This window comes from Pseudophryne corroboree, chromosome 4 (assembly GCF_028390025.1).
Source record: "Pseudophryne corroboree isolate aPseCor3 chromosome 4, aPseCor3.hap2, whole genome shotgun sequence".
NCBI classification, from domain to species: domain Eukaryota; kingdom Metazoa; phylum Chordata; class Amphibia; order Anura; family Myobatrachidae; genus Pseudophryne; species Pseudophryne corroboree.
The window spans coordinates 349364265-349436353 of record NC_086447.1 but is presented as its reverse complement, the minus strand read 5'-3'; the positions used below and the strand labels follow the sequence as shown (position 1 = coordinate 349436353).

General features: G+C 45.6%; 1 long non-coding RNA gene across 1 annotated transcript; it reads right to left on the bottom strand.

Annotated features, from left to right (window-relative positions):
* Positions 1–29061: 29061 nt before the first annotated feature.
* Positions 29062–59805, bottom strand: LOC134911417 (uncharacterized). The gene is made up of 3 exons (XR_010176548.1): positions 59316–59805; positions 37030–37283; positions 29062–29665 (listed from the first exon to the last, which is right to left on the bottom strand). It is a non-coding gene; the product is annotated as an uncharacterized LOC134911417 (long non-coding RNA).
* Positions 59806–72089: the final 12284 nt, after the last annotated feature.

Below are 72089 nucleotides of genomic sequence, written 5' to 3'. Positions count from 1 at the left end.
CCACTGCTCTACCTATCTCTGTGTCGTCAAGAATACTATCCATCCATACCTGTGGTGCATTTCAGTTTTGCACAGTTTGCTGACCACCAGTATATAATATATAGCAGTACGGTACAGTAGGCCACTGTTCTACCTACCTCTGTGTCGTCAAGTATACTATCCATCCATACCTGTGGTGCATTTCAGTTTTGCACAGTTTGCTGACCACCAGTATATAATATATAGCAGTACGGTACAGTAGGCCACTGCTCTACCTACCTCTGTGTCGTCAAGTATAATATCCAACCATACCTGTGGTGCATTTCAGTTTTGCACAGTTTGCTGACCACCAGTATATAATATATAGCAGTACGGTACAGTAGGCCACTGCTATACCTACCTCTGTGTCATCAAGTATACTATCCATCCATACCTGTGGTGCATTGCAGTTTTGCACAGTTTGCTGACCACCAGTATATATAATATATAGCAGTACGGTACAGTAGGCCACTGCTCTACCTACCTCTGTGTCGTCAAGTATATTATCCATCCATACCTGTGGTGCATTTCAGTTTTGCACAGTTTGCTGACCACCAGTATATAATATATAGCAGTATGGTACAGTAGGCCACTGCTCTACCTACCTCTGTGACGTTAAGTATACTATCCATCCATACCTGTGGTGCATTTCAGTTTTGCACAGTTTGCTGACCACCAGTATATATAATATATAGCAGTACGGTACAGTAGGCCACTGCTCTACCTACCTCTGTGTCGTCAAGTATACTATCCATCCATACCTGTGGTGCATTTCAGTTTTGCACAGTTTGCTGACCACCAGTATATAATATATAGCAGTACGGTACAGTAGGCCACTGCTCTACCTACCTCTGTGTCGTTAAGTATACTATCCATCCATACCTGTGGTGCATTTCAGTTTTGCACAGTTTGCTGACCACCAGTATATATAATATATAGCAGTACGGTACAGTAGGCCACTGCTCTACCTACCTCTGTGTCGTCAAGTATACTATCCATCCATACCTGTGGTGCATTTCAGTTTGCACAGTTTGCTGACCACCAGTATATAATATAGAGCAGTATGGTACAGTAGGCCACTGCTCTACCTACCTCTGTGTCGTCAAGTATACTATCCATCCATACCTGTGGTGCATTTCAGTTTTGCACAGTTTGCTGACCACCAGTATATATAATATATAGCAGTACAGTACAGTAGGCCACTGCTCTACCTACCTCTGTGTCGTCAACTATACTATCCATCCATACCTGTGGTGCATTTCAGTTTTGCACAGTTTGCTGACCACCAGTATATATAATATATAGCAGTATGGTACAGTAGGCCACTGCTCTACCTACCTCTGTGTCGTCAAGTATACTATCCATCCATACCTGTGGTGCATTTCAGTTGTGCGCAGTATATATAGTAGTAGGCCATTGCTATTGATACTGGCATATAATTCCACACATTAAAAAATGGAGAACAACAAATGTGGAGGGTAAAATAGGGAAAGATCAAGATCCACTTCCACCTCATGCTGAAGCTGCTGCCACTAGTCATGGCCAAGACGATGAAATGCCAACAACGTCGTCTGCCAAGGCCGATGCCCAATGTCATAGTAGAGAGCATGTAAAATCCAAAAAACAAAATTTCAGTAAAATGACCCAAAAATCAAAATTAAAATCGTCTGAGGAGAAGCGTAAACTTCCCAATATGCCATTTACGACACGGAGTGGCAAGGAACGGCTGAGGCCCTCTCCTATGTTCCTCATGACTAGTGGGTCAGCTTCACATGAGGATGGAAGCACTCAACCTCCTGCTAGAAAACTTAGAAGACTTAAGATGGCAAAAGCACAGCAAAGAACTGTGCGTTCTTCTAAATCACAAATCCCCAAGGAGAGTCCAATTGTGTCGATTGCGATGCCTGACCTTCCCAACACTGGACGGGAAGAGCTTGCGCCTTCCACCATTTGCACGCCCCCTGCAAGTGCTGGAAGGAGCACCCGCAGTCCAGTTCCTGATAGTCAAATTGAAGATGTCACTGTTGAAGTACACCAGGATGAGGATATGGGTGTTGCTGGCGCTGGGGAGGAAATTGACAAGGAGGATTCTGATGGTGAGGTGGTTTGTTTAAGTCAGGCACCCGGGGAGACACCTGTTGTCCGTGGGACGAATACGGCCATTGACATGCCTGGTCAAAATACAAAAAAAATCACCTCTTCGGTGTGGAATTATTTAAACAGAAATGTTGACAACTAGTGTCAAGCCGTGTGTTGCCTTTGTCAAGCTGTAATAAGTAGGGGTAAGGACGTTAACCACCTCGGAACATCCTCCCTTATACGTCACCTGGAGCGCATTCATCAGAAGTCATTGACAAGTTCAAAAACTTTGGGTGACAGCGGAAGCAGTCCACTGCCAACTAAATCCCTTCCTCTTGTAACCAAGCTCCTGCAAACCACACCACCAACTCCCTCAGTGTCAATTTCCTCCTTAGACAGGAAAGCCAATAGTCCTGCAGGCCATGTCCTCCGATGCATCCTTGAGTGTAACGCCTACTGCTGCTGGCGCTGCTGTTGTTGCTGCTGGTAGTCGATCGTCATCCCAGAGGGGAAGTCGGAAGACCACTTGTACTACTTCCAGTAAGCAATTGACTGTCCAACAGTCCTTTGCGAGGAAGATGAAATATCACAGCAGTCATCCTGCTGCAAAGCAGATAACTCAGGCTTTGGCAGCCTGGGCGGTGAGAAACGTGGTTCCGGTATCCGCCGTTAATTCATAGGCAACTAGAGACTTGATTGAGGTACTGTGTCCCCGGTACCAAATACCATCTAGGTTCCATTTCTCTAGGCAGGCGATACCGAAAATGTACACAGACATCAGAAAAAGAGTCACCAGTGTCCTAAAAAATGCAGTTGTACCCAATGTCCACTTAACCACGGACATGTGGACAAGTGGACCAGAGCAGACTCAGGGCTATATGACTGTGACAGCCCACTGGGTAGATGTATTGCCTCCCGCAGCAAGAACAGCAGCGGCGGCACCAGTAGCAGCATCTCGCAAACGCCAACTCGTTCCTAGGCAGGCTACGCTTTGTATCACCGCTTTCCATAAGAGGCACACAGCTGACAACCTCTTACGGAAACTGAGGAACATCATCGCAGAATGGCTTACCCCAATTGGACTCTCCTGGGGATTTGTGACATCGGACAACGCCACCAATATTGTGCGTGCATTACATCTGGGCAAATTCCAGCACGTCCCATGTTTTGCACATACATTGAATTTGGTGGTGCAGAATTATTTAAAAAACGACAGGGGCGTGCAAGAGATGCTGTCGGTGGCCCGAAGAATTGCGGGCCACTTTCGGCATTCAGCCACTGCGTGCCGAAGACTGGAGCACCAGCAAACACTCCTGAACCTGCCCTGCCATCATCTGAAGCAAGAGGTGGTAACGAGGTGGAATTCAACCCTCTATATGCTTCAGAGGATGGAGGAGCAGCAAAAGGCCATTCAAGCCTATACATCTGCCCACGATATAGGCAAAGGAGGGGGAATGCACCTGACTCAAGCGCAGTGGAAAATGATTTCAACGTTGTGCAAGGTTCTGCAACCCTTTGAACTTGCCACACGTGAAGTCAGTTCAGACACTGCCAGCCTGAGTCAGGTCATTCCCCTCATCAGACTTTTGCAAAAGAAGCTGGAGAGATTGAAGGAGGAGCTAAAACAGAGCGATTCCGCTAGGCATGTGGGACTTGTGGATGGAGTCCTTATTTCGCTTTACCAGGATTCACGGGTGGTCAATCTGTTGAAATCAGAGCACTACATTTTGGCCACCGTGCTCGATCCTAGATTTAAAACCTACGTTGTATCTCTCTTTCCAGCAGGCACAAGTCTGCAGAGGTTCAAAGACCTGCTGGTGAGAAAATTGTCAAGTCAAGCGGAACGTGACCCATCAACAGCACCTCCATCACATTCTCCCGCAACTGGGGCTGCGAGGAAAAGGCTAAGAATTCCGAGCCCACCCGCTGGCGGTGATGCAGGGCAGTCTGGAGCGAGTGCTGACATCTGGTCCAGACTGAAGGACCTGCCAACGATTACGGACATGTCGTCTACTGTCACTGCATATGATTCTGTCACCATTGAAAGAATGGTGGAGGATTATATGAGTGACCGCATCCAAGTAGGCACGTCAGACAGTCCGTACGTATACTGGCAGGAAAAAGAGGCAATTTGGAGGCCCTTGCACAAACTGGCTTTATTTTACCTAAGTTGCCCCCCCTCCAGCGTGTACTCCGAAAGAGTGTTTAGTGCAGCCGCTCACCTTGTCAGCAATCGGCGTACGAGGTTACTTCCAGAAAATGTGGAGAAGATGATGTTCATCAAAATGAATTATAATCAATTCCTCCATGGAGACATTCACCAGCAATTGCCTCCAGAAAGTACGCAGGGACCTGAGATGGTGGATTCCAGTGGGGACGAATTAATAATCTGTGAGGAGGGGGATGTACACAGTGAAAGGGGTGAGGAATCGGACGATGAGGAGGAGGTGGACATCTTGTCTCTGTAGAGCCAGTTTGTTCAAGGAGAGATTGATTGCTTCTGTCTTGGTGGGGGCCCAAACCAACCAGTCATTTCAGTCACAGTTGTGTGGCAGACCCTGTCGCTGAAATGATGGGTTTGTTAAAGTGTGCATGTCCTGTTTATACAACATAACGGTGGGTGGGAGGGCCCAAGGACAATTCCATCTTGCACCTCTTTTTTCTTTCATTTTTCTTTGCATCATGTGCTGTTTGGGGACTATTTTTTGAAGTGCCATCCTGTCTGACACTGCAGTGCCACTCATAGATGGGCCAGGTGTTTGTGTCGGCCACTTGGGTCGCTAAGCTTAGTCACACAGCTACCTCATTGCACCTCTTTTGTTTCTTTGCATCATGTGCTGTTTGGGGACTATTTTTTGAAGTGCCATCCTGTCTGACACTGCAGTGCCACTCATAGATGGGCCAGGTGTTTGTGTCGGCCACTTGGGTCGCTAAGCTTAGTCACACAGCTACCTCATTGCACCTCTTTTGTTTCTTTGCATCATGTGCTGTTTGGGGACTATTTTTTGAAGTGCCATCCTGTCTGACACTGCAGTGCCACTCCTAGATGGGCCAGGTGTTTGTGTCGGCCACATGGGTCGCTTAGCTTAGTCACACAGCTACCTCATTGCGCCTCTTTTTTTCTTTGCATCATGTGCTGTTTGGGGACTATTTTTTTGAAGTGCCATCCTGTCTGACACTGCAGTGCCACTCCTAGATGGGCCAGGTGTTTGTGTCGGACACTTGGGTCGCTTAGCTTAGTCATCCAGCGACCTCGGTGCAAATTTTAGGACTAAAAATAATATCGTGAGGTGTGAGGTGTTCAGAATAGACTGGAAATGAGTGTAAATTATGGTTATTGAGGTTAATAATACTATGGGATCAAAATGACCCCCAAATTCTATGATTTAAGCTTTTTTTTGAGGGTTTTTTGTAAAAAAAACACCTGAATCCAAAACACACCCGAATCCGACAAAAAATTTTCAGGGAGGTTTTGCCAAAACGCGTCCGAATCCAAAACACGGCCGCGGAACCGAATCCAAAAACAAAACACAAAACCCGAAAAATTTCCGGTGCACATCACTAGTGGAGGTGATGGAAGAGGATGATCAGATGATGAGTTAGACAGAACCCAGTGTCTTATTTGTAAGTACTTGTAGAAAACTATCCCAGGTACCGCATACTGATTTTGAAGTTGTTGAAAGGACTTAAGATGGGAATCAACATACAGATCTCTAATTGATAAAATGCCCAAATCATGCCAATTCTGTAAAGATAAATCAAGAATTAATTTTGATACCTCCAGCAGAGAAATGCTCGAGGATGGGAGATAACATTTCCCAAACACACTAATAAGTTTGCCCCAAACAATGAGAGTATCTGAAAACTTCAAAGATACAGAATAGAATGGCCTATCAGAGGTCTTAACCCAAATTAAGTCCCATAAAGGAAAACCATGGCACATAGAATTTTCAATATCAACCAAGGTTTTTTTTAACAGGTTCAGGAGAGAGCCAATTGTTCAGTTGATCAATAAGGCAGGCATGTTGATATAACTCTAAATTGGGTAAAGCCAGACCATCACAGGTGTATAGTTGGGGGTGTGGTCTGCGCTCCCTTAAGTGAGTCGTGTTGTGCAAATTTGTGTGCTGCCTAGGTTTTAATGGAAAAATCTTTTATGACTTTTTCTGGTTACTAGATAGCGTGTAGAGTTAAAACCTTTGGTGCTACAGGATGGTGATTCAAATGAAAGGTATGCATGAATTAATATATAAACGTATTTATTTTGTATAGAGGTAGCAGGCTGTATTATAAGCAACTGGTTTATAGACAAATTGTATATATAGTCTAGTAATGATTAGAGATGAGCGGGTTCGGTTTCTTTGAATCCGAACCCGCACGAACTTCACTTTTTTTTTCACGGGTCCGAGCGACTCGGATCTTCCCGCCTTGCTCGGTTAACCCGAGCGCGCCCGAACGTCATCATGACGCTGTCGGATTCTCGCGAGACTCGGATTCTATATAAGGAGCCGCGCGTCGCCGCCATTTTCACACGTGCATTGAGATTGATAGGGAGAGGACGTGGCTGGCGTCCTCTCCATTAGAATAGATTAGAAGAGAGAGAGAGAGAGAGAGATTGTGCAGACAGAGTTTACCACAGTGACCAGTGCAGTTGTTGTTAAGTTAACTTTTATTTAATATATCCGTTCTCTGCTATATCCGTTCTCTGCCTGAAAAAAACGATACACAGCAGTCACACAGTGTGACTCAGTCTGTGTGCACTCAGCTCAGCCCAGTGTGCTGCACATCAATGTATAAAAGCTTATAATAATTGTGGGGGAGACTGGGGAGCACTGCAGGTTGTTATAGCAGGAGCCAGGAGTACATAATATTATATTAATTTAAAATTAAACAGTGCACACTTTTGCTGCAGGAGTGCCACTGCCAGTGTGACTAGTGGTGACCAGTGCCTGACCACCAGTATAGTAGTATATTGTTGTATACTATCTCTTTATCAACCAGTCTATATTAGCAGCAGACACAGTACAGTGCGGTAGTTCACGGCTGTGGCTACCTCTGTGTCGGCAGTCGGCACTCGGCAGGCAGTCCGTCCATCCATAATTGTATAATTATATACCACCTAACCGTGGTATTTTTTTTTCTTTCTTTATACCGTCGTCATAGTCATACTAGTTGTTACGAGTATACTACTATCTCTTTATCAACCAGTGTACAGTGCGGTAGTTCACGGCTGTGGCTACCTCTGTGTCGGCAGTCGGCAGGCAGTCCGTCCATCCATAATTGTATTATTATAATATATACCACCTAACCGTGGTTTTTTTTTCATTCTTTATACCGTCATAGTGTCATACTAGTTGTTACGAGTATACTACTATCTCTTTATCAACCAGTGTACAGTGCGGTAGTTCACGGCTGTGGCTACCTCTGTGTCGGCAGTCGGCAGGCAGTCCGTCCATCCATAATTGTATTATAATATATACCACCTAACCGTGGTTTTTTTTTCATTCTTTATACCGTCATAGTGTCATACTAGTTGTTACGAGTATACTACTATCTCTTTATCAACCAGTGTACAGTGCGGTAGTTCACGGCTGTGGCTACCTCTGTGTCGGCAGTCGGCAGGCAGTCCGTCCATCCATAATTGTATTATAATATATACCACCTAACCGTGGTTTTTTTTTCATTCTTTATACCGTCATAGTCAGTCATACTAGTTGTTACGAGTATACTACTATCTCTTTATCAACCAGTGTACAGTGCGGTAGTTCACGGCTGTGGCTACCTCTGTGTCGGCAGTCGGCAGGCAGTCCGTCCATCCATAATTGTATTATAATATATACCACCTAACCGTGGTTTTTTTTTCATTCTTTATACCGTCATAGTGTCATACTAGTTGTTACGAGTATACTACTATCTCTTTATCAACCAGTGTACAGTGCGGTAGTTCACGGCTGTGGCTACCTCTGTGTCGGCAGTCGGCAGGCAGTCCGTCCATCCATAATTGTATTATAATATATACCACCTAACCGTGGTTTTTTTTTCATTCTTTATACCGTCATAGTGTCATACTAGTTGTTACGAGTATACTACTATCTCTTTATCAACCAGTGTACAGTGCGGTAGTTCACGGCTGTGGCTACCTCTGTGTCGGCAGTCGGCAGGCAGTCCGTCCATCCATAATTGTATTATAATATATACCACCTAACCGTGGTTTTTTTTTCATTCTTTATACCGTCATAGTCAGTCATACTAGTTGTTACGAGTATACTACTATCTCTTTATCAACCAGTGTACAGTGCGGTAGTTCACGGCTGTGGCTACCTCTGTGTCGGAACTCGGCAGGCAGTCCGTCCATCCATAATTGTATTACAATATATACCACCTAACCGTGGTTTTTTTTTCATTCTTTATACCGTCATAGTCAGTCATACTAGTTGTTACGAGTATACTACTATCTCTTTATCAACCAGTGTACAGTGCGGTAGTTCACGGCTGTGGCTACCTCTGTGTCGGAACTCGGCAGGCAGTCCGTCCATCCATAATTGTATTACAATATATACCACCTAACCGTGGTTTTTTTTTTCATTCTTTATACCGTCATAGTCAGTCATACTAGTTGTTACGAGTATACTACTATCTCTTTATCAACCAGTGTACAGTGCGGTAGTTCACGGCTGTGGCTACCTCTGTGTCGGAACTCGGCAGGCAGTCCGTCCATCCATAATTGTATTATTATAATATATACCACCTAACCGTGGTTTTTTTTTCATTCTTTATACCGTCATAGTGTCATACTAGTTGTTACGAGTATACTACTATCTCTTTATCAACCAGTGTACAGTGCGGTAGTTCACGGCTGTGGCTACCTCTGTGTCGGCAGTCGGCAGGCAGTCCGTCCATCCATAATTGTATTATAATATATACCACCTAACCGTGGTTTTTTTTTCATTCTTTATACCGTCATAGTCAGTCATACTAGTTGTTACGAGTATACTACTATCTCTTTATCAACCAGTGTACAGTGCGGTAGTTCACGGCTGTGGCTACCTCTGTGTCGGAACTCGGCAGGCAGTCCGTCCATCCATAATTGTATTACAATATATACCACCTAACCGTGGTTTTTTTTTCATTCTTTATACCGTCATAGTCAGTCATACTAGTTGTTACGAGTATACTACTATCTCTTTATCAACCAGTGTACAGTGCGGTAGTTCACGGCTGTGGCTACCTCTGTGTCGGCACTCGGCAGGCAGTCCGTCCATCCATAATTGTATTACAATATATACCACCTAACCGTGGTTTTTTTATACCACCTAACCGTGGCAGTCCGTCCATAATTGTATACTAGTATCCAATCCATCCATCTCCATTGTTTACCTGAGGTGCCTTTTAGTTCTGCCTATAAAATATGGAGAACAAAAAAGTTGAGGTTCCAAAATTAGGGAAAGATCAAGATCCACTTCCACCTCGTGCTGAAGCTGCTGCCACTAGTCATGGCCGAGACGATGAAATGCCAGCAACGTCGTCTGCCAAGGCCGATGCCCAATGTCATAGTACAGAGCATGTCAAATCCAAAACACCAAATATCAGAAAAAAAAGGACTCCAAAACCTAAAATAAAATTGTCGGAGGAGAAGCGTAAACTTGCCAATATGCCATTTACCACACGGAGTGGCAAGGAACGGCTGAGGCCCTGGCCTATGTTCATGGCTAGTGGTTCAGCTTCACATGAGGATGGAAGCACTCAGCCTCTCGCTAGAAAACTGAAAAGACTCAAGCTGGCAAAAGCACCGCAAAGAACTGTGCGTTCTTTGAAATCCCAAATCCACAAGGAGAGTCCAATTGTGTCGTTTGCGATGCCTGACCTTCCCAACACTGGACGTGAAGAGCATGCGCCTTCCACTATTTGCATGCCCCCTGCAAGTGCTGGAAGGAGCACCCGCAGTCCAGTTCCTGATAGTCAGATTGAAGATGTCAGTGTTGAAGTACACCAGGATGAGGAGGATATGGGTGTTGCTGGCGCTGGGGAGGAAATTGACCAGAAGGATTCTGATGGTGAGGTGGTTTGTTTAAGTCAGGCACCCGGGGAGACACCTGTTGTCCGTGGGAGGAATATGGCCGTTGACATGCCAGGTGAAAATACCAAAAAAATCAGCTCTTCGGTGTGGAGGTATTTCACCAGAAATGCGGACAACAGGTGTCAAGCCGTGTGTTCCCTTTGTCAAGCTGTAATAAGTAGGGGTAAGGACGTTAACCACCTCGGAACATCCTCCCTTATACGTCACCTGCAGCGCATTCATAATAAGTCAGTGACAAGTTCAAAAACTTTGGGTGACAGCGGAAGCAGTCCACTGACCAGTAAATCCCTTCCTCTTGTAACCAAGCTCACGCAAACCACCCCACCAACTCCCTCAGTGTCAATTTCCTCCTTCCCCAGGAATGCCAATAGTCCTGCAGGCCATGTCACTGGCAAGTCTGACGAGTCCTCTCCTGCCTGGGATTCCTCCGATGCATCCTTGCGTGTAATGCCTACTGCTGCTGGCGCTGCTGTTGTTGCCGCTGGGAGTCGATGGTCATCCCAGAGGGGAAGTCGTAAGCCCACTTGTACTACTTCCAGTAAGCAATTGACTGTTCAACAGTCCTTTGCGAGGAAGATGAAATATCACAGCAGTCATCCTACTGCAAAGCGGATAACTGAGGCCTTGGCATCCTGGGTGGTGAGAAACGTGGTTCCGGTATCCATCATTACTGCAGAGCCAACTAGAGACTTGTTGGAGGTACTGTGTCCCCAGTACCAAATACCATCTAGGTTCCATTTCTCTAGGCAGGCGATACCGAAAATGTACACAGACCTCAGAAAAAGAGTCACCAGTGTCCTAAAAAATGCAGCTGTACCCAATGTCCACTTAACCACGGACATGTGGACAAGTGGAGCAGGGCAGGGTCAGGACTATATGACTGTGACAGCCCACTGGGTAGATGTATGGACTCCCGCCGCAAGAACAGCAGCGGCGGCACCAGTAGCAGCATCTCGCAAACGCCAACTCTTTCCTAGGCAGGCTACGCTTTGTATCACCGCTTTCCAGAATACGCACACAGCTGAAAACCTCTTACGGCAACTGAGGAAGATCATCGCGGAATGGCTTACCCCAATTGGACTCTCCTGTGGATTTGTGGCATCGGACAACGCCAGCAATATTGTGTGTGCATTAAATCTGGGCCAATTCCAGCACGTCCCATGTTTTGCACATACCTTGAATTTGGTGGTGCAGAATTTTTTAAAAAACGACAGGGGCGTGCAAGAGATGCTGTCGGTGGCCAGAAGAATTGCGGGACACTTTCGGCGTACAGGCACCACGTACAGAAAACTGGAGCACCACCAAAAACTACTGAACCTGCCCTGCCATCATCTGAAGCAAGAAGTGGTAACGAGGTGGAATTCAACCCTCTATATGCTTCAGAGGTTGGAGGAGCAGCAAAAGGCCATTCAAGCCTATACAATTGAGCACGATATAGTAGGTGGAATGCACCTGTCTCAAGTGCAGTGGAGAATGATTTCAACGTTGTGCAAGGTTCTGATGCCCTTTGAACTTGCCACACGTGAAGTCAGTTCAGACACTGCCAGCCTGAGTCAGGTCATTCCCCTCATCAGGCTTTTGCAGAAGAAGCTGGAGGCATTGAAGGAGGAGCTAACACGGAGCGATTCCGCTAGGCATGTGGGACTTGTGGATGCAGCCCTTAATTCGCTTAACAAGGATTCACGGGTGGTCAATCTGTTGAAATCAGAGCACTACATTTTGGCCACCGTGCTCGATCCTAGATTTAAAGCCTACCTTGGATCTCTCTTTCCGGCAGACACAGGTCTGCTGGGGTTGAAAGACCTGCTGGTGACAAAATTGTCAAGTCAAGCGGAACGCGACCTGTCAACATCTCCTCCTTCACATTCTCCCGCAACTGGGGGTGCGAGGAAAAGGCTCAGAATTCCGAGCCCACCCGCTGGCGGTGATGCAGGGCAGTCTGGAGCGACTGCTGATGCTGACATCTGGTCCGGACTGAAGGACCTGACAACGATTACGGACATGTCGTCTACTGTCACTGCATATGATTCTCTCAACATTGATAGAATGGTGGAGGATTATATGAGTGACCGCATCCAAGTAGGCACGTCACACAGTCCGTACTTATACTGGCAGGAAAAAGAGGCAATTTGGAGGCCCTTGCACAAACTGGCTTTATTCTACCTAAGTTGCCCTCCCACAAGTGTGTACTCCGAAAGAGTGTTTAGTGCCGCCGCTCACCTTGTCAGCAATCGGCGTACGAGGTTACATCCAGAAAATGTGGAGAAGATGATGTTCATTAAAATGAATTATAATCAATTCCTCCGCGGAGACATTGACCAGCAGCAATTGCCTCCACAAAGTACACAGGGAGCTGAGATGGTGGATTCCAGTGGGGACGAATTGATAATCTGTGAGGAGGGGGATGTACACGGTGATATATCGGAGGGTGAAGATGAGGTGGACATCTTGCCTCTGTAGAGCCAGTTTGTGCAAGGAGAGATTAATTGCTTCTTTTTTGGGGGGGGTCCAAACCAACCCGTCATATCAGTCACAGTCGTGTGGCAGACCCTGTCACTGAAATGATGGGTTGGTTAAAGTGTGCATGTCCTGTTTTGTTTATACAACATAAGGGTGGGTGGGAGGGCCCAAGGATAATTCCATCTTGCACCTCTTTTTTCTTTTCTTTTTCTTTGCATCATGTGCTGATTGGGGAGGGTTTTTTGGAAGGGACATCCTGCGTGACACTGCAGTGCCACTCCTAGATGGGCCCGGTGTTTGTGTCGGCCACTAGGGTCGCTAATCTTACTCACACAGCTACCTCATTGCGCCTCTTTTTTTCTTTGCGTCATGTGCTGTTTGGGGAGGGTTTTTTGGAAGGGACATCCTGCGTGACACTGCAGTGCCACTCCTAGATGTGCCCGGTGTTTGTGTCGGCCACTAGGGTCGCTAATCTTACTCACACAGTCAGCTACCTCATTGCGCCTCTTTTTTTCTTTGCGTCATGTGCTGTTTGGGGAGGGTTTTTTGGAAGGGCCATCCTGCGTGACACTGCAGTGCCACTCCTAGATGGGCCCGGTGTTTGTGTCGGCCACTAGGGTCGCTAATCTTACTCACACAGCTACCTCATTGCGCCTCTTTTTTTCTTTGCGTCATGTGCTGTTTGGGGAGGGTTTTTTGGAAGGGACATCCTGCGTGACACTGCAGTGCCACTCCTAGATGGGCCCGGTGTTTGTGTCGGCCACTAGGGTCGCTTATCTTACTCACACAGCGACCTCGGTGCAAATTTTAGGACTAAAAATAATATTGTGAGGTGTGAGGTATTCAGAATAGACTGAAAATGAGTGTAAATTATGGTTTTTGAGGTTAATAATACTTTGGGATCAAAATGACCCCCAAATTCTATGATTTAAGCTGTTTTTTAGTGTTTTTGGAAAAAAACACCCGAATCCAAAACACACCCGAATCCGACAAAAATAATTCGGTGAGGTTTTGCCAAAACGCGTTCGAACCCAAAACACGGCCGCGGAACCGAACCCAAAACCAAAACACAAAACCCGAAAAATTTCAGGCGCTCATCTCTAGTAATGATAATAAAAAACAAGCAAAAAGGGAAAAGAAAAGAAGAACAGTTATACTAAAAAGAGCAAATGTTGCTTATGAGTGGGACACAAAGAAAAAAATTGAATATAAGAGAGCCACAAAAATATTTAAAATGAGGGGGATCAGTCCTCTTTATAAAATTGCAAGGTTGATTTTAGGATTCGTTAGGTAATTATGTCGTCGATTTCAAGATAATATTTCAGTTCGTAATTAAAATGGTCACTATGTAACAAAAATATGTAGCAAAAAAATAAAGAAAATCAGGAAGAAATGTCAAATAATCCACATGCTGAACACATACGTGGAGAGTGCTAACGTAGTTCCACTTACGAATCTTAGTTCATAATTGAAAAGTTACAGAAACATGGTGGGACGACTCTTACGACTGGGTTGCAAACTTGGAGGGGTATTCTCTTTTCAGGAGGGACAGGGCAAGCAAAAGAGGAGGAGGTGTATGTCTTTATGTTAAACCGTCTCTTAAACCGTACTTAAAGGAGGTTATTTATGAGGGGACAGGCGATAACGTGGAGTCACTATGGGTTGAAATCTCAAGTGGGGGTATTGATGCAAAAAAATTAGTTATAGGCACGTGCTACAAACAGCCAGATATTAGCATACATGAGGAAGAACAACTCTTGAAGCAAATTGAAAGGGCTGCGGGATTGGGAGACATCCTACTGTAGTGATTGGGGATTTTAACTAGCCTGATATTAATTGGAGTAACAATTCATGTCTTAAAGCTAGGGGAAGCAGGTTCTTAAATATGTTAAAAGATCACTACTTGTCTCAATTAGTCGAGGACCCAACTAGGGGTATAACTATTCTAGATCTAGTAATTACTAATAATGTGGACATCATATCGGTTACTAAAGTTGGGGAGACTTTGGGTAACAGTGATCACTATATGATCACATTCGACATCAGTTTCAGGAAACATAGCTATAAGGGATCAACCAAAACATTTAACTTTAGGAAAGCTAACTTCAGTATGCTGAGATGTGCACTAAACAACATTGAGTGGGAAGTTTTGTTTCATGGTAAGAACACTTCAGAAATGTGGGATGCTTTCAAAGGGTTGCTAGATAGCAATAGTCACAAATTTATTCCCATGGGTAGTAAGCGCAGGAGTACCAAATTCAAACCGATGTGGCTTAACAAGAATGTCAAGGGTGAAATCAACCAAAAAGAGGCATGCTTTCAAAGCATTTAAATCTAATGGAAAGGATTCATTCCAGTACTACAAGGAATGCAATAAAAGATGCAAAAATGCAATAAGAGCAGCTAAAATTGAAAACGAAAAGCAAATTGCTATAGAGAGTAAAACCAATCCAATTTTTTTTTAAAATACATAAACAGTAAAAGGTTAAAAAAGGAGAACATAGGTCCATTAAAAGATTAATTTTGGAGTACTGTTAAATGAAGATCACAACTAGGTCACAACTAGCAAGATCCCTATACTTGATTTTCAATTAGATCTGGCATGGTACCGAAGGATTGGCGTATAGCAGAGGTAGTGCCATTATCTAAAAAAGATTCCAAAAATCATCCGGGTAACTACAGGCCGATTAGTTTGACATCTATAGTGGGGAAACCATTGGAAGGAATTCTAAGGGATAGCATACAGGAGTATCTGCAGACCACTAAGATTATTAGCAAGAACCAGCATGGGTTTGTGAGGGATAGATCATGTCAAACTAATTTAGATAACTTCTATGAGGAAGTAAGCGACAATCTTGAACAAGTAAAAGCAGTGGATGTGGTCTACTTAGATTTTGCAAAAGCCTTCGATACGGTGCCTCACAGGAGATTAATCATCAAATTAAAAGAGCTTGGCCTAGGAAAAACTGTTTGTACATGGATAAATAACTGGCTGGAAAACAGGGTACAGCGAGCAGTGGTCAACGGGAAGTCCTCAAGCTGGACTCCAGTAGTCAGCGGAATACCACAGGGGTCCGTACTCGAGCCACTACTGTTCAACATATTTATCAATGACCTAGAAATAGGCCTGGAGAGCACAGAGTCAATCTTTGCAGATGATAGTAAACTGTGTAGGGTAATTAATACAGAAATAGATGTAGAGTCTCTGCAGAATGACTTATCTAAACTTGAAATCTGGGCATCTAAATGGAGAATGAGTTTCAATATAGAAAAATGCAAGGTTATGCATTTCGGGACTAAAAACAAACTTGCATCCTACATATTAAACGGGTAACAGTTTTGAAAAAGGATTTGGGGGCACTAATTGATAATAAACTAAATAACCATATACAATGTCAAAGCACAGTAAAGAAGGCAAGTAAGATGTTAGCATGCATAAAATGGGGAATTGAGACAAAGGACGAGGATGTAATTCTGCCACTGTACAAATCATTGGTACGTCCGTACCTGGAATATTGTGTTCAGTTTTGGGCACCACGGTATAAGAAAGATATCGGTGAACACGAAAGGGTTCAAAGGCGAGCTACTAAATTGATTAAAGGGCTAGAGGGACTGGATTACAAGTAAAGGCTTACTAGGTTGAACATGTATACACTGGAAAAGAGGCATCTAAGAGGAGACATTATTAATGTCTTCAAATATGTAAAGGGGCACTACAAAGAGTTATCAAAATAATTATTTATTAAAAGAACTTTGTTTAGGACACGTGGGCACTCGCTGAGGCTGGAGGAGAGAAAATTCTGCACGCAATGGAGGAAAGGGTTCTTCACTGTTAGGGCAATAAGGATTTGGAATTCCTTGCCAGGGAAAGTGGTAATGGTGGACACTGTAAATGCATTTAAAAGGGGATTGGATGAATTTCTGATTGGAAAGGATATCCAAGATTACAACATTTAAAATACTGAAGTTGTCAATCCGGGTATAACATGATTTGCAGTTGTTAACTAGTCATGAAACATTCTTCAGTAGGTACATTAAAATCAACTCAACTTAATACAGGTTGAGCGCGATGGGCATTTTGCCTCTTTTCAACCTCGAATACTATGTTACTACAGTATGTACTGAAAAGATTAAAGAAAATCAGGAAAAAAGGTAAAAAAATCCACATGCTGAACGCATACGTGGAGAGTGCTAAAGTAGTTCCACTTACGAATCGTAGAATTAAAAAGTCACTGTGTACCGAAGAGATTAAATAAAATCAAGAATACAAGGTCAAAACATCCACATGCTGACTGCATGCATGGAGAGCACTAAAGTAGTTCCACCTACGAATCTTCACCCCTATGCGGGGACCGGCTATTTGTGGGTTAAGTCTCAGTTTTCTGTTCAGTATATGTAGGAGCAGCGCCTCTTTCCTGGAAGTCGCAATGTTTAACAGGCGTCTGTGTGTTCTGATCCCCGGGAGGTTGATGCCGCCGTCTTCCCGAGGATCGTGGATTCCGGGTCTGAGGCGGGTGGGAGGCGTGGCCTAATGCGTTTCACTCGGCTTTGCGACCCGTGCTTTGTCAGGGACTGTTAGGTGATGTGCATCCTGAAGTCTTCTTATGGTGTTTAATTCCCTCTGATTGGTTTATGCTAATTCATATTCTCATTCGTTCTTGCAGCTGTCAGTCTTGTCTAATCTCATCAGGTGTTTCTAATTCATGAATTTGGAATGTCAGTCTGCAGTTTGAAGTTGCTGCTAGTATTTTGATTTATTTTGTTACTTTAATGGTTTCACATCAAGCAGTGTCGGACTGGGGTATGAAGGGCCCACCGGGGAAATGCAGTAATAGGGGCCCACGCTTAGAGGCTTGGCTAACTAGCAGTGCATGTTCTGGGCCCCTTGTTAAATATATATAGTAATAACACTGTAGAAAGAACACCATAGTCCTGTGCAATATAATGTAACATATGGACAATGTGTAATTCAAGTGCAAAATCTGATCCCTAGAGGAGGAGGTAGCCCCCCCCCCCAGGCAGGGGGGACCACAGGTGGTTTCCCCTGTACCCCTGTGGGCCAGTCCGACCCTGACATCAAGGATTCTCTGTTTTCACTTTAGGAGGCAGTATAAAGTATTTGCAAAAGAGGACATGAATGAAGCGATAATGAATATATATATATATATATATATATATATATATATAAAGGATATATTTTCCTCTTTTTTTGAATAAAGAATATAAAGATGAGTTACATATATATATATATATATATATATACATACATACACACACACACACACACACACACACACACACACACACACATGAATAAGTAATTTGTGTCCCTAATATGTGTCTGAATAAGCTTAGTGTTTTATTTGATGGGCAGATGCAATAGGGAAATGGTGTTTAAAACTATATGGTGTAAATATAATAATAATAATAATAATAATAATAGTAGTAAAAGTAATAGTAACAGATTTGTTTGTGTTTGAGTCTGTTTACATTCTACTAGAGCTTTCATTAAGCAACTATAATACTGAGTGTATCGGTTTCCTCTTTTTTTTTCTCCCCCCCCCCCCATTATTATTAAACACTGTGTGTTTAAAGGGAGCTTAGTATCTGATGGGCTTTCCTTATGATCCTATAGCTTGTGAAGAACTGCAACATTTGACTACATTTGACTACAGTTTTTTATCTGTAGAGATTAACTTCTTTTTAGATACATTTGTTGCTTTAGTGAATGTAGTTTTTCTTGTATGGGTGGGTGGTACGGGATCTGGTCTGAAGATCGACACTGTCTAGGTCGACAATGTTTAGGTCGACCACTATAGCTCAACAGTCAATAGGTCGACAGGGTCTGAAGGTCGACAGGGTTTCTAGGTCGACATGTGCTAGGTTGACAGGTCAAAAGGTCGACATGAGTTTTTCACATTTTCATTTTTTGAACTTTTTCATACTTAATGATCCACAAGGACTACGAATGGAACGGTAGTCTGTGCCGAGTGAAGCGGTAGCGGAGCGAGGCACCTTGCCCAAAGCATGGTGAGCGTAGCGAGCCTTACGAGGGGACACGGTGCACTAACTGGGCTTCCCGGTCACTGTACGGAGAAAACAACACCAAAAAAACATGAAAAACTCATGTTGACCTTTTGACCTGTCGACCTAGCACGTCGACCTAGAAACCCTGTCGACCTTCAGACCCTGTCGACCTATAGTGGTCGACCTAAACATTGTCAACCTAGACACTGTCGATTTGATAATCCACACCCGCGTGGTACATAGAAATTTCTTTGGATATATTTGTTGCTCATTAAATATCTTTGTTATTTGGTATGGGTATGTAATATAATATACAGCAGTATATAGAAATTCTGGAGTCATTTTATAATAGGAATGGAGCTTCCTTGCTCTTCTTCTTGAGTTGTTGTCCTTCTTGCTTGCCCTGGGATATTAATCTCACACTTTTCGGTTTTAACTTGTTACATTGTTCAGCCCCCTTCCTCAGCAGTTTATACACAGAGTTATATTACTGTACCTAGGGTTCACAAATGGTCTCCCATTTACTACTTGCTAGGCCCACCCTGCTTAGCTTCCAAGTTCGAGATGGAGTTGGGCGTCCCATGGGTGGTATGACAGTATTGTCAGACAAGAGGAACAGAAAACAAAAGAAATCATGAAGAAACTTTCAAGACAAGAAACCCAGAATAAGCACAATGAACAGGGAGATGACCCAGAAGATAATCTGAATACTTTTTTAGAACTAATATAGGAGGAACAATTCCTACCGGACACAAAAACACAAACAGGCTTATCAAAAAGAAAAAACCTGGACACAGAATCATCTGAAGAGGAACCAGAGGAGGAAAAAGTAAAGCAGAAACACAGAAAGACAAATTCAGAAAAATCTATTAAGAGGAAGAAGAAAAATCACTAGGCATCTACAATATAAGCAAAAACAAACTTACAAATGCACAAAGAAGCGTTCTCACAAAGGGTTTAAAGTTTGCACCCTCCAATAAGCTCAACAAATTCCAGTCATTTATAGATCTACATCAGTTTATAAGAAAACTTACCCTCAAGAAATTTTTCAAACGCAATAAAAGGAAACCAGATGAAGCAACCACTAGTGAACCAACTTCAGACAATTACAAACACACTAACCTAAAAGAAAAATCTAAATTCTATCCCAAACACATTAAAGGACAATTTTTCAAAGCATTCGAGAAATGGTAGAACGAGATCTTGAAAACCTCTCACCACATCCAGAAACAAAAGAAAACTCAACCTCGCAAACGAAGAAAGAAAAGGCCTAAGGGAACTTAAAGACAACAAGAGAATAGTAGTGAAACCTGCGGACAAAGGAGGGGGAATTGTAATCTTGGATATAGACAAATACCATCAGGAAGCAGTAAGACTCCTTGCTGATAAAGAAACATATGAAGAACTACTATCTAATCCCATCGAGGCATATAAAAAAACAATACAACCTACTGGCAAAGGAAGGGACTATAAAAGGGATTCTAAACAAGAAAGAGAAAATCTTTCTCCAACAAACAAATCCAAGGACACGAGTGTTCTACTTCCTACCCAAACTTCATAAGAACATCATAAATCCACCAGGAAGACCGATAATATCAGGCATCAGCTTGTTAACTCCCACCTATCAGAATACATAGACAAAACCATACAACCACTGATGTCACAACAAAAAAGCTATTTGAAGGACACTACCCAAATTCTATGACTTCTGGATGAAACGCAATGGGATGACAACTATAGACTAGTGACATACGATGTAAAGGCACCATACACGTGCATAGACGACCAAGAAGGATGTAAAGCCATAACACAAATCCTAGAAAACCAATCAGATTTACCAGGTGACCAAATGAGCTTTGTAGTAAAGGGCATTAAATTTATACTTAGCCACAACACTTTTTGGTTTAACAACACCCACTTTAGACAGGTTCGCAGAACAGCTATGGGCACTAAATCCCCCCCGCTACATGAACCTTTTTATGTCACAGTGGAAGGAGAACTTCATTTGGAAAAACAATCCTCAATTGGAGCACATAGTGATATGGAAATGTAACATCAATGACATCATAGTTATCTGGAACGGAACATCATATGAGCTAATGGAATTTACAAACCATATTAACACTAACAGTCTAAATCTTCAATTCACAGAAATGCAAAGTAAAAAAGTAATTAACTTCTTGGACCTCACAATCTACATTGATGATGGGAAACTACACACCAAGACATTTATCAAACCCGTAGACTGCAACAACTTCATACCAGCATCCAGCAACCACCATAGAAACTGGATAAAAAGCATCCCAGGAGGAAAGTTCAAGAGATTCAGAAGGAACTGCTCAACAAACAAAGTCACTAAACGAAATATTCCTGGAAAGAAATTACAATGAGGATATCATTCAAAAGGCCCTAGAGTCAACAAAAACAACAAAAAGAGAAGACCTCTTGAGATACAAAGATAAAGAAACAGAAGAAATAAAATATGTAACCTTAATCACTGACTACAATAGTCAATACAGAAGTTTTGAAAAAATCATCAGAAAAAACTGTCCTATCCTCAGGCAAGATGAAGAAATAAAAGAATACATACAGGGACATCCAAGAATAATATATAGAAAGGCACCAAACATCAGGAATGAACTAGTTTCCAGTTTTTTACCAACATCCAATAAAGAATGTAAAACATGGTTGAATGACACCACCGCGGGATTTTCTTATTGCAACAGATGTAAAGCCTGCAAGATGAGCAAAGTAAAAACCACCAAACCAGTGAATGACTTCACATCCAATGCAACCAAAAAAACTTTCAAAATAAAAAAAAATGACCTGCGACACTAAAGGGGTGATATATTTGCTGTCTTGTCCATGCGGTCTTCAATATATAGGACGAACCGCAAGAAGTTTGAACACCCAAAGGAATATTGAAAAAGAAGTGGAAACCCACAGTGTGTCAGACCATTTTCGGACAAGACATGACCATGATGCTAAACTTTTGAGATTCATGACGCTAAAAGTAGAAATCCCATGGAGAGGAGGAGACTATATTGGAACAATGTCAAGAGAAGAAAAAAATGGATATACAATATGCAAACTCTGACTCCAAAAGGCCTTAACATCGACTTCAAGATGAATAGCTTCCTGGGGGACTAACTCACACTATAGGTCTACTGTTATAATTGCTTGACGTGAGAATACTTGACGTGAAACCATGAAAGTAACAAAATAAATCAAAATACTTTAGCACTCTCTTCGTATGCGTTCAGCATGTGGGTTTTTTTGACATTTCTTCCTGATTTTCTTTATTTTTTTTGCTACATATTTTTGTTACATTGTGACCATTTTAATTACTAACTGAAATATTATCTTGAAATTGACGGCATAATTACCTAACGACTCCTAAAATCAACCTTACAATTTTATAAAGAGGACTGACCCCCCTCATTTAAATTTTTTTTTGTAGCTCTCTTATATTCAATTTTTTCTTTGTGTCCCGCTCATAGCAACATTTGCTCTTTTTAGTATAACTGTTTTTCTTTTCCCTTTTTTCTTGTGTTTTATTATCATTACTAGACTATATACACAATTTGTCTATAAACCAGTTGCTTATAATACAGCCTGCTACCTCTATACAAAATAAATACATTTATATATACATTCACGCATACCTTTCATTTGAATCACCATCCTGTAGCGCCAAAGGTTTTTACTGTACACGCTGTCTAGACCATCACAGGGTTTAGGTCTGAATAGACAAGCCCTAGCAATTCTAGGTCTTTTACCTTTCAAATAAATGTAGAAATGATTGAGTAGAATTTAATGAGTAGTTTAATCAGAACTAGATATGGTATGGCTCTAAAAAGATAAGGAATTTTAGGAAGTAGCATCATTTTAATAGAGGAAAAGCGCCCCATCCAGGAGGGTTCGTAATTTACCCTTCACTTAAATAAATCAGCAAAGTGGTCCAGGATGGGTTTATAATTACATATTATAACATATTTTATTTTTAGCAGGATTCTGATTCCTAAATATCTAAGAAAATAAGAATTTACTTACCAATAATTCTATTTCTCGTAGTCCGTAGTGGATGCTGGGGACTCCGTAAGGACCATGGGGAATAGCGGCTCCGCAGGAGACTGGGCACATCTAAAGAAAGCTTTAGGACTATCTGGTGTGCACTGGCTCCTCCCCCTATGACCCTCCTCCAAGCCTCAGTTAGGATACTGTGCCCGGACGAGCGTACACAATAAGGAAGGATTTTGAATCCCGGGTAAGACTCATACCAGCCACACCAATCACACCGTACAACTTGTGATCTGAACCCAGTTAACAGCATGATAACAGAGGAGCCTCTAGAAAAGATGGCTCACTACAGCAATAACCCGATTTTTTGGTAACAATAACTATGTACCAGTATTGCAGACAATCCGCACTTGGGATGGGCGCCCAGCATCCACTACGGACTACGAGAAATAGAATTATCGGTAAGTAAATTCTTATTTTCTCTAACGTCCTAAGTGGATGCTGGGGACTCCGTAAGGACCATGGGGATTATACCAAAGCTCCCAAACGGGCGGGAGAGTGCGGATGACTCTGCAGCACCAATTGAGAGAACTCCAGGTCCTCCTCAGCCAGGGTATCAATTTTGTAGAATTTTACAAACGTATTTGCTCCTGACCAAGTAGCTGCTCGGCAAAGTTGTAAAGCAGAGACCCCTCGGGCAACCGCCCAAGATGAGCCCACCTTCCTTGTGGAGTGGGCATTTACAGATTTTTGGCTGTGGCAGGCCTGCCACAGAATGTGCAAGCTGAATTGTACTACAAATCCAACGAGCAATAGTCTGCTTAGAAGCAGGAGCACCCAGCTTGTTGGGTGCATACAGGATAAACAGCGAGTCAGATTTTCTGACTCCAGCCGTCCTGGAAACATATTTTCAGGGCCCTGACAACGTCTAGCAACTTGGAGTCCTCCAAGTCCCTAGTAGCCGCAGGCACCACAATAGGTTGGTTCAGGTGAAACGCTGAAACCACCTTAGGGAGAAACTGAGGACGAGTCCTCAATTCCGCCCTGTCCGAATGGAAAATCAGATAAGGGCTTTTACAGGATAAAGCCGCCAATTCTGACACGCGCCTGGCCCAGGCCAGGGCCAACAGCATGACCACTTTCCATGTGAGATATTTTAACTCCACAGATTTAAGTGGTTCAAACCAATGTGACTTTTGGAACCCAAAAAACTACATTGAGATCCCAAAGTGCCACTGGAGGCACAAAAGGAGGCTGTATATGCAGTACCCCTTTTACAAACGTCTGAACTTCAGGGACTGAAGCTAGTTCTTTTTGGAAGAAAATTGACAGGGCCGAAATTTGAACCTTAATGGACCCCAATTTCAGGCCCATAGACACTCCTGTTTGCAGGAAATGTAGGAATCGACCCAGTTGAATTTCCTCCGTCGGGCCTTACTGGCCTCGCACCACGCAACATATTTTTGCCAAATGCGGTGATAATGTTTTGCGGTTACATCCTTCCTGGCTTTGATCAGGATAGGGATGACTTCATCCGGAATGCCTTTTTTCCTTCAGGATCCGGCGTTCAACCGCCATGCCGTCAAACGCAGCCGCGGTAAGTCTTGGAACAGACAGGGTCCTTGTTGGAGCAGGTCCCTTCTTAGAGGTAGAGGCCACGGATCCTCCGTGAGCATCTCTTGAAGTTCCGGTTACCAAGTCCTTCTTGGCCAATCCGGAGCCACGAATATAGTGCTTACTCCTCTCCATCTTATCAATCTCAGTACCTTGGGTATGAGAGGCAGAGGAGGGAACACATACACTGACTGGTACACCCACGGTGTTACCAGAGCGTCTACAGCTATTGCCTGAGGGTCCCTTGACCTGGCGCAATACCTGTCGAGTTTTTCCCAACGGTTTATAATCATGTGGAAGACTTCTGGGTGAAGTCCCCACTCTCCCGGGTGGAGGTCGTGCTGAGGAAGTCTGCTTCCCAGTTGTCCACTCCCGGAATGAATACTGCTGACAGTGCTATCACATGATTTTCCGCCCAGCGAAGAATCCTTGCAGCTTCTGCCATTGCCCTCCTGCTTCTTGTGCCACCCTGTCTGTTTACGTGGGTGACTGCCGTGATGTTGTCCGACTGGATCAACACCGGCTGACCTTGAAGCAGAGGTCTTGCTAAGCTTAGAGCATTGTAAATGGCCCTTAGCTTCAGGATATTTATGTGAAGTGATGTCTCCAGGCTTGACCATAAGCCCTGGATATTCCTTCCCTGTGTGACTGCTCCCCAGCCTCGCAGGCTGGCATCCGTGGTCACCAGGACCCAGTCCTGAATGCCGAATCTGCGGCCCTCTAGAAGATGAGCACTCTGCAACCACCACAGGAGGGACACCCTTGTCCTTGGTGACAGGGTTATCCGCTGATGCATCTGAAGATGCGACCCGGACCATTTGTCCAGCAGGTCCCACTGGAAAGTTCTTGCGTGGAATCTGCCGAATGGGATTGCTTCGTAGGAAGCCACCATTTTACCCAGAACCCTTGTGCATTGATGCACTGAGACTTGGCTCGGTTTTAGGAGGTTCCTGACTAGCTCGGATAACTCCCTGGCTTTCCCCTCCGGGAGAAACACCTTTTTCTGGACTGTGTCCAGGATCATCCCTAGGAACAGAAGACAAGTCGTCGGAACCAGCTGCGATTTTGGAATATTGAGAATCCAATCGTGCTGCCGCAACACTACCTTGCTACACCGACCTCCAACTGTTCCCTGGATCTTACCCTTATCAGGGAATCGTCCAAGTAAGGGATAACTAAAATTCCCTTCCTTCGAAGGAATATCATCATTTCGGCCATTACCTTGGTAATGACCCGGGGTGCCGTGGACCATCCATATGGCAGCGTCTGAACTGATAGTGACAGTTCTGTACCATAAACCTGAGGTACCCTTGGTGAGAAGGGTAAATTTTGACATGAAGGTAAGCATCCTTGATGTCCCGAGACATCATGTAGTCCCCTTCTTCCAGGTTCGCAATCACTGCTCTGAGTGACTCAATCTTGAATTTGAACCTCTGTATGTAAGTGTTCAAAGATTTTAGATTTAGAATCGGTCTCACCGAGCCGTCCGGCTTCGGTACCACAACAGTGTGGAATAATACCCCGTTCCCTGTTGCAGGAGGGGTACCTTGATTATCACCTGCTGGGAATACAGCTTGTGAATGGCTTCCAAAACTGTCTCCCTGTCAGAAGGAGACATCGGTAAAGCCGACTTTAGGAAAACGGCGAGGGGGAGACGTCTCGAATTCTAATTTGTACCCCTGAGATATCACCTGAAGGATCCAGGGGTCTACTTGCGAGTGAGCCCACTGCGCGCTGAAATTCATTGAGAAGGGCCCCCTACCGTGCCTGATTCTGCTTGTAAAGCCCCAGCGTCATACTGAGGGCTTGGCAGAGGCGGGAGAGGGTTTCTGTTCCTGGGAACTGGCTGATTTATGCAGCCTTTTTCCTCTCCCTCTGTCACGGGGCAGAAATGAGGAACATTTTGCCCGCTTGTCCACGAAAAGACTGCGCCTGATAATACGGCGTCTTCTCATGTTGAGAGGCGACCTGGGGTACAAACGTGGATTTCCCAGCTGTTGCCGTGGCCACCAGGTCTGAAAGACCGACCCCAAATAACTCCTCCCCTTATTAAGGCAATACTTCCAAATGCCGTTTGGAATACGCATCACCTGACCACTGACGTGTCCATAACCCTCTACTGGTAGAAATGGACAACGCACTTAGACTTGATGCCAGTCGGCAAATATTCCGCTGTGCATCCCGCATATATAGAAATGCATCTTTTAAATGCTCTATAGGCAAAAATATACTGTCCCTATCTAGGGTATCAATATTTTCAGTCAGGGAATCCGACCACGCCAACCCAGCACTGCACATCCAGGCTGAGGCGATTGCTGGTCGCAGTATAACACCAGTATGTGTGTAAATACATTTTAGGATACCCTCCTGCTTTCTATCAGCAGGATCCTTAAGGGCGGCCATCTCAGGAGAGGGTAGAGCCCTTACAAGCGTGTGAGCGCTTTATCCACCCTAGGGGGTGTTTCCCAACGCACCCTAACCTCTGGCGGGAAAGGATATAATGCCAATAACATTTTAGAAATTATCAGTTGTTATCGGGGGAAAACCACGCATCATCACACACCTCATTTAATTTCTCAGATTCAGGAAAACTACAGGTAGTTTTTCCTCACCGAACATAATACCCCTTTTTGGTGGTACTCGTATTATCAGAAATGTGTAAAACATTTTTCATTGCCTCAATCATGTAACGTGTGGCCCTACTGGAAGTCATATTTGTCTCTTCACCGTCGACACTGGAGTCAGTATCCGTGTCGGCGTCTATATCTGCCATCTGAGGTAACGGGCGCTTTAGAGCCCCTGACGGCCTATGAGACGTCTGGACAGGCACAAGCTGAGTAGCCGGCTGTCTCATGTCAACCACTGTCTTTTATACAGAGCTGACACTGTCACGTAATTCCTTCCAACAGTTCATCCACTCAGGTGTCGACCCCCTAGGGGGTGACATCACTATTACAGGCAATCTGCTCCGTCTCCACATCATTTTTCTCCTCATACATGTCGACACAAACGTACCGACATACAGCACACACACAGGGAATGCTCTGATAGAGGACAGGACCCCACTAGCCCTTTGGGGAGACAGAGGGAGAGTTTGCCAGCACACACCAAAGCGCTATATATATACAGGGATAACCTTATATAAGTGTTTTTCCCCTTATAGCTGCTGTATTGTTAATACTGCGCCTAATTAGTGCCCCCCTCTCTTTTTTAACCCTTTCTGTAGTGTAGTGACTGCAGGGGAGAGCCAGGGGAGCTTCCCTCCAACGGAGCTGTGAGGGAAAATGGCGCCAGTGTGCTGAGGAGATAGGCTCCGCCCCTTTTTCGCGGACTTTTCTCCTGCTTTTTTATGGATTCTGGCAGGGGTTAAAATTCATCCATATAGCCCTGGGGGCTATATGTGATGTATTTTCGCCAGCCAAGGTGTTTTTATTGCTGCTCAGGGCGCCCCCCCCTAGCGCCCTGCACCCTCAGTGACCGAAGTGTGCTGAGGAGCAATGGCGCACAGCTGCAGTGCTGTGCGCTACCTTGGTGAAGACAGGATGTCTTCTGCCGCCGATTTTCCGGACCTCTTCTGTCTTCTGGCTCTGTAAGGGGGCCGGCGGCGCGGCTCTGGGACCCATCCATGGCTGGGCCTGTGATCGTCCCTCTGGAGCTAATGTCCAGTAGCCTAAGAAGCCCAATCCACTCTGCACGCAGGTGAGTTCGCTTCTTCTCCCCTTAGTCCATCGATGCAGTGAGCCTGTTGCCAGCAGGTCTCACTGAAAATAAAAAACCTAAACTAAAACTTTCACTAAGAAGCTCAGGAGAGCCCCTAGTGTGCACCCTTCTCGTTCGGGCACAAAGATCTAACTGAGGCTTGGAGGAGGGTCATAGGGGGAGGAGCCAGTGCACACCAGATAGTCCTAAAGCTTTCTTTAGATGTGCCCAGTCTCCTGCGGAGCCGCTATTCCCCATGGTCCTTACGGAGTCCCCAGCATCCACTTAGGACGTTAGAGAAAAGTGAGTTGCCAATCAGAATGATATTGGGATTGGAGTAGTTGCAGGAGCCCATGATCTATCGCTAAAGCCAATGCTCCTGGAAGTTTCAGGTTTTGTAATAAATAAAAGGACGTCATCAGCAAAGAGAACTCTTATGCTGTGAGATTCCAATTGCAAAACCTTCAATGTAGAGGGTAAGTACTGATTTTCTCAGCCAGGGGCTCCATAGCTAAGGTAAAGATTAATAGCGACAGAGGAAGTCCCTGGAGGGTTCCGTTAGTAGTAGTAAAGGTATTTGAGAGAAACCCATTGCTAAAGATACGGGCCATAGGATTAGTACACAAATTTAATATAGCTTGTAGAAAGAAACATGAGAAGCGAAATCTAGCAAGAACCCTGGACATGTAGAGCCAGTGTATCCTTTCAAATGCTTTCTCTGCATTGAGCAGAGGTACTGGATGAAATGCACAAGTTTCCAGCAAAGAGAAAACTCTTCTAGTATTATATGGGGCCTGCTTACCCAAAGTAAAACCAACTTGATCTTGAGAATCCAAAGTAGGGAGTAAAGGATTCAGTCTGTTGGCTACAAATTTTGCATAGATTTTAACATCAGAGTTCAATAGTGCTATTGGCCTATAGTTTTGACATAATGCCGGGTTCTTGCCAGGTTTGGGTATTGTAATGATTTGAGCTTACAACATTTTCTTTGGGAAGGAGATATTATATACATCATTATATAAGTTAACCAATACAGGTGATAAAATAGCTTGACTTTTAAATAGAAATTATTGATAACCCCATCTGGGCTAGGAGCTTTATTTTTTTTAAGAGATCTTAAAGCCGTTTAAGAGATCTAAAAGGTGACGCATAAGCCGAGGAGAGAAATGGTAAATTATCAGAGTCTAAAAAGGATTGAATCAAAGCTTCTTTGGGTTGGAAGAGTCATCACAGTTAAGATTGTACAATTTCTCATAATAAGAGGTAAATGGTTTTGCAGTGTCACAGGGGCTGGAAACTGAGGTCCCATCAGGTTTAGAGAGACACTTCATTCTATTAACATTTTATTACATATGCTCCTGAGGAAGCTGGACTTTCAGCAATTAGTGAAACGTGTTGAGCTCTTGATACTCTCTCCAAACACCTATACGGATCCCACTCTCTCATGTTCATCTGTACCCTTTTTGGCAGTTCCTTTGGCAAATAGTTAGACTCCTTTCCAACAATCGAACTTTGCAGCACAGCGAATTTCTGGTGTTTCCCTTCAGCTGGACAAATGGACTTCTCCTAAGGCTGATGCTATGTCAAGGGAGCAGCATTGATCTGTATCCGGTAAATAATATTGCTTCATAGTGACTGCATTTAACTGGAAGTTGTCCTAGCCAAAATCATCTACAACAATAACATACAACCATTTAATCACGAATGGACTCATGATCCTAGATCCGATGTAGGGAGGTGTAATCATATGTGAATTCTTCTTTTTTCACTAATAGCATTCAATTTATTATATATATATATATATATATATAGCTCCCAAAAATGAACGGCACTGGAGTCAGGTGTTTGCAAAAAAATTGTATTAAGTGGCTACAGCTGTTTCTGGGCAATAGCCCCTTCCTCAGGCCAAATACAAATGTACACAAACAAACATAGACAAACTTACCCCTCTAAATACCCCTTGGAGCGTGTCTGCTACCGCGTCTCCTCCACGCCAGTCCTGCTTCCGGGTCCAGGGCCGCCGCGTCACTTCCGCCCACTGCGTCACCGTTGCCATGACCACCCGGCGGACGCCAGGCAGTCATTGTCATGACTACCCTGCACACGCCAGTCAGCCCGGCCCGGCCGCTGTGACACGTAAGCTCACAGGCTGCTCACCCCATCACCAGGTGCCGGGTTGACACGTAGTCAGAGTCTGCTCCCTAAACATACATGTGAGAGATATAGAAAATAATTATAAAAAATAATTATTCAGTGCAATACATAGAGAATACAGTAAAAAATATAAAAAGAGAGACAACAATAACAAGCATCACATAGAGCAAAGCAGCATAAGACTACTCTATATAGAAGAAACACTATTCCTAAGAATCATTGTTCCTGAAAAACAGTACCCCCATAGTAAGCAACACTACGACTAGTAGTGCTAAATAGAATATTTTGGTTTATTATTTAATTTTAATATTCTGAAGGGCTTAATCCTCAACTATGAAAACCTACAGGGTCAGGTACATATATTCAGAATACAGTAACCATTATTGGAATTATGGGTGTGTCACACCCACATCTCTAAACGAAAACATTCCAGTTAACCTTTTCATTAAGGCCCCGGGGCCAGAATGTGTCCAGTCTCAAAATCCACCGAGTTTCTTTCTCCAACAGAACTTTAGCCCTATCCCCACCCCTCAGTGTCGGCGGAACATGCTCTATCCCAAAGTATTTTAATGAATTTATAGTATGATTAGCTAATTTAAAATGTCGGGCCACCGGTTGGTCCACCGGTTTGCCCTCCAGGATCAATTTGATAGAGGAACGGTGAGCCCCCATCCTCTCACTAAATTTCCGTGTGGTCTGCCCAATGTAGAACAAGCCACACGGACAGACTATGGCATAGACAACATAGGAAGTGCTGCATGTAATCACCTGTCTAATGGTATATGTCACATTGCGGTTCGGGTGTTTAAAATCCTTACAAGCAATCATGTGTCTACACGTAGCACATTTAGGACAACGGTAACACCCAGGAGGTTTTTTGTGGATGATAACATCATCCAACTCCATCCCTGAGATGTCAGTTTTTACAATAAGATCACGCAGGTTAGCACCTCTCCTAAAGGCTGTGATGGGTTTCAACCCTCTAAAAGATGTCAAATCTGGGTCTGATGCCACTATTGGCCAAAGGGCTTGTGAAGCCCTGCGGACAATAGGGCTGGAGGTAGAGAAATCACAAGGCCATGGAAGGATATTTTTACTTTCCCTCCGAGGCGGGTGTAGCAGTTCACTCCTAGACATTTGCAGTACTCTATTTTTTTGTTTCTGTAATATAGACCAGTCATATCCCCTAGAAAGAAATTTACGAATCATATTATCTAACAACCCAGGGACTTTATCTCGGTCACTCGTGATGCGAGCCACCCGCATCATTTGTGACAGGGGGAGTCCCCTCTTGAGGGGTTCTGGGTGATGACTGGATGCCATCAATAATGTGTTCCGGTCCGTGGGTTTGGAGAAGATTTCCGTGGAAATCACACCATCCTTTACCATGATTTTAACATCCAAGAACGTCACTTCCTTCTCGTCACACATATAGGTAAATTTGATGGGAGAAGACAAAGCATTAATTTCTGACATCAAATCCACGAAAGCGTCCCTACCTCCACCCCACAGCAGGAACACATCATCGATGTATCTTGTATACATTAAGATGTTATCAGCCACCCCCTGATCCAGGAAGAACATTCTATGCTCTTCTGAGAACATAAATACATTAGCATACGAGGGTGCGACCGATGATCCCATCGCGCACCCCCGTAGCTGTAGATAGAACTCACTATCAAACAGAAAATAATTCCTGTACAGAGTGAGCTCTACAAAAGTCAAAAACAACTCATGATTAAATGCAGTCGTAGACAAATGTTTCTCAAGAAAATTCAGCATAGCTCTCATCCCATCCTGATGGGGGATAGATGTGTAGAGGCTGCAAACGTCAAGACAGCACATTAAGGTGCCTGGGGCCACGTTCCGTATTTCTTGCAGTTTTAAAATAAAAGAATTAGTGTCCTTTAGGAAAGCTCTCTGTGCCGGCAATAGTGGCTGGAGGATGGAATCTAGAAGCTGTGACACTGGTTGATATAACGAATCTCTTGCCGAGATTATAGGTCTCCCCGGAGGGCTAACTTGATTTTTATGTAGCTTGGGTATCGTGTATAGCAATGGGCTTTTAGGATGGGTAACACATAGAGCCTTGTGCACCTTGCTAGGTAAGTGTCCATCTTCCCTAGCTTTATCCAGAATTGAAAAGAGTTCCTGCTGATATTCAACAACAGGATTGCCCCGTAGCTTACAATACACCCCCTCCTCCCCCAGTTGTGACAGAGCTTCTTGTCGGTAGTACTCAATGTCCAAAATGACAATGGCCCCACCCTTATCGGCGGGCCGTATGACTATGTCATTATAAGATCGCAATTGAATGAGTGCTTCTCTCTCCTCAGCCGATAAATTCCTCTTAATTTTGGCAGGAGCTGCCACATATTTATTAATGGACTCATCCATTAATCTGCCAAAAGTCTTGATCGACGGGTTCAATGAAACTGGATCAACCATTGTCACAGCTTCTAGATTCCATCCTCCAGCCACTATTGCCGGCACAGAGAGCTTTCCTAAAGGACACTAATTCTTTTATTTTAAAACTGCAAGAAATACGGAACGTGGCCCCAGGCACCTTAATGTGCTGTCTTGACGTTTGCAGCCTCTACACATCTATCCCCCATCAGGATGGGATGAGAGCTATGCGGAATTTTCTTGAGAAACATTTGTCTACGACTGCATTTAATCATGAGTTTTTGACTTTATTAGAGCTCACTCTGTACAGGAATTATTTTCTGTTTGATAGTGAGTTCTATCTACAGCTACGGGGGTGCGCGATGGGATCATCGGTCGCACCCTCGTATGCTAATGTATTTATGTTCTCAGAAGAGCATAGAATGTTCTTCCTGGATCAGGGGGTGGCTGATAACATCTTAAATGTATACAAGATACATCGATGATGTGTTCCTGCTGTGGGGTGGAGGTAGGGACGCTTTCGTGGATTTGATGTCAGAAATTAATGCTTTGTCTTCTCCCATCAAATTTACCTATATGTGTGACGAGAAGGAAGTGACGTTCTTGGATGTTAAAATCATGGTAAAGGATGGTGTGATTTCCACGGAAATCTTCTCCAAACCCACGGACCGGAACACATTATTGATGGCATCCAGTCATCACCCAGAACCCCTCAAGAGGGGACTCCCCCTGTCACAAATGATGCGGGTGGCTCGCATCACGAGTGACCGAGATAAAGTCCCTGGGTTGTTAGATAATATGATTCGTAAATTTCTTTCTAGGGGATATGACTGGTCTATATTACAGAAACAAAAAAATAGAGTACTGCAAATGTCTAGGAGTGAACTGCTACACCCGCCTCGGAGGGAAAGTAAAAATATCCTTCCATGGCCTTGTGATTTCTCTACCTCCAGCCCTATTGTCCGCAGGGCTTCACAAGCCATTTGGCCAATAGTGGCATCAGACCCAGATTTGACATCTTTTAGAGGGTTGAAACCCATCACAGCCTTTAGGAGAGGTGCTAACCTGCGTGATCTTATTGTAAAAACTGACATCTCAGGGATGAAGGAGTTGGATGATGTTATCATCCACAAAAAACCTGTTGGGGGTTACCGTTGTCCTAAATGTGCTACGTGTAGACACATGATTGCTTGTAAGGATTTTAAACACCCGAACCGCAATGTGACATATACCATTAGACAGGTGATTACATGCAGCACTTCCTATGTTGTCTATGCCATAGTCTGTCCGTGTGGCTTGTTCTACATTGGGCAGACCACACGGAAATTTAGTGAGAGGATGGCGGCTCACCGTTCCTCTATCAAATTGATTCTGGAGGGCAAACCGGTGGACCAACCGGTGGCCCGACATTTTAAATTAGCTAATTATACTATAAATTCATTAAAATACTTTGGGATAGAGCATGTTCCGCCGACACTGAGGGGTGGGGATAGGGCTAAAGTTCTGTTGGAGAAAGAAACTCGGTGGATTTTGAGACTGGACACATTCTGGCCCCGGGGCCTTAATGAAAAGGTTAACTGGAATGTTTTCGTTTAGAGATGTGGGTGTGACACACCCATAATTCCAATAATGGTTACTGTATTCTGAATATATGTACCTGACCCTGGAGGTTTTCATAGTTGAGGATTAAGCCCTTCAGAATATTAAAATTAAATAATAAACCAAAATATTCTATTTAGCACTACTAGTCGTAGTGTTGCTTACTATGGGGGTACTGTTTTTCAGGAACAATGATTCTTAGGAAGTGTTTCTTCTATATAGAGTAGTCTTATGCTGCTTTGCTCTATGTGATGCTTGTTATTGTTGTCTCTCTTTTTATATTTTTTACTGTATTCTCTATGTATTGCACTGAATAATTATTTTTTATAATTATTTTCTATATCTCTCACATGTATGTTTAGGGAGCAGACTCTGACTACGTGTCAACCCGGCACCTGGTGATGAAGTGAGCAGCCTGTGAGCTTACGTGTCACAGCGGCCGGGCCAGGCTGACTGGCGTGTGCAGGGTAGTCATGACAATGACTGCCTGGCGTCCGCCGGGTGGTCATGGCAACGGTGACGCAGTGGGCGGAAGTGACGCGGCGGCCCTGGACCCGGAAGCAGGACTGGCGTGGAGGAGACGCGGTAGCAGACACGCTCCAAGGGGTATTTAGAGGGGTAAGTTTGTCTATGTTTGTTTGTGTACATTTGTATTTGGCCTGAGGAAGGGGCTATTGCCCAGAAACAGCTGTAGCCACTTAATACAATTTTTTTGCAAATACCTGACTCCAGTGCCGTTCATTTTTGGGAGCTGCATGTCATTTCTGGAACTGGCACGGAGCACGTTGTGGTTGAGAGCTTGTGAGTGCCGACTGTTGCTGCAAGGATATATATATATATATATATATATATATATTTATTTTTATTATGTGTTTCTATTCAATAAATTTCTTCCACCATTTTCCAATAACTCCCCCTTTTATTTTATTTTATTCCCCTCACAACACACTGTTCCTCTTACCTTTCACCTTCTCCCGCACTCCCTTTTCCTCTTTTCACACCTAACACACACCTTATGTCACTACTACTGTTGGCATTATATTTATAAGGGGCACTACTTTGGGCTTTGTGTATAAGGGACACTACTGTGGGCTTTGTGTATAAGGGGCACAAATGTGTGGTGTAACCTGAGTAAGGGGCACTACTGTGTGTTGTAACATGAATAAGGGACTCTACTATGTGGTGTAATGTGAATCAGCTACTGTATAGTGTAATTGAATTGGGAGTACTATTCTGTGTCCATGTCCCTTCCTTTAAGACCACACCCTTTATTTGCTGAGCACGCCTTCAGTGAGCACTGTCCCTTTATTAAATATGTGAGGGAGGGTGCAAATTTTAGTTTACAGGAGGACGCTGAACACCTTAGCACCAGCCCTGCATGTAGTGTTCAATTCTTATTGCTGATATTACTTGGTGTGCTGGGGGATACATTTTTTCTGTTACTTGTTTAGAATAACCCTTCCCTTTCATGCACCTGAAGAACATTATTAAATTGATTGAGCAGCTGCCATTTCATATTACAATTCAAAGTTAATTAAAATCTTATGCAAATATCAATTTTGAATGGTTTTATTATAATAATTGCCTAACACGTGTATGTTTTTTGGTGTTACAAAATGAGTAACTACTAAAACATGGGTTGCTTATTATATTTTGTATACAGGATATTAATGTAGTGTAAATACAGTACTGTAATCTTACACGGAGGTGCCACGCAGAGCCGGCCCTAAGCAAATTTATGCCCTAGGCAAGATTTTTCTTGGTGCCCCCTAGCAGATAATCCCACCACTAAGCTTAGTGTTTATACATGAACAGCAAGGCCGGTTCTAGACCTTGCAGAGCTTAGGGTGACAGTATTCTTTGTCACCTCCCTCCAATATTAAAAGCAGGGACAGTGCGCGCAAAAATATATAGTGGAGTGGCTTCATAGGGAAGGGACACGGCCACAGAATAGTACTATTTCATATTACACCGCACAGTAGTTTCCGTTATTCACATTACACCACACATTGGTATCCCTTATGCATGATACACCACCTAGTAAAGCCCCTTATACATGTTACGAAACAGTAGAGCCCCTTTTACAAGTTACAACACAGTTCAACCACTTATACACATTACACCACAGTTCAGCAGCTTATACACAGTACGTACACCACAGAAGAGCTGCTTATATACCTTACATCACAACAGAGCTGCTTATACACATTACACCACAGTTCAGCAGCTTACATACATGTTACGCCACAGTAGAGACCCTTATACATGTTACACCACAGTAGAGCTCCTCATACATGTTACACTGCAATAGAGCCACTATGGAAGTAGCTGTGAGGTGAGAGAGGTGAGGATGGGAAATAGAGGTGAGGGAGAGAGAGGTGAAGATGAGAGAGAAAGAGAGAGGGAGGTAAAGATGGGGAGAGAGAGGTGATGACAGGAGAGAGAGGTGAGGATGGGAGAGAGGGAGATGAAGACAGGAGAGAGGGAGGTGATGACGGGAGAGAGGGAGTTGAGGATGGGAGAGAGAGGGAGGTGAGGACAGGAGAGAGAGGGAGATGAGGACAGGAGAGAGAGGGAGAGAATGGGAGAGAGAGGGAGGAGAGAATGGGAGAGAGAGGGAGGAGAGGACAGGAGAGAGAGAGAGAGGTGATGTGAGCATGGGAGAGAGGGGGAGGGGAGGATGGGAGAGAGGGGGATGGAGAGAGGTGAGAATAGGAGAGAGAGAGGGAGAGGTGAGGATGGGGAGAGAGAGGTAAGGAGGGGAGAGAGGGAGGGTAGGATGGGAGACAGAGAGGTGAAGATGGGAGAGAGAGAGAGGGAGGGAAGGAAAGAGAGAGAGAATGAGTTAGCCAGAGCAAGTGTACACCTGCACTCACCCTGGCGGGGACGGCACGCATATCCTCCTGTCAGAGCTGATGCTGCAGCTTCTGTGCTGCTCCAGGACTGCCTGTGTGATGGATCTCCTCCTCAGGGCAATTAGGCTGCAGAACGGGTGGGAGAGCGTGCGGCTACATGTAGTAGTACAACGTGCCATCACCCAACACACTACAGAAGATGATCCTCTGTCTTCTCTCCCCCGCGGCTGCTCCCAGAATGCCGTGCGTGATGACATTGCTCCCGTACCGGCATTCTGGGAAGGAAGAATGGAAATGATGATTGCAGCAGTAGGGATGGATGGGGAAAATATAGCAGCAGGCGAGAGCGGTCATGCAGGCAGGGTGATTGCGGCCGCACTGTCAGACCGCTGCGTCAGTCAGCCTCTCTCCTTTTATATACATATAAATACATTATATATATATACACACACACACACACACACACACACACACACACACACACACACACACACACATTCATATATGCAGTCTGCCTATATTTGCAGGACACTGCATGACACTTTTGAATAAATGTAAAGTGTCTTACTTTTTTTAAAAGTACAGCAATTCTAGGCGCTGTGTTCAGTCCACCCAGGGGCGTCGGAATGTGGGGGGGGGGCAAGGGGGCAGCCCACTCCCCCCAAACATGAGAGAGGCGCCATCCATCCCCTGTCTGTGCAAGCCACCGACGCCGCCACCAGCTGCAGAGGAGCCACTGTGTAGTGTAACTGCTTCTAGTATAGGGGGTCATTCCGAGTTGTTCGCTCATTATATTTTTCTCGCAACGGAGCGATTAGTCGCTAATGCGCATGCGCAATGTCCGCAGTGCGACTGCGCCAAGTAAATTTGCTATGCTGTTAGGTATTTTACTCACGGCATTACGAGGTTTTTTCTTCGTTCTGGTGATCGTAATGTGATTGACAGGAAGTGGGTGTTTCTGGGCGGAAACTGGCCGTTTTATGGGTGTGTGCGAAAAAACGCTACCGTTTCTGGGAAAAACGCGGGAGTGGCTGGAGAAACGGGGGAGTGTCTGGGCGAATGCTGGGTGTGTTTGTGACGTCAAACCAGGAACAAAACTGACTGAACTGATCGCAGTTGCAGAGTAAGTGTGGAGCTACTCAGAAACTGCTAAGTGTCTATTCGCAATTTTGCTAATCTTTCGTTCGCAATTTTGATAAGCTAAGATTCACTCCCAGTAGGCGGCGGCTTAACGTGTGCAAAGCTGCTAAAAGCAGCTTACGAGCGAACAACTCGGAATGAGGGCCATAGTGCGCAGTGCGGCGGCCGCGGCCAGCGCTGGATCCGGCATACGGGAACTGGGCGGGTGCCGCCGCACGCACGGGGAGGGGATCAGTGATCATCTTATCACCAGCAGCTGGGGGCGGAACGGGGATCCGTGAGTGCGTGACAGAGAGCGAGGGTGGATTATAGCAGCGTGCACTGCTGCCTGTACCCTCTCTTTCTCTTCAATGCTGCAGCTCAATCACACTCTGAGGGGAGCAATGGTGTTCTTCCCCAGCATCTTATCACTGTAGCTGAAGCCTGTGTGTGTCCGATCTTATATACCCTACCAGGCTCTAATGTGTATGCAACCAGGACACATCCCACCCCGGCCCCACTATGTGTGTTCCCATATCTCTCACCCGGCCCCACTATGTGTGTCCCCATATCCCTCACCCGGCCCCACTATGTGTGTCCCCATTCCCCTCACCCACCCCCCAGTATGTGTGTTACAATGTCCCTCACCCGGCCCCCAGGATGTGTGCCCCCATGTCCCTCACCTGGCCCCCACTATGTGTGTCACCATTTCCCTCACCCACCCCCCAGTATGTGTGTCACCATGCCCCCCCCAGACCCCAGTTTGTGTGCCAGCATATGCCTCTAGGCCCCTATGTATATGTCACCATATCCTCCCAGGTCCCAGTATGTGTGCCACCATGCTTTACCATGCCCGAGTGTATGTCACCATGCACCCACCCAGGGCCGGATTGAGCCTTTGGGAGGCCCGGGGAACTTAAAATAGGGGGGCCCTGCATGTGTGGGAGGGTCATGTATGCCTATGGGGGTAGAGAGGGGGTGACTTCCAGGGGGGGGGGGGGTCAATAGAATAACAATTGGGGGTGGGGGAGGAATAATGTACAGTTAAAGTAATAATAAATAAATAAAAAATACATTGATTGCAGGGTGGGGTATGTGCACAAAAAAAGTGTTGTTTTTTTTACTGGGGGGGATTGGGTGGTTTATTAAACTTTTTTTATTGCTTCTGAGGGGGTATGGGGTTACTATTGTAATGGGTTTAAGTCCACAGTGGGTTCTATTGCCAATGGGAGGGGGGGGTATGTTATTTTCTGCACTGCTGCAGATTGTAACAATGAACTCACTACTGTGTGGGGTGGGCGTTCACCTCTCGACTACCTTGCTTGCTTGACCGCACTCCTTATCAGTGCAGAGGTCTGTTCAGTCTCCTGTCCAGGTCGCTGCGGAGTCCGGGTCCCTCTCTCCTCGCTGGGAAGAGGCTTGGTCCCTCAATCCAGACAGCTGCTACTACTGTAGCTAGCTGTCAGTGTAACCCTTCGTGCAGCGTGTCCATGAATGTTTACACTGTGCAGGCAGCAGGGGCAAATGGATCTAAGCAGCTCCAGCTGGGGGGCCCCTTTAGGGAAGAGGGCCCAGGGTACTCACCCCCTGTGACCCCCCTTAATCCGGCTCTGCCCCCATCCCGGTGTGTATGTTACCATGTCCCCACCCCAGTGTGTATGTCACCATGTCCCCACCCCAGTGTGTATGTCACCATATCCTCCCAAGCTACTCTGTGTATGTCACCATCCCCCTCCCCAGGCCCAGAGTGTATGTCCCCATGCCCCTCAAAGGCATATGTGTGTATGTTACCCCCCCCCCCCCCCCCTTTCCATGTTCTAGGGTGCACCAGACAAAATCTTGATTAGGGCATTAAATTGGTTAGGGCTGACTCTGGGCAGTGCTGAAGCAGCCTGCTCCTGCCCCGTGTGCTCCGCCCCCCACCTCATCTCCTACAGTGTCTGCGCTCTGCAGGGACGTGCTGTCACCGGTGACAACAGAGGTAAGCAGCAGTATAGCTGTTTGCCCGGGGGAAAGGGGTAGGGGAAAGGAGCAGAGGTGGAGGAGGCACTCTACCAGACTAAGGACCCCATGCACAAAGCTGCGGTCCCACCTCCTGCCCCTCCTGGGGAAGTTCCCAACGTGTCTACAAAGTTATCTCTCCCAAGTGCAGCAGCAGCAGGTAGGAAGTGAAGGAGGGGGCAGGTGACAGTGACAGAGGGACAGGTGACAGAAAGGGAGGGGCAGGTAGCAGACTCACTCATTCCGCTGTTAGTAAACATAACACTTGGCTTTTGAACCTGTTTATTGTGTATTTGCTTAGTGCCGGGGAACACAAAGAGCTGCACTTTATGGCCCCTTACAGAACTGGCATCAAGGGCTGTAAATTCTCATTGTTTCTGAATGAGCCCTCACTTACTGAGCCTGCAGAGTTCTCATTCTGACTAGGGCCCAGATTTATCAAACCTTAGAGAGTGATAAATAGTACGGTGATAAAGTGCCAACCAACCAGCTCCTGTCATCTTACAGGCTGTGTTTGAAAACTGACAGGAGCTGATTGGTTGTTACATTATCACCGTGCAATTCATCACTCTCTAAGGCTTGATAAATCTGGGCCTAAGTGGCTCTGCCAGGCAAAATGTGTGCAAGGGGCTCTACCTGGCATGTGTATAATGAGATCTACCTGGGGTAATGTGTATCAGGGGCTACCTGGTATAATGGGCTCTACCTGGCGTAATGTGTATAATGGGCTCTACCTGGCATAATGTGTATAATGGGCTCTACCTGGTGTAATATGTATAAGGGGTTACCTGGTATAATAGGCTTTACCTGGCGTAATGTATATAAGGGGGTTACCTGACATAATGTGTATAATGAGCTCTACCTGGCCTAATGAGTATAAGGGGTTACCTTGCATAATGTGTATAATGGGCTTTACCAGGGGTAATGTGTATAAGCGGCTCTACCTAGCATAATGTGTACAAGGAGCCACTCACTCCCAGCTACTCCGTAGAGTTCTGTACAGGTACAAGTGACCTCTCTAAGGTGGTCAGAAGTTAGGGGCGCCAAACTGAGATTTAATCTTGCCCCCCCCCCCAGCCAAAAAACGTTCTAACACCCCTGAGTCCACCCCTGTATTTGTAAAGCTGCTTTGCAGTGGGGAGGGAGGAAGAGGAGACTGGCGGATCAGTGCCCGGAGTCCGACTAACTCCATAAAAGACCATGGGAGGAGGAGCTGCTGTGGCTGGGCATGCACAGCAGCCCTCCTCCCCAATCGATGGACATATTTGTTAGGGGCAGCCAGGAGCATCTGGTCCTCTGACGCTGGCATACCCACACTGCCCAGCGCCGCAACCCACATCAGCTACCCGGCACTATCGCAGGCGACTGTGCAATGACGCCGACGATTGGGTGCCCCACTGACAACCACCGTTAGCTGAGCCTGCTCCTAGCGTAGGCAAATACCGTAGGCAATTGCCTAGTCTGCCTATAGCTAGGGCCATCTCTGGTGCCACAAGACTCCACAACCTCTTCAGCCGAGCTCCTCTCCATTTTTGGGAGGCTGCCGAAGCCATGCCCCTTTCTGACGAGGCCCCACCTCCTTTCATGCATACGCACACCACTGCCACCAATGTTGGGAGGTATTATACCCTCTGTACATGGCCATATTAACAATGGGGCGGATGGAGCTACAGCTCCGGGCCTCCACATAAAAAACAGGCCCATCATCATGGCAGCATGATGATCACTAGCTACCAGCTGGCCAAATGGTCGGTGGTTCGCCATAAATCATAGCTTTTAAGATTGCATTTCTATTTTTCTCACAAAATTATGCAATCTTTTATATTTTTACATATTTAGGGAGACATTGGAGCTGATCGTGTAGGGGATGTACACGCCCACATGGCTCTCACCACACCCACACAGCACTGATCACACCTCCCATTTCTCACAATAGCATACCGCCCAACTTTTTTTATCTTCAAAGAGGGACACATGCGCGCTCCCTTGTCTGTCACTGAAGGGGGCATGCCCAGTGCTCTGTGAGCTGCTGGCATGCCCTCTCCCTCTGTCACTCGTGAATAGAAGCTGTGCCCAGAGCAGCAGTGACAGGAGCCTCCCAACTGCACCCCCCTTCCCCCCAATGCGGGACACAGCGGCCCGCGCGTGGGACAGTCCTGCAAAAATCAGGACAGTTGGGAGGTATGCAATAGGCCCATGTATATTTTTAGTTCCAGGCCCATGTGGCCATTAATCCGGCCCTGCCTCTGTAATTACACCAAATGCAATGTAAATACAAACAACTGTATATAAACATGTGTAAAGCTGCACCACCTCCTGATCTGAGAGGAAGTCCAGGCCCATCCTCGGCACGTATCCTAATGGGACACTGGATCTGGTGATGCTCCTGCGCCCTCCTTCTGAATTGCTCTTTAATAGTGAGGAGCCCAGACATGTACATTGCATACCTCCCAACTATCCAGATTTTCGCAGGACAGTCCCATTTTTTTGGGACTGTCCCGCTGTCCCACCCGCGGGCCGCAGTGTCCTGCGGTGGGGGGGGGGGGGGCAGTTGGGAGGCTCCTGCTTAGCAGAACAGTGGTGAATAGACGCTGTGCACATGCGCACAGCGTCTGTTCACCGGAGTCAGAGGTAAAGGGGGCATGCCAGCAGCTCACAGAGCGCTGGGCATGCCCCCTCAGTGACGAAAATGGGGGCATGGCTCGCGATCGTGGACCCTCCCATGAAGCCATGCCCTTATTTCAGATGGGCGCGCGCTACATGTGTGAAGATGTCCCTCCTTCCACAGCCATAAAGTTGGGAGGTATGACATTGCCATTATTATACCTACACAGGTGAAATGGAGGAAGGCATGGTTTATATAGGGGTCTGATTTAAGTTAATGGGCATCTTCTGTGTTAAGAAACCTCACATGATTTACAGGAAACTCACTGTCCTGAGATCAGGCTATTTTTTCTTGAGTTTTGCGAGTTGTTTATGAGTGTCCGACTCGCAGCCTGTATTAGATCCAGAGAGCTGTATGTTTTTTACATGGGCAACATCTGAATGGCGTGTTGTACCGGTGCGAAAATGGTTCTTATGAGTTTACATGTTCTCGATGCCTTTTTTTGTGTGTAAATCTTGCATGTTTTGACAAATTGTAACATATTACATTTGGCCCTATATGTCTTTTTGGCTTTAAGTCTTTCAAATGACATGTCTAAATAGAAAAGCAGTGTTTATTTTTTTTTAAACAACTAAATATTACAATGCTATGAGCAGGAATAAGTAAAATGTAAACTGAGTTACCTAATACAGTATATGTATTAGCTGGACTTAGCTATGAGTCTCCACAAGGTGGCATACGTATCTAAGCAAAGGGCTATATTTTCTTTGTACCATAAAAGTAGGATTTCTAACACATTCTAGAACTGTATCCACATGTCATGTTCCATTAATGCCAATGAATAACTGTGAAATATATTTAAAGGAGTTTCAGAATCTATCAATACTTATCACAGAGGGCCATCAGTTTATAGGCTCATGAAGAAATGTGTAGGCTGTACATTTACCAATACTGTATATGGTCTGTTTATAATGTACTGTATATTTGCCATTTGCTATAAATCATACTTGCCTACTTTTGAACAAGAATTTCAGGGAGATGTGAAAGTAACACCTATCAGCGCGGACATGTACTGCTACATCTGAGAGGCATGTCATAAACATGACTTACATCCAAATGTAAATGATCCCCAAAGTTAGTAAGATTTACTTGTTGAAGAAAAGACTGATATTTTGCAGGATTTGTTTGTGTATTGTGTTTTACAACAGGTTCTATATTCTGTAAGTGGCCATGAGAAACCTTATATAACATGCATATAGCCATAGGGATCATTGTGCCTTATACTGTAACCGATGCAGGAAAAAATAAGATTTTACTTACCGATAAATCTATTTCTCGTAGTCCGTAGTGGATGCTGGGACTCCGTAAGGACCATGGGGAATAGCGGCTCCGCAGGAGACAGGGCACAAAATAAAAGCTTAAGGATCAGGTGGTGTGCACTGGCTCCTCCCCCTATGACCCTCCTCCAAGCCTCAGTTAGGATACTGTGCCCGGACGAGCGTACATAATAAGGAAGGATATTGAATCCCGGGTAAGACTCATACCAGCCACACCAATCACACCGTACAACTTGTGATCTGAACCCAGTTAACAGTATGATAAACGCAAGGGAGCCTCTGAAAAGATGGCTCACAACAATAATAACCCGAATTTTTGTAACAATAACTATATACAAGTATTGCAGACAATCCGCACTAGGGATGGGCGCCCAGCATCCACTACGGACTACGAGAAATAGATTTATCGGTAAGTAAAATCTTATTTTCTCTGACGTCCTAGTGGATGCTGGGACTCCGTAAGGACCATGGGGATTATACCAAAGCTCCCAAACGGGCGGGAGAGTGCGGATGACTCTGCAGCACCGAATGAGAGAACTCCAGGTCCTCCTCAGCCAGGGTATCAAATTTGTAGAATTTAGCAAACGTGTTTGCCCCTGACCAAGTAGCTGCTCGGCAAAGTTGTAAAGCCGAGACCCCTCGGGCAGCCGCCCAAGATGAGCCCACTTTCCTTGTGGAATGGGCTTTTACTGATTTTGGCTGTGGCAATCCTGCCACAGAATGTGCAAGCTGAATTGTACTACAAATCCAACGAGCAATCGTCTGCTTAGAAGCAGGAGCACCCAGCTTGTTGGGTGCATACAGGATAAACAGCGAGTCAGATTTTCTGACTCCAGCCGTCCTGGAAACATATATTTTCAAGGCCCTGACAACGTCAAGCAACTTAGAGTCCTCTAAGTCCCTGGTAGCCGCAGGTACCACAATAGGTTGGTTCATGTGAAATGCAGAAACCACCTTAGGTAGAAATTGAGGACGAGTCCTCAATTCCGCCCTGTCAGAATGAAAAATTAAGTAAGGGCTTTTATATGATAAAGCCGCCAATTCTGACACACGCCTGGCTGAAGCCAAGGCTAACAGCATCGACACCTTCCATGTGAGATATTTTAAGTCCACAGTGGAAAGTGGTTCAAACCAATGTGACTTTAGAAAACTCAACACCACATTGAGATCCCAAGGTGCCACTGGAGGCACAAAAGGAGGCTGTATGTGCAGCACCCCTTTTACAAATGTCTGAACTTCAGGTACTGAAGCCAGTTCTTTCTGGAAGAAAATCGACAGGGCCGAAATTTGAACCTTAATGGACCCTAATTTTAGGCCCCTAGACAGTCCTGTTTGCAGGAAATGAAGGAAACGACCCAGTTGAAATTCCTCTGTAGGGGCCCTCTTGGCCTCACACCACGCAACATATTTACGCCAAATGCGGTGATAATGTTTTGCGGTTACGTCCTTCCTGGCTTTGACCAGAGTAGGAATGACTTCTTCTGGAATGCCTTTTCCCTCAGGATCCGGCGTTCAACCGCCATGCCGTCAAACGCAGCCGCGGTAAGTCTTGGAACAGACAAGGCCCCTGCAGTAGCAGGTCCTTTCTTAGAGGTAGAGGCCACGGTTCGTCCGTGAGCATCTCTTGAAGTTCCGGGTACCAAGTCCTTCTTGGCCAATCCGGAACCACGAGTATAGTTCTTACTCCTCTCCTTCTTATGATTCTCAGTACTTTTGGTATGAGAGGCAGAGGAGGGAACACATACACTGACTGGTACACCCACGGCGTTACCAGAGCGTCCACTGCTATTGCCTGAGGGTCCCTTGACCTGGCGCAATATCTGTCCAGTTTTTTGTTTAGACGTGACGCCATCATGTCCACCTTTGGTTTTTCCCAACGGTTTACAATCAGGTGGAAGACTTCTGGGTGAAGTCCCCACTCTCCCGGGTGAAGGTCGTGTCTGCTGAGGAAGTCTGCTTCCCAGTTGTCCACTCCCGGAATGAACACTGCTGACAGTGCTATCACATGATTTTCCGCCCAGCGAAGAATCCTTGCAGCTTCTGCCATTGCCCTCCTGCTTCTCGTGCCGCCCTGTCTGTTTACGTGGGCGACTGACGTGATGTTGTCCGATTGGATCAACACCGCCTGACCCTGAAGCAGAGGTTTTGCTTGACTTAGGGCATTGTAAATGGCCCTTAGTTCCAGAATGTTTATATGAAGAGATGTTTCCATGCTTGACCACAAGCCCTGGAAATTCCTTCCCTGTGTGACTGCTCCCCAGCCTCTCAGGCTGGCATCCGTGGTTACCAGGATCCAATCCTGAATGCCAAATCTGCGGCCCTCTAGTAGATGAGCACTCTGCAGCCACCACAGGAGAGACACCCTTGTCCTTGGCGACAGGGTTATCCGCTGATGCATCTGCAGATGCGATCCGGACCATTTGTCCAGTAGATCCCACTGAAACGTTCTTGCATGGAATCTTCCGAATGGAATCGCTTCGTAAGAAGCCACCATTTTTCCCAGGACCCTCGCACTGATGCACTGAGACCTGGCCTGGTTTTAGGAGGTTCCTGACTAGCTCGGATAACTCCCTGGCCTTCTCCTCCGGGAGAAACACCTTCTTCTGGACTGTGTCCAGAATCATTCCTAGGAACAGTAGACGTGTCGTTGGAATCAGCTGCGATTTTGGAATATTTAGAATCCACCCGTGCTGACGTAACACTACCTGAGATAGTGCTACTCCGACTTCTAACTGTTCCCTGGATCTTGCCCTTATCAGGAGATCGTCCAAGTAAGGGATAATTAAAATGCCTTTTCTTCGTAGAAGAATCATCATTTCGGCCATTACCTTGGTAAAGACCCGAGGTGCCGTGGACAATCCAAACGGCAGCGTCTGAAACTGATAATGACAGTTTTGTACTACAAACCCGAGGTACCCTTGGTGAGAAGGGTATATTGGGACGTGGAGATAAGCATCTTTGATGTCCAGAGACACCATATAGTCCCCTTCTTCCAGGTTCGCTATCACTGCTCTGAGTGACTCCATCTTGAATTTGAACCTTTTTATGTAAGTGTTCAAGGATTTCAGATTTAAAATTGGTCTCACCGAGCCGTCCGGCTTCGGTACCACAAACAGCGTGGAATAATACCCCTTTCCTTGTTGCAGGAGGGGTACCTTGATTATCACCTGCTGGGAATACAGCTTGTGAATGGCTTCCAAAACTGCCTCCCTGTCGGAGGGAGACTTTGGTAAAGCAGACTTCAGGAACCGACGAGGGGGAAACGCCTCGAATTCCAGTTTGTACCCCTGCGATACTACCTGTAGAATCCAGGGATCCACTTGCGAGTGAGCCCACTGCGCGTTGAAATTCTTGAGACGGGCCCCCACCATATCTGAGTCTGCTTGTAAAGCCCCAGCGTCATGCTGAAGACTTGGCAGAAGCAGGGGAGGGCTTCTGCTCCTGGGAAGCGGCTGCATGGTGCAGTCTTTTTCCTCTTCCTCTGCCCCGGGGCAGAAAAGAGTGGCCTTTTGCTCGCTTGTACTTATGGGAACGAAAGGACTGAGTTTGAAAAGACGGTGTCTTTTTCTGCTGATGTGAAGTGACCTGGGGTAAAAAGGTGGATTTTCCAGCCGTTGCCGTGGCCACCAGGTCCGATAGACCAGCCCCAAATAACTCCTCCCCTTTATACGGCAATACTTCCATGTGCCGTTTGGAATCCGCATCCCCTGACCACTGTCGCGTCCATAACGCTCTTCTGGCAGAGATGGACATAGCACTTACTCTTGATGCCAGGGTGCAAATATCCCTCTGTGCATCACGCATATATAGTAATGCATCCTTTAAATGTTCTATAGTTAACAAAATATTGTCCCTATCCAGGGTATCAATATTCTCAGTCAGGGAATCCGACCATGCGACTCCAGCACTGCACATCCAGGCTGAGGCGATTGCTGGTCGCAGTATAACACCAGTATGTGTGTATATACTTTTTAGGATATTTTCCAGCCTTCTATCAGCTGGTTCTTTGAGGGTGGCCGTATCAGGAGACGGTAACGCTACTTGTTTAGATAAACGTGTGAGCGCCTTATCTACCCTAGGGGGTGTTTCCCAACGCGCCCTAACCTCTGGCGGGAAGGGATATAATGCTAATAATTTTTTAGAAATTAGCTGTTTTTTATCGGGGGAAACCCACTATTTCCTCTGACTCAGGAAAAACTATTGGTAGTTTTTTCACACCCCACATAATACCCTTCTTTGTGGTACTTGTAGTGTCAGAAAGGTTCAATGCCTCTTTCATTGCCGTGATCATGTAACGTGTGGCCCTACTGGACATTACGTTTGTCTCGTCACCGTCGACACTAGACTCAGTATCTGTGTCAGGGTCTGTGTCGACCCACTGAGGTAACGGGCGTTTTAGCGCCCCTGACGGTGTCTGAGACGCCTGGACAGGCACTAATTGATTTGCCGGCTGTCTCATGTCGTCAACAGTTTTTTGCAAATTGCTGACATTATCACTTAATTGTTTAAATACAATCATCCAGTCAGGTGTCGACTCCCTAGGGGGTGACATCACCAACACAGGCAACTGCTCCGCCTCCACATCATTTTCCTCCTCATACATGTCGACACACGCGTACCGACACACAGCACACACACCGGGAATGCTCTGATAGAGGACAGGACCCCACTTAGCCCTTTGGAGAGACAGAGGGAGAGTCTGCCAGCACACACCCAGCGCTATATATATATACAGGGATAACCTTATATAAGTGTTATTCCCTTATAGCTGCTGTTATTATCGTTATTTGCTGCCAAAAATGCCCCCCCTTCTCTTTTTTACCCTGATTCTGAAGCAGGACTGCAGGGGAGAGTCAGGGAGCCGTCCTTCCAGCGGAGCTGTGAGGGAAAATAGCGCTTGTGTGCTGAGGAGATAGGCTCCGCCCCTTCACGACGTCCTTATCTCCCGCTTTTTTGTGTAAAAATGTCAGGGGTTAAAATACATCCATATAGCCCAGGAGCTATATGTGATGTATTCTTTTTGCCACCTAAGGTATATACTGTTATATTGCGTCTCAGGGCGCTCCCCCCCAGCGCCCTGCACCCTCAGTGACCGGAGTGTGAAGTGTGCTGAGAGCAATGGCGCACAGCTGCGGTGCTGTGCGCTACCTTAGACTGAAGACAGGATGTCTTCTGCCGCCGATTTCACCGGACCTCTTCGTCTCTTCTGGCTCTGTAAGGGGGACGGCGGCGCGGCTCCGGTGACCCATCCAGGCTGAACCTGTGATCGTCCCTCTGGAGCTAATGTCCAGTAGCCTAAGAAACCCGATCCACTCTGCACTCAGGTGAGTCCGTTTCTTCTCCCCTTAGTCCCACGATGCAGTGAGCCTGTTGCCAGCAGGACTCACTGAAAATAAAAAAAACCTAAACTAAACTTTTATTCTAAGCAGCTCAGGAGAGCCACCTAGATTGCACCCTTCTCGGCCGGGCACAAAAATCTAACTGAGGCTTGGAGGAGGGTCATAGGGGGAGGAGCCAGTGCACACCACCTGATCCTTAAGCTTTTATTTTGTGCCCTGTCTCCTGCGGAGCCGCTATTCCCCATGGTCCTTACGGAGTCCCAGCATCCACTAGGACGTCAGAGAAATGGCACTGATGAGCCCATTTGAATGTATGTAGCTCTGATTTATTCCCCCCCCCCAAAGAATGTAACAGCTGTATAATGGGGATGAGGTACAATCAGGGATATTGCTGGTCTATTCGGGGAGTCAGGGAGATTGCCACTGTTTCAGGGAGTCTCCTACAGAATGCGGGAGGGTAGGCAACTATGCTATAAATATCTGGCTGGTTAATATTCACGTGGGATATGAAAAGTTTGAACATAGTATAACACCAGTTGTTCCAATTGTGGATTGCCAGACCCTTTGTCAAACCATGGTATCATCAAAAAGTAAATTGGACCAGTGGAGAAGTTGCCCATAGCAACCAATCAGCTTTAATTAAGCTTTTATCAAGTGCATTCTATAAAATGATAGGTAGATGCTGATTGGTTGCTAGACGCAACTACTCCACTGCTTCAATTCTCCTCTCTTTTCAATGCTTCATACATCAACCCCATATCCTGTTTAAGATAGAAAACCAAAATCAGATGCTAATGTAGGGGTGGGCAACAGGCGGCACGCCTGCCTGGCCCGCTGTGCCCCACCAGAGTGCAATGACAAGAGGCCCGACAGGCCGCTTGTCATTGCACTGCTCTCAGACGCGGCGCCGCTGAGGAAATCCCGGTCACGTCACAGGGTCAGCTGACCGGGATTTCTTCTATCATGCGCTGGGCGTCACGGGGGGCGGCGCTGGGCGGGCACTGCAGTGGGGACTCGGAGCAGAAGCAGCCAGTGGGGAGCACTGCGGAGGCCAGTGGGGAGAAGAAACGGCGGCCAGCGGGGAGAAGAAGCGGCGGCCAGCGGGGAGAAGCAGCGGCGGCCAGTGAGGAGAAGCGGTGGCGGCAGCAGCAGCGCGGATCATCAGACAGCGGGGATCGTCTGCCACTGACAAATAGGTAAACCCCCTGTCCTGGATAAAGCTAAAGCTGCCATATAAGTTCAGGGGAGGGGAGTTAAAAATGGTTATATGGGTTTAGGGGAGGGGGAGGGTATGGACTGCTATATAGGTTTAGGGGAGGGTGGGGAAAGGGGGGTAGGGACTGTCTGCCGTAATGTGTAAAAACAGGGGCCCTGTCTGCCGTAATGTGTAAAAACGGGGGCGCTGTCTGCCGTAATGTATAAAAACGGGGGCGCTGTCTGCTGTAATTATAAAAACGGGGGTGCTGTCTGCCGTAATGTGTAAAAACGGGGGGTGCTGTCTGCCGTAATGTGTAAAAACGGGGGGTGCTGTCTGCCGTAATGTGTAAAAACGGGGGCACTGTCTGCTGTAATGTATAAAAACGGGGGCGATGTCTGCCGTAATATGTAAAAAGGGGATGCTGTCTGCCGTAATGTGTAAAAACGGGGGCGCTTGCTGCCGTAATGTGTAAAAACGGGGGCGCTGTCTGCCGTAATGTGTAAAAACGGGGGCACTGTCTGCCGTAATGTATAAAAACGGGGACGCTGTCTGCCGTAATGTATAAAAGCGGGGGCGCTGTCTGCCGTAATGTATAAAAACGGGGGCGCTGTCTGCCGTAATGTATAAAAGCGGGGGCGCTGTCTGCCGTAATGTATAAAAGCGGGGGCGCTGTCTGCCGTAATGTATAAAAACGGGGGCGCTGTCTGCCGTAATTATAAAAATGGGGGTGCTGTCTGTCGTAATCTGTAAAAAGGGGACGCTGTCTGTCCTAATGTGTAAAAAGGGGGACACTGTCAGCCATAATGTGTAAAAAGGGCACGCTGTCTGCCGTAATGTGTAAAAAGGGATCTCTTTGTGAGTATTTTGTGTGTGGCCCTCGAATATTCGCTGGAAGTGTTAAGCGGCCCCCCAGCTGAAATAATTGCCCACCCCTGTGCTAATGTCATATAGGACGAGATATAAAGAATCTGTATTCCATGCTGATTCTGCTGTAATTCCCAACATACTGTAACTGCTTATCAGTAGCGGATCTTGCCACGGGCAAGCAGGACTTTTGCCCGGGGCGCCGCCTTCCGGAGGGCGCCGGCGCCATGGCAAGATCCGCTGTGAAGGGAAACTAGATGCTATGCATCTAGTTTCCCTTCGTGGGCTGCCCGCTGTGAAGGGAAACTAGACGCTACGCGTCTAGTTTCCCTTCCTGGAGAGGACCTTCACTGTAATGATGTGCGGTGCGCGTTGACGTCATTGCGCACCACACAGCAAAGGTCCTCTCCACGAAGGGAACTAGATGCTTAGCGTCTAGTTTACCTTCGTGGAGAGGACCTTTGCTGTGCGGTGCGCGATGACGTCATCGCGCACCGCACATCCTACAACAGTACAGGGGGCGTAACTGACCACGCCCCCTGTATGAAGCCACGCCGCCTAATGCTGACCGGGGTGCCAGAAGCCCCGGAACCGGCCCTGCTGCTTATGTAATAGTACCCCTGTGTGGGAGTGGAGTCGTAACTGCTTTCTCCAGACGACGCTTGCGGCTTTCAGACCTTTCACGACTTCTTCCTCAGGAGCCTGTGGCAGAAGAATAGTCACCCCAAGGAGGACCCCACAGATAAAGGAAATGCAAATGGATGGTGACAGCACGTTTATTAAATCAGGGGAAAGAAACGTCACCGTTTAATGTATTCAAATGCCGGATAATAAGTCAACTCTACCTCAGAGGGCACATGGCGGAACATCACATATAATTTGCATAATAGGTATAAGCGTTATCACATATCATTTGCATAATAGGTATAAGTGTTATCACATATAATTTGCATAATAGGCATAAGTGTTGTCACAACCTCAACATAAGTGTTTCAGAACATAGAAGAAAACCCACATGTTAATGTGGGCAAGCCAGCTTTTTCCAGAAACACCATACCCTCAATGGGGTTATCTAAAGGTGCTGCATATAAATTTTTATAATATTGTAAGAAGGTTTCAGATATGGTTTGTGTGTCCATAGTTGAAGAAATTGAGTCTGTGTGTGAGTTATGCGAGAAGGGGTTGTAGATGATCTCACTAAGTTAGCCAACAGTTTGCCTCCACGGAAAAATTTTGTTGAACATCATAGGAAAAGTTAGCTCGTTCAGTGTATAACGCGTCATAAAGGTGTTTAGCGTCAGTGTAAGCCCATCTATTGTCTGGACAATCATGTAATCCCATGGCGTCATATGCTGTCATCAAAGCTTTGCTCAGATCATGCAACTGGGCGTTCAATTGCTTGCGTTTTCTGGAAACATATTCTAGGATTTGTCTATGGACAACTGGTTTGGAAGCCGACCAAAACAAATTGATGTCGTTAATATGAATTTTATTATAATTTACATAGCTAAGGAAGGCCTGGGTAAGAAATTGACTGAAGTCTGAGGAATGTTCCAGATAAGCAGGGAAACGCCAATTATAGGATCTAGGCAAAGGGGTATCTAAGGTGATCGAGATCCAAATTGGGGCATGGTCCGAGCGTGAGATGGGTTCTATCTTAGTATCCACAATATGATGCAGAAGAGAATCAGTAATTAACCAAAAATCTAATCTAGAGGAGGAGTGGTGAGGGTGGGAGTAGAAGGTGTATTCGCGAGCGTCTGGGTTACGAATTCTCCATGGGTCAGATAGTCGTAAGGAAGAGGTGAGCAGTGTAAGTGAGGCTGGAGTGGCAACAGTAGATGTACTAGGTGTGGACGTCCCGTCTAAACCAGTTGATTGTATACAATTAAAGTCTCCTCCCAAAACAATTTCTCCCTCTGCCCAACCCTGCAATTTCGAGTATATATCAGAGAAAAAAGATGTATTAGGGCCATTAGGGGCATATATATTGGCCACCGTGTCGATCGTATTTAGTATTTTTAGTTTCAAGAAAAGAAATCTACCCTCTTGATCAACCAAGCTATCTAAAATAGTGGCGGGGAGTTATTTATTGAGGATGGTCAGGACACCTCTGCGTTTGGATGTGAAAGAAGCCGTTCTATATTCCCCCACCCACGTATCACATTAGGGTCCGAGATCTTCCAATGAGTTTCCTGCAATAACACTATATCGGGTTTTAGCCGTTTCAAATAGGTAAGGACCTTTTTCCGTTTAATGGGGGTATTGAGTCCCTCAACATTCCATGACACTAACTTGAATCATGATTGTATTATTGTGGAAGAGTCACGGGTCAACGGCATTCAACCGATACCAACCCTAGGCCAATATCCAATTACAATATGCCATAATAGTTGATCCCAGCCCGTCCCAGCAAGCGGGCCGTAATGGATCAATTATGCAAAATAACAAAGATAAAGAATTACGTACATTCCTATCAAAATTTGTGAAGATTGTGTGTGTATAGTAATAAGGTTATAAACCAAGTTACAAAACAGTTTCAACATTTTAAGAACCCATGTGAGTGTCCTATGAAGTTCCGTCAGCAACCAAAAAGAAAACATTAACACTATGAGGAGGATATCCTCAAACATAGAATCCAAGGGCACCATAATCTGAAGTAACATAACAAAAGATGAGATAAGGGGGAGAGAAGAAGGTAAAGCAGCCAGAAAAAAGATAGAAGATGCGGCAGCAGGAGAGAAAAGGAGTATAGAGGAAAGAACAGAAGAGCATAACAAGTACTAAACCATTGTACAACAGCCGGTATTAAACTCCAACTGCAACAATAAACTATCGTCACAGTGCAGAAATATAACCAAATCAATATATCAAACAGAAAAGCATTATTCATCTGTATCTTGAATGGACAAGCCAAAGGAGACAATTAACCAACTGGAAAAGGATATAAAGGGTCAGTTCGCATCACCAATACCAGAAAGTAGAGTCGTATCCAAAGAGTTCACAAAGTTTCTGGCCTCTTGTGCAGTTTCAAAGAGGTAGGATTTACCAACATGGGTGATTCTCTGCTTAGCCGGATATAACAATGCAAATCGGTGACCAAGTTCAAATAGACGTTTACAAACAGGTGAAAACACGTGTCGTTTCGCAGCAACTAGATAAGAAAAGTCCTGAAATAGTAAGATTTTTGAGTCTTGGTACCGAAGATCAATATATTTCCGATAGGCTTCCATCAAACGGACTTTTGGGGTAATTCTGAGTTGATCGCAGCAAGAACTTTGTTAGCAGTTGGGCAAAACCACGTGCACTGCAGGGGAGGCAGATATAACATGTGCAGAGAGAGTTAGATTTGGGTGGGTTATTTTGTTTCTGTGCAGGGTAAATACTGGCTGCTTTATGTTTACACTGCAATTTAGATTGCAGATTGAACACACCCCACCCAAATCTAACTCTGTCTGCACATGTTATATCTGCCTCCCCTGCAGTGCAGCATGGTTTTGCCCAACTGCTAACAAAGATCCTGCTGCGATCAACTCAGAATTACCCCCCTTTATCAGCGTAGTTGAGAATTCTCATAATAACCGGTCTGGGTCTATCTCTACAGGTCTGGCGATCAGGACCAATCCGATGGACACGTTCAACCAGAATGGAACCCGAGTCCGAAACGCAACCCAGTTCTCTTGGCAACCATTGGGAGACCAGTTTCATAAGATCGGATGGTTTCACAGATTCTGGCAAACCCACAAGACGTACATTTTTTCTTCTATTCCGATTTTCCAAATCTTCTAGCTTGTCTTGTAGGGACACCATCAGCTTATCGTGTTACATCTGGGCTGACCTAGCCGCAGCTAAATTGTCCTCCAGATCAGAAATTCTCTGTTCAGCTTCAGATATACGTTGATCATGAGCTGTGAGTTGCGTGAGTGCCGAATCTAAAGAATCCTTTAGGAGCGCCAGTTTTTGATCCAGCAGAGATGAGAGTATATTTGTGATTGCACTCGTGGAGAAGGACTTGGATGATTCCATAGTTGGTGCAGGCTGTGATTGTCCCCTATGACTAGAACCTTGACTATATGTCGGGGAGACAGGAGCACTGTTAGCGGAGCTTTCACGATTTTTGTCTTTACCCGTCTGGGCACCCCGTGGATTACGTAGTGTTTTAGACATGAATATGTCCATATTAATAGACACAGGGAGAATAGAAAGGTAGTCTACAGAACTGTAACGAAAGGCACCTCAGGGAGAGGCCTCTGGTCTGGACTAGTCACAACCAGAGCACTGACTGGCAAGATATGTATAGGTAAAGAGGTAGAGATGTCTTGCAGAAGGGGTCTTTGAGGAGCTTGAGTGTACAATAGCAGGTGATCAGGGCCTCCAGGTACGAATGTGCGGTGCACACTTCACCGCAGGCAAGGATGACCCCACGCGGGCCGCGGTCCAAGCTTCAAATCAAGATCCCGGCTCCGGTGGCGATCGTAAGCCATAGTCCGCGAGCACGTCAGTCTCGCCTCTCGGGTCAGGAATCTGCACCCCTGGGAGCGGGCAGGACACGACTCGCTGTTGCAATTTTTATTATAACTGGTGCAGCCCCAGACAGTGCCAGGGAGATATAGGCACTAGAGGGCTTCAACTAAGCAGCGACAGAAGCAGGGTCAAGCGGCCACTAGCACACAGAGTGAGGGATCCACGTATGGGCGCACCGCCAGTAGTCAAGATGGCGCTGCCAGGCCCTGATGGAAATCCTCCGCTGCTCAGGCTCCCGGAGGCCACAGACAGACCAACCAGGAATGGGCACAGCGGTGGATGGAATGTGCAGGCCGGGATCCCCCAGTCCGGGCGCCGATCAGCGGGAGAGGTAGCTGCAGAGGGAGAGAGCGGCAGAGTCCACTCGCCCCCGGCTCTCTACAGCGGGACCGCAATGACCGGCGGGCATCCGTCCAAGGCAAGGGGGCAGCGGTTAGCACTCACCTCCTCTCGGAACAGCAAGATAGAAGGCGCCGGGAAGGGCATCCAAGAACTGAGGGGAGGGCCGCCATCTGCGCCGGGTTCCAGCAACCAGAAACCGCTTCCTCCAGGTCAGCACAAAAATCGAGGTCCCGGCTTCTCCTGGGTCAGAAGGCCGCAACCCGCACGGGTGCAGGAGACACCCGCCGGCTCCACGGACCTCACTGCCCAGTACAGGAAGACCCCAGCAGGCAGAGATGGGTCCCCAAGGTCACCAGGGAGCAGCACAATATATGTACCCAAGGCAGGAGCTCCAGTTCAACACGTCTGCCTAGGTCTGTAGATAAGCCACGCCCCCACCCACATGTCTTTTAACCAGGAGGGTTCAGGAATGTTCAAACAGTATACTAACACGCCACTGGGTGGCGATAGAAACTTAAATGAAAGAAAGTCTTTAACGTTATACACAATCCGGAGTTCAATTATTATGTTAGATGAATCACCAAAGTCACCTTGTTGATAGAAACCAGTTATGAATGGCTAAAACGGTAGTGGGCATAGAGACGTGTTAGGATACGGTGAAGATCCTCTCAAAGTGAGGCACTGACTATCAGGTGTCCCTGTAGCAGACAGGACAGACTTGGCAAACAGGCCTGTCGGTTATAGTGCAGCCGGCACACAATAGGGTTCAGTGAAGTGCAAGATACATAAACTGGACCTTGGAAGAGTAAGGAAACAATGCTGGCACGTATAGGTTAGCTGATGTCTTTCAGAGCACTGGACAGGCAGAAAGAAAAAGTATTCCTTTATTAGGGCACACAGGGACTAATACCATTCATTTAACTATAAGTCATCACCCTTTCAGATAATGACCACTAATGTTAAAATATAACTTTTATTATATAACGTTAATAGCTGGAGAAATATGTGAAATAAAATAATAAATTTGTGCAAGAAGTGAAAACAAAAAATTTGATAAATAAAAATAAAGTGATGTTAAAAAGCTAAACCACTGGATATGCTTGATGTATTATTCCTTATTAGGATATGTTCCTAGTTGCTATGCAGTAAATTGTTGTATTTGTAAATTATTACTCTTGATGTGTGTGCGGCTCTAATCAGACGCTCACATTCTACTGTAGTGGTGTTGAGCGGCCCCCGTTATTGACATGCCATGTGATTCTTCAATTCACAATCGAAAAGAGGCACTGGTGAATTTGCTTAAATGTATGCATTCACCCTCATTAATCCTTGCCTCATAGGTTGGTATGTTATTATAAACGGTTATATCTGTTAATCGACCTGTGCTTGTTGCATGCTCATATAATCAGAAAGTGACTGTGAGCATGCTATTATTCCACTACTATTTTGTTCAGATAGAGTAGAGAAGGATCACTATTCAAATGACCCGTAGCTGTATTTTTCTGCTACGAGTAGATGAGAGCTAATCTCCTGAGTTCAATATTTAAACTATTATCGGCTTTATAATTAGCCAGTTGAATTCATTGGATTATAGCTCCGGTTTGTTCACAAGTGACAGTCTTGTTGGTTATTTTGCAGCATGTGTGAAATTAATTAGTGAGCCATGTCTGACATGCATACTTTATTATCAATTGGCATGAGATTCCTACCCTGAGCTTGATCAGGGATATAGTCTCAGCTCATTTTATTACACCGGATTACAAATTAAAATATGATCAGCTAGTGTCGTGTCATTTGCTTCACTGCTGACAGCTAGAATCTAGTGTTTGGTGCGGGTTCTGAGATTTTATTCTCCGCAATTGTATGCACCGGCTCATTCACATTAATTATCCATTAGTCTTTTGGGATTAATTAACAAAGTGAGTCTCACAGATTATTTGATCAGATCTCAGTGTATGTATGCTTAATTGCTATATAACGTGCTCCATCGGACGAACGCCCGTTCTTATTATATTTACAAATAATTGGTGTATTTAGGATTGTGTCCCAGATACAAACTTATTTAGGAGCTCGTTTGGCATACATCACGTCTCATAAGAGGACTCATTTGATATAACACCATGTGCTGCAGCCAGGGGCTCGGTGTCCAGCACGGACTTTTAAAAGTTTCCCCTGCTCCCCGTCACACTGAACGGCTCACTAAGATTGCTGTCATAGCACACACATGCCGCTATCTCAAATCCTTCTACCTCCTACGTACACACACATATCATTCACCTATTCTAGCAACATATTTCTATTCATCAAGCATATATTGAACATTTACAGGGCTTATCCACCCATACAGTGGTTTAACTGAATAAAACGGACACGTCTCCACGTGTACCGCTCAGCCTAATAAGGAATAATACATCAAGCATATCCAGTGGTTTAGCTTTTTAACATCACTTTATTTTTATTTATCAAATTTTTTGTTTTCACTTCTTGCACAAATTTATTATTTTATTTCACATATTTCGCCAGCTATTAACGTTATATAATAAAAGTTATATTTTAACATTAGTGGTCATTATCTGAAAGGGTGATGACTTATAGTTAAATGAATGGTATTAGTCCCTGTGTGCCCTAATAAAGGAATACTTTTTCTTTCTGCCTGTCCAATACTGAATAGTTTTATTCCAGGTGCACCCCCCTAAAGATGCATTGTTAGTCCTGTTTAGGGACAAATCTATCTCTAGCTAGGGGAAAGACAATAATAAAATACCAGATATTAGAATACACTGGAGGTCTGTGCGGTCTTTTGCATTCCTAATGTCTTTCAGAGCACCACAGAGCGGTGATTACTTGGACCACTAACTAGAGCGGGGATCAATGGGTATAACTCAGGCAGGGTCCTCAGGAATTACTGTCGCGCCAGTAGTGCTAGCAGGGCTAAAAGTCTTTTCCTAATTTGAGTTGGTGAGCAAAGGGTTAGTTACCTCAATGACTTGTCCTGACTCTCATGGTCCACATAGGGATGTGGTGGTGCAGTGTGGGTGCAAGTCTCCTTAACAGTTCACTGGCGGTTAGTGGCAGTGTTCAAACCACAGCTCCCGGCGCATGCTCGCGGCTGCTGTGCTCCCGCTGGTTCTGCTGCTGGGCTCCTCTTGGTCTCGGCTGCTGCTGGCGGCTTCTCCTCAGCCTGATGTGGTTGTATTTTGGGCCTGGCTCTGACCCCTGTAGCGGGCGAAGTGCGGCAGCGCAGGGCTCTGCTCTCCCGGCGGCGTCGCTCTTCTCCGGCGGCCAGCGGCAATGGGGTTCTCCTCTCCCAGCGGTCACCGTGACTACACTCCCCCCCGTGCGCCATCCTCGCTCTCTGGGCACCCGGCAGCGTGGGCTCTCCCGCAGCTCAGCATATAGCCGCGAGGTGGCTCGGTCTCTACTGCTCCTACCCGCTTCTCAGTCCACTTTATAACTTTCAGGTGGGTTCCTCCTCTCTTCTTCCCGCGCCTCTCATCAGCCAATCCCCAGCGCTCCCGGGATCCCGCTCTCTGGACTCTGGCCATACAGCACTGGGTGGCCCATAGCTCAGTTCTCTCCCCGGCCCGTTGCTAGGCAACCAGACAAGGGACTTAACCCTTACAGTACCTCCCTTAATGTCTTTCGGGCAGCGCTGGCTGCTATTTTAGGGCTGCAATGGTAAGCAGCAGGGGTACCCCAATCGTGGGTATCACACTTACATTAGGTGACATACAGTGGAGAAACTCCAGACAACAATGCAGTCACCTACAGCCGTGCACCAAGCCCTGAAGGCAGGGGCGTATCTAGAGAGGAGGAGGCCTATGTGCAGGCTCCGTCAGGGCCCCCTCCTCTCTAGCCGGTGGCAGCGCTGTGACTCTGGGCACTAGGGTCTCTAAGGGACCTTAGCGCTGTCCCAGAGTCTTGAGCGCATGCGCAGATCTCTGGGATAATGGCATGACTCCCATTTTCCCAGTGATTTTTCTACTGCTATGCACAAAACAATGGGAAAATGGCACCACAACATTTTCCCAGTGCTTACTGCAGCGATGCTGCTTCGCCGCAGGACTCCGGAGGGTATTACAAATAATGGGTGCAGGGTGTACGATGTGGACACCTCTGGACTCCAGGGGCCTGTGTGCACTGCACACACTGCACCCATTATAAATATGCCAGTGCCTGAAGGTGTACAGTATGTATGTATATAATATATATATATATATATATATATATATATATATACACCCACAATCAGCTGGCACTCCAAGTAAATTACAGCTGCTCCGGTGCCCAGTAGAAAAGTCCATATACATCCACAAAGTAACTGGCACTCAGGAGTCTGAACGAATATTTCAAAAGAGCATTTATCCAAGTCAACGTTTCGGGGGTCTTAGCCTGACGACGGGGCTAAGACCCCCGAAACGTTGACTTGGATAAATGCTCTTTTGAAATATTCGTTCAGACTCCTGAGTGCCAGTTACTTTGTGGATGTATATATGTATATATATATATATATACACACACAGTATGTAAATAGATCTTTCTGTTTCTATGCACACACACAAAACTCTATCTTGCCTCTGTGAAACTTGCTGAATTTATGCCCCTGGTGACATATATCATGTGACACGTAACCACTTTAAGCCCTCTTTCTTCATTCAATTAAACTTTTGCTCTTTGTTATACAGTGCACAGGAAACATCTCCACAGTGTTCCATGGTGTTGGAAATATGTGTGTGAGTTTGAGGATGTAGTAGAGTTTCTCTACACACCAGTGGATACATTAAAACTACGAACAGCCCAGTTACTTAACCAGTGGAGTGGTTTTATTGAAGATAAACCAGGTACAGCCATACTCACTATTATACTGTACCCATTGGTAGATGGAGTGGAGCTTGAGTGAAGCATGGTGTCATACAGCTTACCAGCTAGTGAGTGTATGTAGTTACCAGAAGGGGCATCACTGGGGTCGGTGCCACTCGATATGCAGAACAGAACCCCCCCATCGCCCTAAAAGTGGGTGTGGCCTCACTTGAAGTGGTGTGGCCTCAAGGCCCAACCCATTTTCATCACTGACTGTGCACTGCTGACTCCACAGTGACAGGAGCCGGGGACACTGCATGATAATGACATACTGCAATACCCGGCTCCCAGTCGCCACTGAAGTGAAGGCGGCCTTGGCACCAATCTGAGGGTGATACCTGGTATGCACACTCCTAGTAACGCCTCTGGGTAGTTGTTCAAGAACACTGGAACATTGGTTATATTGCAGTTAAACACAGGAGCTGAGTGGAACACTACTGTCTTCCACTGTGGTATTCTTACACAGTCCCAAGATGGCTCTGCGCATGCTCAGTAGTAGCCTCAGTGGCCATCTTGGAACAGGGAATGAACTTCCTTGGAAACGCTGCAACATGTAGTCTGTGCAGTAGCGCACTCCATTTCAACACACGTATGTCACCATATATACTTTTCTGATTGGTAACTTTCAACTATGAGATCCTCCAGTAAATATATTTTGATAGCTCCTGGGCAGTGCCGGCCATAGACATAAGTAACCTAGGCAATTGCTTAGGATGCACCCCGTGTTATTTCCAGTTGTGAGAGGTGTTGGCGACTGCGGGCACATATATGGAACAAATGGAAATTGGTACTGTTTTCTTGCGCACAAACGGGCAGCTCTAATGAACTAGAAGATATGGGATCACACCCAAGATCCCCAACACTAATACATCAAAGACAATCTTATCTCTAGTTCATATGTGCGCCCCAATAAAACAAATGACAAATAATAAGAATGAGATATACTCCCCTGGTTTAACACACTCCTCTTCAAAACTCCATTTTCCTTCAAGAGCGATGTTTATAACATAAAAAGGGAGAATGTAGAAATCCTTGTGTAGTATTGTTTAGGTATAAATGCACATTCAGAGATGGTTAGCAAATCACCACACCAATAGTGATATATAAATTTATTTTATACAACATAGAAATCCATCTAACCTCATAAATATCACGTGTCTCCCATCCCCCTCCAAATCAATAAAATGTGCCTTATTGAATGCACGCTCTGTTTGTAACAAATTAACATCCATCCATGACCTCTTCATATCTCACAACTTTAATCTGCTGGCTATAACAGAAACATGGCTCACACAATCAGACACTGCCTCCCCTGCAGCACTGTCACATGGTGGTTTCCACTTCTCACACACATCTAGGCCTAATAATAGTAAAGGTGGTGGGGTCGGAATCTTACTGTCACAGTTTTTCACATACACTGTTCTACCTCAGGTTCCATCACTCGCATTCACCTCATTTGAAGTTCACTCTATCAGGATTTTCACCCCCTTCTCTCTGCGTGTTGCAGCTATCTATCGCCCTCCTGGGCAACCTAAACAACAATTTCTAGAAGATTTCTCTGCCTGGCTCCCACACTTCTTATCCTCTGACATCTCCACCATCATTATGGGCGATTTCAATATAGCTCTTGACAGTCCACAATCTGTTCATGCATCCAAACTCCTCTCTCTAACCTCCTCTCTTGGCCTAACCCAATGGTCCAACTCCTCTACTCACCATGAGGGCCACTGCCTTGATCTTGTGTTCACCAGGCTCTGCTCAGTTTCCGAATTCACTAACACTCCTTTCCCTCTCTCTGATCACAACCTGATCACCTTCACAATCTCTTCTATTACTTTAAATTCTAGGACACTAAAACCAAGCAAGCCTCCTCTAAACCGCAGAAATACTAACAATATACATTTTCAACAACTTTCCACTTCTCTGCAACAACTGCTCTCACCAATCTCTACATTTACTACACCTGACACTGCTGTATCACACCTGCACCAGACCCTAGAGAGTGCCCTTGATGAAGTGGCTCCAGCTACCCATCACACTCCACGTAGGCTTAGATGCCAACCATGGCATTCTAAATCAACAAGACACTTACAAAAACTGTCACGTAAAGTAGAACGTCAGTGGCGGAAATCTCAGAATCCAAGTGACTTTCTCACATATAAGACTACCTACCACTCCTATCGTCAGGCCCTGGACACTGCCAAACAAACATATTTCCAATCTCTCATCTCTTATCATGCCAACAACCCCAAGCGACTTTTTAATACATTTAAATCACTTCTTTACCCTCCCTCACCTCCCCCACTAGCTACTATCCGTGCACAAGAACTTGCTTCCTACTTCAAGGATAAGATTGATAAAATCCGAGATGAAATGGTATGCTCTAACTCAGCCAGTGACCTGCTCAATTCCCTACCTGAACCCTCTGGCACTTTCTCTTCATTTGATCCCACAAGTGAAGATGAAGTATCAACACTCTTTTCATCCTCCTACTCCACTACCTCTCCTCTTGATCCTATACCCTCACAGGTCAGTAAAACTTTGTCTCCTGTGCTTATCCCAACCTTAACTAAAATCTGTAATCTCTCTCTCTCTACTGGTATCTTTCCCTCTCTGTTTAAACATGCAGTCATTACTCCCATTCTAAAAAAACACAACTCTGACCCAAACACACTCTCTAACTACCGTCCCATTTCCCAGCTACCCAGTCCCTCCAAGCTACTTGAGAGGCTTGCCTACACTCGCCTTACACACTTTCTTAACTCGCACAACTTATTGGATCCACTTCAGTCAGGCTTTCGTGCCCAACACTCCACAGAGACGGCACTGACCAAAGTAGTGAATGATCTAGTCACTGCTAGATCAAAAGGCCATTACACACTACTTATTCTTCTAGATCTCTCTGCTGCTTTTGACACTGTTGACCACTCTCTTCTCATACAAACACTACAATCCCTAGGTCTTCAGGATACAGCCCTTTCTTGGTTCTCATCCTACCTATCTAATCGCTCTTTCAGTGTTCACTTCTCTGATTCTACCTCTATCAGTTGGAGTACCGCAAGGCTCAGTCTTAGGTCCTTTGCTTTTCTCAATCTATACCTCCTCTCTTGGTAAACTAATCAGCTCCTTTGGATTTCAGTATCATTTGTATGCTGATGATACTCAAATCTACCTATCCTCCCCAGATTTGTCACCACCAGTATTGGCTTGTGTCACTGGATGCCTGTCTGCCATTTCATCTTGGATGTCATCTCGCCACCTCAAACTCAACATTTCCAAAACCGAATTAATTCTTTTCCCACCAGCTAAGAGTAGTTACCAACCTGATATCTCTATAACTGTTGACAATGCAACTATCCACCCCACCCCACAAGCTCGTTGCCTAGGTGTCACCCTTGACTCTGAACTGTCCTTTGTTCCACACATTCAATCTGTCTCTAAATCATGTTACATGCACCTTAAAAACATATCCAAAATACGCCCTTATCTTACACAAGACACTGCAAAAACTCTAATTCATGCACTCATCATCTCCCGCATTGATTATTGTAATAGTCTCCTTACTGGTCTTCCCAAACATAGGCTATCACCACTTCAATCCATTTTAAATGCAGCTGCGAGGCTAATCTTCCTCGCCAGACGTTCTTCATCTGCTGATCCGCTCTGTCAGTCCCTCCATTGGTTACCGGTATTCTACCGTGTCAAATATAAAATACTTTTACTTACATACAAGGCTATTAACCAAACTGCACCATCATACATCTCCTCACTCATCTCAAAATATCTCCCTACCAGACCTCTCCGCTCTGCACAAGATCTGCGTCTCTCATCCACATGTATTACCTGTTCCCACTCAAAATTACAGGACTTTACCCGGGCTTCACCCACTCTGTGGAATGCACTCCCACGCACAATAAGACTCTCCTCTAGTCTCCAAACCTTTAAACGTTCTCTGAAAACTCATCTCTTCAGACAAGCCTACCAAATTTCTGACCCACACACATAACCTTCACAGCTTCCCTATCAAGTTACATCCCCTCTGTACAGTCCACATAAACTCACATTTTGTCTTCCAACATTGCTGGGTGATCATATCATATACAACCCATTAAGAACCTAGCAACCTGGGGAACCATTATGTGACAAGTAGCATCTATCCTTGTGTATCAATGCCTATTTCCCTATAGATTGTAAGCTCGCGAGCAGGGCCTTCCTACCTCTGTCTGTCTGTCTGTCTTTACCCAGTTTTGTTCTATAATTGTTGTTCTAATTGTAAAGCGCAACGGAATATGCTGCGCTATATAAGAAACTGCTAATAAATAATAATAAATAAATAAATTTGTGTTGGGGTTTTGACCCCCTAAATCAAACCACTCACAATTGTGAGGAAAAAGAGAGGCATAAATAATCATTCATTGATGAGACACCGTCACCATAAATCTAAGGGGATGCCCCCTTCAGCAAAGAACTCACAAAAAGATAATTTGTGTAAAACGTGGTAAACACTTCATCCTCATAACTCCATCACAGAGAGAAAATGAGAGGCAGGGGATATCCTTCACCAAAACACTCACAGTCTGAGTCTTGTATATAATGCAAAACAGGTGGGTCTTTATTTCCTTTTGAAATTCACATTCAGCTTCCAGGGTAAATCCTCAATGTAAAGTGAGAGAATATACCGGTTTTAGACAATATAAAACACTTTATTAAAATTTTCTTAAAAACTTTAGAGGGCATACCCGGGTTGGAGAAATGTCCAGGAATATGGTGGTGTATGCATGCAAACGGGGCCCCGTTTCAGCAATCCCAGAGTCCTCTCCTCGCCAGGTAACGTCCCTCTTGTTGACACAGGTGCCCCCACCAACGCGTTTCAATCCTTCAAGGATCTTTGTCAAGGTGTATGGGGTAACCTGAGTTGTGTGCAATTTATACCCAGTATAATGAGTAATACAATACAGATGTGCATAATTAGCAATTACATCCCTCCCTCTGCATGACTATGATAATATGTCTCCATTAGTTGTAATTTTATGAACAATCCATAGTCCCGGTTCCAGACCCGTTCAATGCCCATCCCAATATGGCCGCTGGGTCACTTCCGTCCAATCCAATATGGCGTCTGCCCCACTTCCGCCAGCGGCGTAACGCACAGTCCTCCGTATCTCCCTATGCGCTACTCCACAGTGTTTCTATGGGCGACGTCAGTTCCGGTCCCACCGGAAATGCGTCCCGCGATCTTCCACCTTCTTCAGTCCGGATCTCTAGTTCCACATAGTGTGCGCTTTGGATTCATCCACTCTTATGAGAACTTCCTGTTATACGTTGTCATGGTAACCATTATGACCGCGGCAAAAAAGGAATAAGACATACATGTAGCATTTGTAAAAACGATAAGGGATAAATTGAAAAACACTGTACATGCTTTTACGTTTCCTAGCCTAACTAATCCCATATTATAAACATTGATTTTATGCAATAAATTATGTGGAATACCCAAAATAAGACCTGTTTTTTACAAAAACCACTGGAGCTCAAAATCGCTGTTAAGGCCCAGGGGTAACAGAGTTTTATACATCTCCATTTTGGCTAAAGTACTCATAATGTCTTTTGATCTCTCTGTCGTTTTTACTAGTTTTAAACCATAAAAATTTTTCACCTCATGCAGAGAACATTTGTGCCTTTCTTTAAAATGACTTGACAGAGCATGAGAGTCAAGGCCTTTTTTAATGTTTCTGCAATGTTCAGCTATCCGTACTTTTAACGGTCTTGTAGTACGACCAATGTAAAATCTGTCACATGTGCATTCTATTGCATAAACCACATTTGCTGTATTGCATGTTATGAACTCATCCACTCTATGGCCCTCATTCCGAGTTGATCGGTCGCAAGGCGAATTTAGCAGAGTTACACACGCTAAGCCGCCGCCTACTGGGAGTGAATCTTAGCTTCTTAAAATTGCGACCGATGTATTCGCAATATTGCGATTACTAACTACTTAGCAGTTTCAGAGTAGCTCCAGACTTACTCTGCCTGTGCGATCAGTTCAGTGCTTGTCGTTCCTGGTTGACGTCACAAACACACCCAGCGTTCGCCCAGGCACTCCCACCGTTTCTCCAGCCACTCCTGCGTTTTTTCCGGAAACGGTAGCGTTTTCAGCCACACGCCCCTGAAACGCCGTGTTTCCGCCCAGTAACACCCATTTCCTGTCAATCACATTACGTTCGCCGGAGCGATGAAAAAGCCGTGAGTAAAAATACTTTCTACATAGCAAAGTTACTTGGCGCAGTCGCAGTGCGAACATTGCGCATGCGTACTAAGCGGATTTTCATTGCGATGCGATGAAAAATACCGAGCGAACAACTCGGAATGAGGGCCAATGTTCAAAACCATTAAGACAATTTTATCAATTTTTGAAGTGGTTGTTCCGTTGATGTTCCTGCAGCCCATGCAAGAGCCGCATCTGTAAAAGCCTTTCGATCTATTGTAGCTAATATATTCCTCTTTCTTTGGGTGTATACTTCTCACTAATTGGGTCTTAATGTTTCTTGCTTTCCTATATATATGTACTGGTCTATCTGGAAGCAATTTTCCTATTACTGGATCCCTTTGTAAAATGCACCAATTTTTCTTAAAAACTCTCTCAATATCCCTATGTTGTGAATTAAAATCAGTGATGAATGTCCATTGGTATTTATCCACTTTATTCTTACTTCCCGTACTCTGTAGAAGGTCCTTCCTATCTATATTTTGTGCTTTTATGATGTCACCTTCTATTCTTTCATTATCATAACCACAAGTCAAAAAGGACTGTTTCATATTTTGTGCTTGATCTTTAAATATGATATCATTCGTACAGTTTCGTCGCAAGCGTTTAAATTGTCCGCTAGGGATTGAGTCAAGCCAACTCTTGTGATGACAACTGTCCATATGAATATATGTAGCAGAGTCTGTGGGCTTGTGATATGTTTTTGTTTCCAATTTCCCTTCTTTAATATAGATCGTGATATCTAGAAAATTTAAGCAGGAGTCACTAATATCAAAATAAGATTTTACTCACCGGTAAATCTATTTCTCGTAGTCCGTAGTGGATGCTGGGAACTCCGTAAGGACCATGGGGAATAGCGGCTCCGCAGGAGACTGGGCACAACTAAAGAAAGCTTTAGGACTACCTGGTGTGCACTGGCTCCTCCCTCTATGACCCTCCTCCAGACCTCAGTTAGGACACTGTGCCCGGAAGAGCCGACACAATAAGGAAGGATTTTGAATCCCGGGCAAGACTCATACCAGCCACACCAATCACACCGTATAACTCGTGATATTATACCCAGTTAACAGTATGAAATATAACTGAGCCTCACTAACAGATGGCTCATAACAATAACCCTTTAGTTAGGCAATAACTATATACAAGTATTGCAGACAATCCGCACTTGGGATGGGCGCCCAGCATCCACTACGGACTACGAGAAATAGATTTACCGGTGAGTAAAATCTTATTTTCTCTGACGTCCTAGTGGATGCTGGGAACTCCGTAAGGACCATGGGGATTATACCAAAGCTCCCAAACGGGCGGGAGAGTGCGGATGACTCTGCAGCACCGAATGAGCAAACTCAAGGTCCTCCTCAGCCAGGGTATCAAACTTGTAGACTCTTGCAATAATGTTTGAACCCGACCAAGTAACAGCTCGGCAAAGTTGTAAAGCCGAGACCCCTCGGGCAGCCACCCAAGCAGAGCCCACTTTCCTCGTGGAATGGGCTTTTACAGATTTAGGGTGCGGCAGTCCAGCCGCAGAATGTGCAAGTTGAATCGTGCTACAGATCCAGCGAGCAATAGTCTGCTTAGAAGCAGGAGCACCCAGCTTGTTGGGTGCATACAGGATAAATAGCGAGTCAGTCTTCCTGACTCCAGCCATCCTGGAAACATATATTTTCAGGGCCCTGACTACGTCCAGCAACTTGGAGTCCTCCAAGTCCCACGTAGCCGCAGGCACCATAATAGGTTGGTTCACATGACAAGCTGATACCACCTTAGGAAGGAATTGGGAACGAGTTCTCAATTCCGCCCTATCCATATGAAAATCAGATAAGGGCTTTTGCATGACAAGCCGCCAATTCTGATACACGCCTGGCCGACGCCAAGGCCAACAGCATGACCACTTTCCACGTGAGGTATTTTAGCTCTACGGATTTAAGTGGCTCAACCCAATGCGACTTCAGGAAATCCAACACCACGTTGAGATCCCACGGTGCCACTGGAGGCACAAACGGGGGCTGAATATGCAGCACTCCCTTAACAAAAGTCTGAACTTCCGGCAGTGAAGCCAGTTCTTTTTGGAAGAAAATGTACAGAGCCGAAATCTGGACCTTAATGGAACCCAATTTTAGGCCCATAGTCACTCCTGACTGTAGGAAGTGCAGAAATCGACCCAGTTGAAATTCCTCCGATGGGGCCTTCCTGGCCTCACACCAAGCAACATATTTTCGCCATATGCGGTGATAATATTTTGCGATCACATCTTTCCTAGCCTTAATCAGCGTAGGAATGACTTCCTCCGGAATGCCTTTTTCCTTTAGGATCCGGTGTTCAACCGCCATGCCGTCAAACACAGCCGTGGTAAGTCTTGGAACAGGCAGGGCCCCTGCTGCAGCAGGTCCTGTCTGAGCGGCAGAGGCCATGGGTCCTCTGAGATCATTTCTTGAAGTTCTGGGTACCAAGCTCTTCTTGGCCAATCCGGAACCACGAGTATAGTTCTTACTCCTCTCCTTCTTATTATTCTCAGTACCCTGGGTATGAGAGGCAGAGGAGGGAACACATACACCGACTGGTACACCCACGGTGTTCCCAGAGCGTCCACAGCTATCGCCTGAGGGACCCTTGACCTGGCGCAATATCTTTTTAGCTTTTTGTTGAGGCGGGACGCCATCATGTCCACCTGTGGCCTTTCCCAATGGTGTACAATCATTTTGATGACTTCTGGATGAAGTCCCCACTCTCCCGGGTGGAGGTCGTGCCTGCTGAGAAAGTCTGCTTCCCAGTTGTCCACTCCGGGAATGAACACTGCTGACAGTGCTAACACATGATTTTCCGCCCATCGGAAAATCCTTGTGGCTTCTGCCATCGCCATCCTGCTTCTTGTGCCGCCCTGCTGGTTTACATGGGCGAACGCCGTGATGTTGTCTGACTGGATCAGCACCGGCTGGTGTTGAAGCAGGGGTCTAGCCTGACTTAGGGCATTGTGAATGGCCCTTAGTCCCAGAATATTTATGTGTAGGGAAGTCTCCTGACTTGACCATAGTGCTTGGAAGTTTCTGTTAGGGTCTCCTGCCCTGTGCTGCCACGTCGTCATGGCAACCGGGAGACAAGTGCTAGTGGAGTAACCTGAGCGCAGCTGATACTCCGGTTCGGGTCTTTTGCTGTGCAGTGGTTATAGGCTCTGTGCACGGCAGGGGATCCGGTGCTGGTTTTTGTGCTCACAGTCTGTGAGGTCTGAGTGGGGCGTGGACAGCACCTGCTTTATAAGGCCTCTTTTCAGGGTAAGCAGATGCTGCTGAATCTTTGTTGGTTAGTCAGTTCATGAAAGTTAGCCAGTACTGTGTAGCTTTGTATTTGTTTGTTGCTTACTGCAAATAGGCCTGGGGATTTGGTATTACACTCTGCCAATCCAGACCTAGCAGTAAGACTGGAGTCAGTCGTTTAGCTTGCTGGGGTTCTGTTACTACTCTGTGAACTTAGCAAGTTTGCGGCTGTATTCTAAGACTTGCCTGTCTAATCCTGTCTCACTGTGCTAGGTGTCAGGGGTCAGTTTAGTGGCAGTAAGCTAAAACCTGTGCACTGCAAGTGAGAAATAGGATTGTGGAGACTCTCCTTGTGTCTATCATTCCATCTCTGACCAAGGAGTTTACTGCCACACCCGTTGGTAACCCTTTAGGGTTTTGCTGTTGCCCTTAGCAACAGCATTTCGGGTTCTCTATGTATTAAAACACAACATCTTGCTTTTTCCATCTGTGCAGTTCTAATACAAGGGAGATACCCAGTTCCTTAGCCTCTGGGCTTCTCTGTTCACTTTGTGTGTATTTTGTTACCCTATTACCTTCTGTGTACGTTATGTCATATTCCCCAGTTTGTCTGTGAGTCCATTTGTTTTGCATAACAGTTCAAACACCAGTACATTCCTGCAGACACTGGAGTGCATAACAGTTCTGACACCAGTACTTTCCTGCAGGCACTGGTGTGCATAACATATTCAGCAGCCTAATACTCCTGTTGAAATTTTGTGGGAATATGGAGCATACCCCTCAAAATACGTTGCAACAGATGGTCGATCAGGTGCAGGTCCTGACTCGACAATTTAATGATTTGTCCATTAAAATGCACACCTCCCAGGCTGCTGGTGGAGCTCCCGCAGCAGCAGCACCTGCAGGGGTTAAGGAGCCGAAAGTAAATCTCCCGGATCGTTTTTCTGGAGATCGCTCGCAGTTCTTTTGTTTCAAGGAGAGCTGCAAGCTATACTTCCGGCTTAGGCCTCAGTCTTCTGGGTCGGAGATTCAGCGGGTGGGCATAGTGATTTCCTTGCTACAAGGAGACCCACAGGTCTGGGCATATGGGTTGCAGCCTGACTGTCCGTCGCTTAAAAGTGTTGATGCTTTTTTTACGGCACTGGGCATGTTGTATGATGACCCTGACAAGACGGCCTCAGCCGAGGCTCAGATTTCGATCCTTAAGCAAGGGCGAAGGCCAGTTGAGGTTTACTGTACGGAGTTTCGGAGGTTGGCCCATGATACCCAGTGGAATGACCCAGCCCTGAGACACCAGTACCGAAGAGGTCTTTCTAACCAGATAAAGGACCAACTGGTACAATATCCCTTGCCTGATAGCTTGGATCAGCTCATGC